General features: G+C 32.4%; 6 protein-coding genes and 3 long non-coding RNA genes across 11 annotated transcripts in view; 4 read left to right on the plus strand and 5 right to left on the minus strand.

The window, feature by feature from the left end:
• The window catches only part of LOC108472662 (uncharacterized), a 2,849-nt gene extending 2,613 nt beyond the window's left edge, over positions 1-236 (minus strand). The window contains exon 1 of the mRNA XM_017774211.2: positions 50-236. The gene's annotated coding sequence lies outside the window, so the exon portion shown is untranslated. The remainder of the gene's footprint in view (positions 1-49) is intronic.
• A 2,415-nt stretch (positions 237-2,651) lies between these two features.
• LOC108473260 (uncharacterized) lies at positions 2,652-4,969 on the plus strand. The gene is made up of 3 exons (XR_001869708.2): positions 2,652-2,767; positions 3,406-3,478; positions 4,138-4,969. It is a non-coding gene; the product is annotated as an uncharacterized LOC108473260 (long non-coding RNA).
• Positions 4,970-8,024: 3,055 nt separating this feature from the next.
• LOC108470893 (uncharacterized) lies at positions 8,025-17,927 on the plus strand. 3 transcript variants are annotated; one of them, XM_017772405.2, is made up of 6 exons: positions 8,025-8,340; positions 14,486-14,818; positions 15,535-15,714; positions 15,937-15,972; positions 16,702-16,731; positions 17,170-17,927. In XM_017772405.2, exons 2-6 carry the CDS (start codon positions 14,504-14,506, stop codon positions 17,689-17,691), a joined length of 1,083 nt encoding a protein of 360 aa, XP_017627894.1. In that variant the 5' UTR covers positions 8,025-8,340; positions 14,486-14,503; the 3' UTR covers positions 17,692-17,927. The 3 variants fall into 3 exon arrangements, with proteins under 3 accessions (XP_017627894.1, XP_052877512.1, XP_017627893.1); XM_017772404.2 differs by lacking the exon at positions 8,025-8,340 and adding an exon at positions 14,049-14,310; XM_053021552.1 differs by lacking the exon at positions 14,486-14,818.
• LOC108470892 (uncharacterized) lies at positions 10,747-13,137 on the minus strand. Its single transcript, XM_017772403.2, has 4 exons — positions 13,023-13,137; positions 12,664-12,932; positions 12,066-12,404; positions 10,747-11,418 (listed from the first exon to the last, which is right to left on the minus strand). The coding sequence occupies exons 2-4, from the start codon at positions 12,922-12,924 to the stop codon at positions 10,936-10,938; spliced, it is 1,083 nt and encodes a 360-aa protein (XP_017627892.2). The 5' UTR covers positions 12,925-12,932; positions 13,023-13,137; the 3' UTR covers positions 10,747-10,935.
• Positions 17,928-29,410: 11,483 nt separating the features above from the next.
• On the minus strand, positions 29,411-31,815 carry LOC128284300 (uncharacterized). Its single transcript, XM_053022264.1, has 3 exons — positions 31,131-31,815; positions 30,663-30,857; positions 29,411-30,088 (listed from the first exon to the last, which is right to left on the minus strand). Exons 1-3 carry the CDS (start codon positions 31,581-31,583, stop codon positions 29,645-29,647), a joined length of 1,092 nt encoding a protein of 363 aa, XP_052878224.1. The 5' UTR covers positions 31,584-31,815; the 3' UTR covers positions 29,411-29,644.
• Positions 31,816-37,934: 6,119 nt separating this feature from the next.
• On the plus strand, positions 37,935-38,376 carry LOC128284113 (uncharacterized). Its single transcript, XR_008274428.1, has 3 exons — positions 37,935-37,994; positions 38,067-38,099; positions 38,326-38,376. It is a non-coding gene; the product is annotated as an uncharacterized LOC128284113 (long non-coding RNA).
• A 5,033-nt stretch (positions 38,377-43,409) lies between these two features.
• LOC128283740 (uncharacterized) lies at positions 43,410-46,607 on the plus strand. Its single transcript, XR_008274147.1, has 3 exons — positions 43,410-43,499; positions 43,975-44,058; positions 46,527-46,607. It is a non-coding gene; the product is annotated as an uncharacterized LOC128283740 (long non-coding RNA).
• A 5,692-nt stretch (positions 46,608-52,299) lies between these two features.
• On the minus strand, positions 52,300-53,696 carry LOC128283723 (uncharacterized). Its single transcript, XM_053021104.1, has 2 exons — positions 53,453-53,696; positions 52,300-52,862 (listed from the first exon to the last, which is right to left on the minus strand). The coding sequence occupies exons 1-2, from the start codon at positions 53,651-53,653 to the stop codon at positions 52,419-52,421; spliced, it is 645 nt and encodes a 214-aa protein (XP_052877064.1). The 5' UTR covers positions 53,654-53,696; the 3' UTR covers positions 52,300-52,418.
• Positions 53,697-66,965: 13,269 nt separating this feature from the next.
• LOC108472251 (uncharacterized) lies at positions 66,966-70,437 on the minus strand. Its single transcript, XM_053021470.1, has 3 exons — positions 69,847-70,437; positions 69,379-69,573; positions 66,966-67,409 (listed from the first exon to the last, which is right to left on the minus strand). The coding sequence occupies exons 1-3, from the start codon at positions 70,297-70,299 to the stop codon at positions 66,966-66,968; spliced, it is 1,092 nt and encodes a 363-aa protein (XP_052877430.1). The 5' UTR covers positions 70,300-70,437.
• Positions 70,438-72,089: the final 1,652 nt, after the last annotated feature.

Here is a 72,089-nt window from a genome sequence, read left to right on the forward strand (position 1 = left end):
AAAGTATAGAAATTAAGTAAAATGAATTAGAAATTTCGGTAACACTTACTATTTCGATGCAGTGAAGAGAAGAGAGGAGAAAAATGGCTACCGAAGTGTTAAAAAAGAAAAGAAAGGGAAGAATGTCATTGGTGGAAAATTTAATTAAAAAAGAAAATAAGGTTAAGCGCCATTAGAGAAAGCGCCCAATTTGTCGTTCGTGTATGTAGATGAAGTTTTCAGAATTCATCCAACCATTAAATTATTTATTTTTTATTCAATCGATTTTTTTCATTTTGATTGAATAAAATAAAAATAAATTAAGAATAAAAAAATTTGCTTGAACTGATTGCAGTTCAACTGATTCAATTGCCTGATTCAATTAATTCGATAAATTCGTCAATCATTTAACCTCTTTTTCTAAATAATATATTGAACTCTTCTTGACCAAATTGATCCGATTAATTAGTCTAATTCAATTCTGAAAACAATAATGTACATTTTAAGTGTAAAAATCAAGGCGACTTTGCGAATATAGATGTAAGTGAAGTAGGTCTGTATTTGCCCTTTCTGATCCCAACTTGATTATATATCTAACATTGTCCAATTTTGATTTGATTTGAAATTAAATATTAATTTAATTATTTCAATTTTGATAAAAATATTAAAGATATATTCAAATTTGACTTTAACTTAATTTGATATGACATTTTTTATACTTTTAATTATATAAATAATAATTTTTAACTTTAATTATTTTTAACGATACAATAAATTGATTTTAGGTAAAATTATATTAGAGCAAACATTAATATAAATTTTATTATTGAATTTTTATCATAATTGTACACAAGAAAACTACATATTTAAAATACAAGTATGCGTTTAAAAATACTTATGATAAATAAAAATATATAGTTTGAAACTAATAATAACAATATATATGCAATATATATGAAATTAAAATTAAAAATAGTTTAATTTGTGAGTAAAAGAAAATTTAAATAGATAAATATATTATATTAAGAATATTAAATGTACTCAAATTATTTATTATGATATTGTCATTTTCTATACACTTTAAAATGTTATAATGTTGATGAAAAATATTCAATATAAAAATATAATTATAAAAATTAAATATTGAATTAACTTGAGACACAAATTCAATCCATGGGACTATTAATATGAAAAAATGCGAGTTAAAATTTTTGGTGGTAAAATTGAGATTTTATGTTTGTTAATTGCATGCATTCCAATAAAAGTAACCATTGTAAGAAATATAACTTATTTGAAATATAAGGGTAATTTAATATTTTCCTCAACCGAGTTGGCGTGTGACTCCCGATTTCTCTTCATTTATAAAAAAAAAAAAAAAAAAGGAAACAGAGCAGAGAACCCCAAGCAGTCAAAACAAAGTTAGAAAGACATCTCGCGAAAGGTAAGAAATGTTTTTATCTTTTTTTATGCTTTAAAATTGGATAAAAAATAATTGAAAAACAAAGATATTTAATACGGGGAAGAGTCAGACAATTGGCACGCGTAATAACTAAGTCATTTTCCAAGGGGGTTTGGTTTGTCGACTGAGTCAGACACAATCGGCATTTCTAGTTTTGTTTTAGATATGTTGAAAGCATGATTTTTTTAAATTTGTTATTAACTATTTTGAGTAATTAAGTTTTATGGTTGCACTTTGTTTATTTTGAGCAATATACATTAACTTAAGTTTAATATATAATTATATAAATGAACTTTAATTTAGTGTAATTGTATATATAAAACTTTAATTGTGGTTTAAATGTATATTTAAAATTTAAGCATATATATTTAAATAATGCATCAATTTATTTTTATATTGGATAATATAATTATTTATGTATGCAATATATAAATATAAAATAATATTATATCAATAATTGTATTAATAATTTACAAGAATTGGATCAAATTAAAATTTCATGTATAAAATTACACAAAATTAAAGCTCATGTATATTATTACACATTAAATCATAATTCATGTATAGTTTTGATATTTATCCCTTGTTTTTATTTAAACTTTGATCTTAATTATTTTAATTTAGTTACATGATCTTGGAAATTAGAAATCAAGTTAGATAATATTTTTATTTTAATTATTTTGTAAACACTAATTAATTTGGTTTTAATTGTAAGTGTAGATTAACTCGATTGATTTTACATTATACAATATTTAGCAAATAATTTTAACTTTTAAGTTCCAAACTACTATACTTAAAAATTGGACATAAAAATTTTAAATTTAAAATTTAAAATTTAAAATTTAAAATAAAAACTTATCAATAAGAATGAGTGTAATAGCCGCTTCCAATGAAATCGGAACAATAGTTTCGGGACTACAAAATTGAGGTCATAAATTTTTTTTATATTCTTGGGAGGTCTACAGGATGTTAGAAATATGGTTTAAAAAATTCGTTAAGAAATTTTACCGTTTGATTCCTCAATTTGTGAGAAAGGACTAAATCGCATAAAGTGAAAAAGTTATGTTCTATTAGCTAAAGGTATTAAATAGCTATAGAACTTTAATGTGGAGGTCCTTAGATGGTAATTAAGCCATAAATAATGATTGGGGCGGCATAATGACTGAAAGTGAATTAAATAGTATATTTTCAATGGCAATTTTGTAATTAAAGTGAAATTAAAACAAATTAAAGTGAGAGTAAAGCACTTTAATTTCATTTTCCTCTTCTTCACTTCAACGAACAGTAGAGCTATGGAGGGGTTTTAGTTTTGGCTTATTTCCTTTATAGGTGAGTATCGTTTGTCCCGTTTTTAATGATTTTTATATTTTCGGGATCGTTATAACTTGATCTAGCTAAATAGGGGACTAATTTGTAATATGATTTAAAGTATAGATTTTTGCCATGTGAGATTATTGGCTGTTTTTGAGGTTTAATGGAAGAAAATGAATCCTTGTTGTTGATTATACAACTTTTGTTAAATGATTTTTAGTGTCAAATAGGGATTAAATTGAGAAATATAAAAATTACGTGTTAACATGTGAAATTGTGAAAATTATATGCTGTTGTAGGCTTATAATATATTCAGTTAGGCTTGAGTTGGATGAAATTGCATGAATTTTGTTTTATGAGCCTAGGGACTAAATTGTAAAGAAGTTGAAATATTCGGGGCAAAAATATAATTTTTTCATAAAGTGAATTATAGGTTGTTTTTGGTACCATAAACAGTCGGCTAAGCTCAATTCTGGTTAAAAATGCTTAATTTGCATGTTTTGAGCTCAAGGACTAAATTAAATAAAAGTGAAACTTTAGGGGTAATTTTGTAAAAAGGTTAAAAGTATAGGGGTAAAATAGTAATTTTTCCATGACATGATATTGGATTGAATTGAATGAGATGAGTATTGAAATAGTTAAATGTGATGTTTTAGATCAAGATTTGACTAGGGTTTCAGCAACGATTCTGAAAGGCTCAGGTGTGGTTCGGCATCGAAATCGTATCAGGTTTGTACCCAAAACACAAAACACGAGGCATAAGAAAAAGCTGAGAAAAGCCACTATTGACGCCACATAGCCGTGTAGTAGGCTGTGTGGTGGGCCGTGTAGTGGCTCGAGTATGGCCAAGTGGGCCATACGAGCATATGGGCCCTATACTAGCATATGGGCCCCACACGAGCATATAGGCCCCAATGATCATATGGGCCCCACACGAGCATATGGGCCCCACACGAGCATATGGCCTCTACGCGGGCATGTAGACCCTACAAGGGCACTTGGGCCCCAAACGAGCACATGGGCCCCATATAGGCAAGTGGGCCCTACATGGGCATGCGAGCCCAATTATCTGAATTTTTTCCTAGGGTTGCACGGGCCGTCCTAAACGACTGTAGGCCTGCAGTAAGATTCTGTTTATTGATTAATGCATGTCTGCTACTGAAATGGGCTAAGGCCCAAATATTATCGACATTGAAATGGGCTTAGCCTGCATCGCATTGTTGATTGTTGTGATTGATCGAGCGTGTCGACATCGATCCGTATGACTATCTGTTATCTGTTTATAAAATCATGTTAAGCATGATTATCTGTATCAGCATGTTATGTTGCATTGCATGGGTTGAGATTGTTATTTTTGAGGAAGTGTAATGTACTGATATGGTCCACAGGTCGCACAAGACGACTGTGGACATACTGATGGCTTTAAGCCGTTCATATTACTGGTAGCTTTGCTGCAATACTATTTAGTGCCACAACCGGTGCTAATTTTGGTGTGTACGGATGGGTGGGTCGATTTTATCCCTACATGGTGTGTAAGGTTGGTACGGAGATTGTGTGTAGAGGTTGAATTGGTAGGACCTGCATACTGTTTACTGTTGCTGCACTGTTTACTGTTACTGTAATGGGCCAAGACCCGAGTATATGACTGCTTCTGTATTAAGATGGGCTAAAACCCAAACTGATTTTGCCACTGTACTGAAATGTACTGTTCTAAGGTTGCATGGGTCGCCCAAGATGACTGTGAACCTACTGTAGGGTTGGTAAACACTACTTAGACCCTTAAATGCGTGAACTGTATGTATGACGTATGTACTGAACATGATGACTATATGAACTGCTACTGAAACTGAAATGGGCTAAGGCCCGAACTGCTACTGAAACTGAAATGGGCTTAGGCCCATACTGCTTTTGACTGTTTGTTGTGATTGACTGAATGATTGTTTTCTGTGGGGATTACACACTGAGTTTATGTAAACTCACCCCTTTTTGTTTTATCTGTAGAAGAAATCCTCAGACTTAGACGGATCGGTGTGGCGGAGCCTCTTGGTGACCACATGTTCGAACTGATTGTGATTTTGCACTTAATAATTAAGTGTTGATTATTTTGGGTTTTATATTATGTAATGCGGTCTTTACGGACTGTTTTGTTTTGATTCAGTTGTTTAGACTGCGACTTTATGATTACATAATTGAAAAAAAAAAACTCAGAGTTTATCGAAAGCAAGGATTTTCTAAAAACTTGCATGATTTTCTAAACATGAACGATTTTACTTATAATAAGCTTCCGCTAAAATGATTTGTTTTGAGGCAAGTTGATTAATTGAATATATGTTTTGAATTAAATGAAAGCAACTAAGGAATTATGAGTGTAAGGTTTTATTGAGCTTCGTTTTCAAAATTCCTTCCTTGTGACACCGCCAGATTAGGCCATAACTGCTAGGCCGGGTTTGGGGTGCTACAATGAGAGATCCCACAAGTTATCATTTTATTTGTGGAATATCGAGAACATTTTATTCAATATAAAAATAACCTTAACAATCTAATGGCTATTTTCATTATACAATGGTTGGTGTGATGTCATATGTTTGTTATAATTTAAGGGTTTAAATGATTTTTAATAATTTTTAAGTTTTATAATTTATTAGAATTTTTGTAAGTTTTTACAAAATTTAAATAATTTTATTAGTTTTATTAGATTGTTTATAGTTTTATAATATTTATAAGTTTTTAAGATTTTATACATTTTCCAATTTTTATAAGTTTATATTAGTTTTATTTTTTAATATTTAATATTTTTATGATTTTTTAATAATATCTATATGTTTTTATAAAATTTTAAATATTTTATTAATTTTATAAAAATATATTTTATAATTTATTAGATTTATTATGTTTTGATAATATTTATAAGTTTTATTATTTTTAAAAAATTATACGCTTATATAAATTTTAATATTTTTAAATATTTAATATTTTTGCTATTTTTCCTATTTTAAAAATAAATTTTAATGATTTTTATAATTTATTATGATTTTTAATGTTTTATGATAAAATATTATATTAAATTAGAAGTTGTCATGTGTCATCATCCGATTGGCCTGTCGGTTTATTTTAATGATAACATGGTCAACCACATATTCTATTGATAAAAGGACTTAATTGATTATTTTAGATAATGGCAAGAATTCAATTGAATGTAATTTTAATATATAGAGACTTGATTGTTTTTTTTTTCATATTTTCTTAAATGCATTTTTCACACATAAATTCTTTTTTTTTTTTTTGGTGAAAGAAAAGAAATACAAAGTAAAAAACTTAGACCCTCAAAGGAGGATATTCAAACAATCTTAAACCAAGACTATTAGTATGAACTGACTTAGCCAGACTATCAGCAATTAAGTTTTTCTCTCGGGAAATATACTGAATTTTTCACTGCTCCATTTTCCTCAAGATAAGATGAATTTTTCGGACCAAGGAAGAGCTAGAGTTTTCCGAAGAATCCTCCAAGATGACATTAATGGCTTCAATATTGTCAGTTTGGATTAGGATTTTCCCAAGCACCTACACAGGATAAGGTTCAGCCCATCCAGTATACCCTAAAGCTATGCTTCCAAAACGGTGCAATTGCCCAAATATTTGGCGAACCCAATGATCCATTCACCATTATGATCTCTCACACAACCGCCATCCACAGCGAAGCCTTCATCAAACTTCACCGAACCATCTGTGTTCAAACACACCCAGCTATTAGGTAAAGGCCAATTATGAAGATGACTTCGTGCTTTATGAGATGAAGTCACTAAAATAGAGGAATATTGTCTCGCTCAGCTATAAGAGATTTTAATATTTTCACCAGCACTCCACGTAAGACATTAGAAAATGAGCAGGTTTCAATTTTTCCAAATACGCTACACGATAATCCCAAAGAGACATGGCCAATCAATTCCACCCCAAGAAGAAGAATGGCTCTGGAGATTGTTCTTCATCCAGTTGAGAAGAGATTCAGAATAGAAACTAGAAAGATCCTGCTGTGGAATGAGCATGTCCCAAATGCCTCTGGCAACATTGCAATATCTAAGTATATGCAAAACATCTTCATGATCATGCCCACAAGGGCCACATGCACTGGTACTCCCAAGACCTTGTCTTACCCTCTTAGCATTTGTTAAGAGACATTGTTTTAGAGCCAACCAGATGAAAAACTGAATCCGATGAGGGCCTTGAAATATCCATGGTATTTCCTAGAACCGATCTTTCAAGTTGAAAATGCCTTCACGAACCTTCTCATAAGAGCTTTTGAGAGAGAAAGAGCCAGTTGAGGTTGTTCCCCAAATAATCTGATCAGGACCTGACGAAGGATGCGGCAGTGGGACGCTTATTATTTTGTTGATAATTTCTTCAGGAACCCAAGGTCTGAAAAGATCTAACTACCATGAGCCATCACCTTAGAAATGGATCTCCATAAAAGCAGTAGCAAAAGAAAGAAAAAGAAAAACAATCCATCTCACCTATTTTTTGTCTTATGAATTTATTAAGGTTAAAATCTGGTATCATCCCCTGTATTTTATGAAAGTTATGGATTCAATCAGTGTATTTTAATTTGACCAAATTTAGTTCTTATACTTTTCAAATTAATAAATTTTAGTCGATATACTTTTTTTAATTTTGAAACTTTAATTAATCCTGACTCAAACAATAGTAATTAAATTCATTTGGTTAAATTCAATTATTAATCATGTATTATGCATGCAATTATAGATTTAGTATATATTTTGCAATTGGATCATTTTAAGTCTCACCATTTTTTGGATTTTTTTGTTTTTGAAATCTCAATATTGACGCAAATGACAACGATAATCCATTAACTGAATTCTTAATGAGTAAAATGTGAAAATAACAATCTAACATTGTATTAAACATATGATAATATGTTTACCCCATCGATTTTGAAAATGACAAAACTTAATAAATTTAACGGTTAATATTTGATGAGTTTGAAATTTTAAAATTTTAAAAATATATGAAGTAAAAATGATTAAATCGAACTAAATCCATTTTTATAATGTGTAGACTAATAGCAAAATTTAACTATTTTTGCTTGTGAGCCAGGAGTTTGATTGCCCCCGTCATAGCAAATTTTAAAATAATTCAGAATCCAATGTTAGAATCTAAACATGAAAAGTATCCTAAACAATCCGAACCCTTCATTTAAATCCTAACCAATCCGAACCCTTCATTTAAACCCTCGTTCGTCTATATAAGCAATCCTAAACAATCCGAAGCCTTCATGTCAATAATGAAGCAACAATTAGTTGGCTCCATATCAAGCTACTCTTGAAAGTTTCCATGTCAAGAGCATACGCTTGAAAGGCTCCATATCAAGCTACTCTTGAAAGTCTCCATATCAAAAGCCTGCTCTTAAAAGGCTCCATATCAAGCTACTCTTGAAAGTCTAGCCTGCTCTTAAAAGGCTTCATATCAAGCTACTCTTAAAAGGATCTCGGGGGATTAATCGCTAATCTTCCCTTTTCAACGCATCGGCAGCCGGTCTTCTCACTTCGTCTCTTCACTTCTGTAGACAAATCTAAGGAGTAAGTACTGCTTAATTTACCAGCTCATTTTTATCGCAGTCTATACATTTCCTGCTTTGATCTTGCAGAATTTCTTCTTTAATTACATGAGTAAATTTCGTTTCATAAGGTTTCCTTTTGATATTTTATATATTCGTTGTTTGATAGAACATTTCGGTGTGGTTGACTTTTGTTCTGAATTGGAAAAAAATGGAGTTTTTGTTTTGTTCAATGATCTAAATCTGATCTGAGTTAAAAGTTTCCCAGGTCTGTTCTAAATGAGTGAAAACCAGGACATCCCTAGCTCAATTGGGATTGCTTGGGACGCTGAAAGCGTGTATGTAGATGAAGTTTTCCGAATTCATCCAACCCATTAAATTATCTAATTTTTTATTCAGTCCATCTTTTCTATTCGATCCAATAAAATAAAAATATATTAAGAATAAAAAAATTTGCTTGAACCAGTTTGATTATAGTTCAGCCGATTCAGTTAATTCGATCAATTCATGGGTCAATCATTTGACCCCTTTTTCTAAATCAATATCTCTATCTGTTGTTGATTTAATTGATCCGATTGATGAGTCTGGTTTTGCAAACAATGCTATACATTTGAAGTGTAAAAATCGAGGCAACCTTACGAATATAGATGTAATAATGGTGAAGCGGGTGTGTATTTACCCCTTCTGACCCCAACTTGATTATATATCCAACATAATCCGATTTTGATTTGATTTGAAATTAAATATTAATTTAATTGTTTAAATTTTGATAAAAAATCAAAGTTACATTCAAATTTGACTTTAACTTAAATTGATATGACATTTTTTTATATTTTTATTATATAAATAATAATTTTAACTTGAATTATTTTTAATAATACTATAAATTGATTTTAGGTAAAGTTATACTAGAGCAAACATTAATAAAAATTTTATTATTGAATTTCTATTATAATTGTATACACATGGAAACTACATATTTAAAATATTGGTATGCGTTTAAAAATTACCTACGATAAATAAAATGTATGGTTTAAAACTAATAATAAAAATATATATGTAATATATATGAAATTAAAATTAAAAATAGTTTAATTAGTGAGTAAAATAAAATTTAAATAGGTAAATACATTATATTAAGAATATTAAATGCACTCAAATTATTTATCATGATATTGTCATTATTCTGTACATGTCAAAATGTTATAATGTTGATGAAAAAATTCAATCTAAAAATATAATTATAAAAATTCAATATTGAATTAACTTGGGATACAAATTCAATCCATGGCACTATTAATATGATAAAAATACGGGTCAAAACTTTTGTATAGTAATATTAAAATGTATAAAAAATAAATAAAGCATTGGCTGGAGTGGTAAAATTGAGGTTTTATGTTCGTTAATGGCATAAATCAAACCATTTCATTTGTAAGTTTTTATTGATTTTGTTTAAAAAGTAAAAAGATAAAAGTACTATTATAAGAAATATAACTTATTTGAAATATATAACTTTCCTCAACTTAGTTGGTGTTGAGTTGATTTGTAACATTAACTCAGTCTAAAAAGAAACATCATTGTCGACTAAGTTTTAACTTGATTGGTATGGGTATTATCATTAATATAAGAAGACGTGGGTTTGAGTGTACTGAAACACATCCTCTTCCTATTTATAGGTTGGAGAGAGATGAACCTATAATGAGATTGTTAAAAAAAACTTAATTTTACCATTTTTATTAAAAATAGAAATTAAAAAATCTCAAAATAGCAAGAAATTATTATGTCACGAAGAAATCAAATTCAAACCAACTAATATTTAACACGGATAACTCATCAAGTTAACTTTTATTTTAATCTTAGGCTCTGTTTATTTTTACTGAAAATAGTTTTCGAAAAATAATTTATAACATTTTTTGGTGTTTGGATGAATCTATGTAAAATATTTCTTGTTGTTTGACAAATTTTCTAAAAATATTTCATAAAACCTTTTATGGGAATAAGAGAATAATTTTATGTTGACTAAAAAACTTTTTATGTTGACCATTCTATTTTATATGAAACAAACATTGAAAAAAAGCTGAAATGAAAAATTTTTAGTTGAAATAAACGGAGTCTTAATATTGAAATATTTTAATTCAAACTCAAATTCAAGCTTAGACCTCATAATCAAACATAAATTTAATTTAATTTCTTACGAAATCGACCAATTCAATTTAAGGCCTTATTTTTTAGGGTGTTGAAAAGAAATTCAATGAACTGAAAATTAAAATTTTTAGCAAATTAATTTTTTAAACACATCTGATAACCCACAATGAAAACTGTTAAAATGTTTTTTTATCAAAAAATGTATGAACCAATCTAATTATATTTAATATTTAATTTTAGTTAATATACCAAACAAAATTTATTACTTAAATCCAACCCTTAGTTTTTCTTACTTATTTTTTCAATACTTAATTTCTTAATTTATTGAACATAGCATTAGTTTCAAATACCATAAACATCACACATGAAGAAAAGTAAATATAGAAAAGTCAAAGGACAAACACATTAAAGCCACTCTCATGGGGAGACGCAGCAAGCTAGAACAGCAACACAAACATTTGTTTTTGGGAAACTAATTTTTTGCGGTCGAATTGGGCAGATTTTGAATAACCAAATAGGCAAGCAAATTCTTCTTCAACAGTTTATCAGCAAATCCCACTTGAAAACCATATTTCTTAGCGTAATTAAGCGTAGCGCCCCACTTTTTCAACGTATCCCAGTCCAAATCCTCAACCGGAAACTCTTCCATCTCTTTGATCGCAGCGCAGACCGGAACTTGAGCGGGGATATGAAAAACATCAGTAGCTTTTCCTCGAGCTTTTTCGATTCGGATCGCAATAGGTTGGAGGTAGTTTGGAGTTTTCCCCCAAGCAGTTTTCTTTAAGGCCTGCTCCAAGCCTAGGAAATCTTTGTATTCCACTTTGTTGTTGTCCTTGTCGTAAAGTTGATTTTCCAAATCACGGAGTTTAGATAGTACTTCTTTTTCACGAGTTAGCATACTTACACGATCATCGGTTGAAGTAACTTTTTCCGACCATCGATGTGCAAAATAAAACTAAAACAGACAAATATGGAAAAGAAGTCATAAATTCAGAGCAATGAAATCAATGCTGTGCTAACTCTGGAAACAAAGATTTTGAATACAACATGAATTGTGAGAATGTTGTCTACATCATTAGAGTGTAAATGAAATCCTATTGCTCACAAATTGCTCGAGTTTAACTAAAAATAATTTGAATTTGATTTGGTAATTTTCGAGCCGAGTTTAAACTTGAGAAGCTTGAGCTATTAATATCGAGCTGAATTCGAGATTAATAATACTTAAATTGAACAACTCGTGAGTCATATCGAGCTTTTTCATATTTTTATATTATAAAATTATGTTATTGGCCTTATTATATTATTAAACTTAAGCTTAATTATTGAGCCAATATCAGGCTCGAATAATTCAATTATATCTCAAGTTGAGTATTAAATTTCAAATTTCGACTTGAGCTTGAGCTTGGCACTATTTAGACTCACTCGGCTCAATTACACCCCTATACATGACTACATAGAACTCAATTGAGAATTGATGTGTGGTTATGTATTTGAAATTTCATGTTTGTTTTATGTAAGCCCTCAAAAACCAAGTTAGAGAATTAAATTAGAGATTAGATGATGTAATTAAACTTAGTAAATAGATTCTAATCATTGATGTACCTCTGATAGTTGTCGATCAAGTTCTTCAATCTTCTCTCCAACTAGAAGCAGTCGCCACTTCGCCTCGTCTTCTGCTAATACAGCATCCTTGTGCTTGCGGTCAATTTCTTGGATCTCTTGCTTAATCACTAGGAGATCAGATTGCATTGGCCATTGCATTTTGATTTGGTCGATATAGCAGAGAATTTGTTGAGAACCTTTCATTCCCGTGAACTTAGTGACTATCGGCACATCGTCGAGACATTGAGAAGCTTTCGTCACCATCGTCGCCATTTTCTTCATGCCTTCCAACTTTCTTTCCCAATTCAACTTCCTTTCCCAATCTGTTATCTTGCCATTCTTTTCACACAAAACCGGTATTAAGAGACAATCTAGACAGGGACCATTTTGGAAATAAAATCCAGATTTTGAGGCTAAGACACAAACAAATTTTAAAACTAAAGAACCCAACATGAATAAAAATCCACTCGTTCAAGTTCGACTCATTTACCGTCCTACTTGCATCCTAATCTTTTTAGTGGGATTATTTTAGGTTTATAATAATTAAAAAAACAAAACAAATTGAAAATGAATTAGTAAGTTCGATTAAGAGACTTACGTTATTTATCCGTCTTTGGGTTCGATCATCGTAAAATTTCCCTATTTTTTGCGCATATCCCCACTTGATTAACTTTTTCAAAAGGCTTTCTTTCCTTTTTGATTTTCGCTGTAGCTGGGAAGTTAATGCTTCTCTCTGGTGCTGGAGTTGCCTCTGTTTCCTTATTCTTTTTCTTTCTTGTCTCAATAATACATCAGAAACAAGTTTCCGATTTCTTTTCTTGCTTCCAGTCAATAAAAACTGAAGCTCGAATTCTTCCATGCCATAATCTGAGAAATTTAAAGATTTCCCAATTCAGAACAACAGAAGAATTATAAAGAAGGATATGATAGCGAATTAGTAGATTTAGGAGTACTTACAGGTTTCATGTATCTATATCGGTGAAGAGAAGAGAGAGAAAAGGCCGCCGCCGCCGAAGAGTAAAGCAGGAGAAACAGAGGAATTCGTTGGTTAGAGAAAGTATATCTTTAGTTCAAGATTTTGAATAGAATTTAATGATCTTAATTTTACAACCCATTTTTGAGATTGAAAGTAAACTGATTTGAGACGTACCTTTTCCGTCGTCTTCATCCTACTAGAAAAACCTGCTACAAAAGTTGTGCTCATTGCAGCCATGAAAGGGGTATTAACAAGCAGTTGCTTGGCAAAGTTAAACATGTCGAGCGCCATTTTGAGGGAAGTTAACCTGTTCTTAATGGCCTGAATTTCAGCGCTCATTGTGGCACGGTAAACACAATTGTTTGCCCTTAACCAGCAAAAGGGACGGCTACTCAAAACATCTAAAGATAACACATCGAGCAAGTCCTCGGCATCATAAAGTGCATCTTTCACCTTTTCAAACCAAGCTGTGAAATTGCTGGTAGCAGATCGCTCTTCGGCGTAAGGAAGCATATTCTTGATTGTAGCGACGGTGATTCTTAGGTCGCTGAGGTCAGAGTGGACATACCACGACATTTCAGAGAGAATAAGGGAGGTCAATTTGTTTATGACAATATCGGCCAAGGTGAACACAACTTCCCCCATTGATGGTTCAATCAGAAATCAGTGCAAAAATTGCTTGACTATTGCAAGAGGAAGAAAGTGAAATAGTGAATAGAAGGAGATGAAACTTCAGGGTTGTAGAGACCACCAAACAATACAATATAATAAAAGTAATGTCGGTAGATGAGAAACGGTCCCACCATGGACTTTTATATTATCGCGCGCGCATATTACAGTGGCTTCTCGCGATGAGAAACAATATTAATTGTTTTTATCCATTACTGTCGAAATGAACTAAAATAGTCGTCCTAGAAAAATTGTAATGACTTTACCAAAAAAAAAAAATCATTTAAAAATAATAATGTGGTAAAAAAACTTATTTTCTAATTCAAATCGCTAAATACCGACCATTTTAAAAATACAGTCAAACCTTATTACCTAACCACACTACGCACGCGTTTTCGTTGAAGCATATGGCGCCATGGTTGCCTGCTAACTTTCCAATAGTATTCTCGCTTCAAATTTACATACAGGAAGTTATCTCGAGCTTTCTGTGATGGAAGTTGACCTTATTTTTAATTCCATCTCATTGAAGAACGGTTTCGTTTCTTCAATTTTACTCTCACACATCACACCCTGCTCTCTCTTTCCTTCACTGCAGCAGAAGTAAGTACAGATCACATCTTGATTTGATTTTGCATAATTTCTTTACTTTGATTCATCATCGTCCCATATGGTTTTGTTTTGCTGATTTAAAAGAAGTTTTTGATGCTGTTGACCTGCAACTTGTTTGTGTTTTTTCTGTTACTTTTCATTTCAATGATTTGATTAAATTTCTCAGATCTGTGTCAAGTTGTACATGGCTAACATATCATTCCCAGAAGCTAAGTATGGAGAGATTTCAGACTTGTCACAGCATGAGAGGGTGCCACCGGCAACCAATCCGGACTTTGAAGAGAGAGATATCTCAGATGAAAACCCCTTGATGCTGAGGGCAGGCATGAAAAGAGGCTTACCAGGAGCTGAAGAACAAGTCAGAAAGAAACAGAACCTGTCCCAACATCAACCAAAGTCCAATAGTAAAAAATTAAGCTTGGAAGAGCTTATAGAAAAAAAATCTGTGTCGGAAATAAGGAAAATATTCGAAGATCGGATTAACAGGTTGATTAAGAATGTAAGGTGTCCTAATTGAATTTAATAATTCATATTAAATTCATATTACTGTTATTTATTTTTTTATATATATTGAAGGTAAAAAAAAATTGTCACTAGCACTGACTAGGACCAAGTGGATTTTGCATTTTAGGTAGAATTGATTATGGATGAGGTAAAAATATAGGCTCGAAAATAGATTTAGACAAAAAATAATGTCCATTTTCTAAACAGGTCGAGCCTCGGGCAAGATTTTTTGGCCTGAGTTCAGTCTAGCTTGAATTTGACTTGAATTTTTTTTCTCTATTGCTATTTTGCTGTGATTTTGCTATTATATTGCTACTATTTTATTGTTATTGTTGGGATATTATATAACTCTTGTTTTATTGTTAATTTTGCTATTATTTTAGAGGTATTTACTTGTTAAATTGTAATTATATATCTTAGTGCTATTTAAGTATAAAAACTTTTTTATTATGTATTTTCAATTTGTTAGAAAATATTATTGTTTGAAAAGCTAGTTGTTTATCCAATTTTTTGTTTGAAATTATTGTTTGGATTGAAAATTACTTTTCAAGTTCAGTAGTAAACAAAATCTAATTAAGATTTGTGAGCTGTTTTTACTTTCAAAGTTGACAATATATTGTAGGAGATGATCCAAAAAATCCTTGTGATGACAATGTAAATATATTTGTTTCTTTTAACACCTTTTTTGTGTGTATATTTTGGGGAAGGAAGGACATGAAGATAGACATGGTATCAGTGCTTGGCGAGCAATGGCCAGTGCGACCGGATATCCTGGGCATTAAGGAAAAGCTTCAAGCAACAGCTAATGGCAAATTAGCTATACAAGAGGCAAAGAACAGATTGCTTGCAGTAGGACGCGAGTTTGAAGAGTTAGAAATTCAACGTAAAACAGTATGTTTAATTTTTACAAATTTAATTACTCAATTTAAGAGTGGGTTTGGATGGAAGGTGCGTTTACCCATGATTAATGTAAAAAATAATGGTGACGGTGAGATTAGATACTATAACGAAATTGTAGTGTGAGACAAAAAATAAACTAAACGTACCGAACCGTCCATCCAAATTTAACTTTAGTCTCCAATCTAACTTTAACTTTTTAATTTGGTTTTTCAGCCCTCAACAACAGCTGAGAACTCTGATCTTCATATGGTATGCGTAATCTTTTGTTTAATTTAATGACGATGTGTAATGTTATGATTTATTGATGATATATGAAATTTACATATCGGCGGTACATTAAGTATTATTCCTTATAATAATTCTCTTTTCTTATACACTAGAATTATTTTTAGACGTTGCAAAAGTCAAAATTTTAACTATGTTACTTGAATACGAATATAGATATCAAATATAAAAATTTATGTCTAGCATATACTTGTTCATTTTTCTAATTTTTTAATGCATTTAGAAGAATTTGGAAGACCATATTTGATACCTATATTTGCATATGTATTGCTACTTTAATATAATCATAATTTCTTTTTCACTATAGTTGTTTTCACAGACTTAGAAATAAGACATTAGATATGGGTTCATGTACGTTTATCTTTTTTAAGTTTTCTTTTCTTTTGTCGATTGAATTTTAGTTCGATTAGTATGTATATAGTTGTCAATGTAAGAGAATATTGGTTTGAGTGTGTTGAAGTACATTATCTTCCTATTTATGGGTTACGAGTGGCTATGAATAGTTCTAGATATTATTTAAAAAAAAACAGATATGATCAGAATTTATAACGAGATTGTTAAAAGAAAAAATCTTTTATTTATTTTTATCTTAATGCCTCATGTCATTCTTGAACTTGCCTTCTTGCTTCTTTCCAGTTAAATTTCAGAATAACATCATGAATACTTTGAATTTATATTTCTTTTAAATTTCAGGATAACATCAAGGAGACATTAAAGAAACAGGTATGATTTATGTGTGTATATATATATATATATATAATGCATTAGACATCAGCTGACCCAAGTAGTATTTGAGAACCACCAACCAAAACTATTTGGTAACATTATTTAGGTTTCAAAAAATTTTATTGTTGTTAATTGAGCTTTAATTCGGTTGGTATCGATGTTGAAAATTGAAAAATTATAAGTATGTAAACATTTTGAAATTTAAACCCCAAAAGTTACCTTACGAAAAAAAATCTTTTTACCCCTAAAAAAATCAGATTTAATCTTTTTATCCCTGTATCATACAATCAGATTTTCCTTTTTGTTTCAGCTTTTTACCCCTAAAAAAAATCAAATCTAATTGAAAATGCCAAAAATAAGGAAAAAAATCTGATTCATAATCTTCTTATACATACCATTCTCATACTTTATGGTTTTCTATGTATATTGTTTCAGCTTTCTTCAGGGCCTATTACTGTTGATGAAGATTTTGATCTTGAAAATTGTTTTGATTTTCAAAGCCTCCCAGATTTTGATTTTGACAAAAGTTTCCGACCTCCTGATAATCTCCGGTCTGCTTTTACTGATTTGGAAAAGCAACTTTATGAAAAAGGCAACAACCAAGTGGGGGTAGAACATTTCCCAGGCTTAGCAGAAGAGTTGCAAAATACTGGTTGGGGAAAAACTCCGAGCTCCTTTGAATCTATTGCGGCTCGAATTGAAAAGGATCGTGGAAAAGTTACTGAAGTTGGCCATATTGCTGCTCAAGTTCTGGTTTGTGCTGCAGTAAAAGAGATGGAAGAGTTTTCAGTTGAGAAATTGGACATGGAGATGTTGAAAAAGTGGGGGGCAACACTTAACAAGGCTAAGGAACTTGGTTTTCAGGTGGGATTTGCTGATAATTTGTTAAGGAAGAATTCGTATGCCTACTTTGGTTACAAAACAACCTTGGACGAGGCTAAAGAAAAGGAGGTCTGAGAAATCAAAGGTGGCTTAGCTCGCATGGTTGAGAATCAAAGGGTGTTTTCCATTTGCAGCAAAATTCACTGAACTTATTTGGTTTGATGGACTTTGCGTTTCTATATTTACTTTCCTCTATTTGAACTTAATGGTTTTGGGTGTCTTGCATGGACTTGGTGTTTTGCAATATAACTTATACTATATGGTTTTTTGAGACATTGATATATTTCATCACCATGTGCTAATCTATGAAATTGTGTTAGTTATTTTACCTAGTTTATTAGATTAAATAGGCAGGTTTTGAAGAGGGATGATTTTTTTACTGACATGTCAAGAAAAACACGTCCAACTTTGAAAATTCTAAAAAGAACTCGTCCAGCTAGATACACTTTCCTTGACATGTCAGCAAAAAGCGCATCCAACCCTCTCAAAAATCAATCTATTTCCCTAAATTTTGAAAAAAAAAGACCTATTTGACTAATTAATAAAATTGACATATATTGCCCATTTAGCCTGTTTATTATGTTAAAATGGTATTTAAAATGTTTTATGTTTGAGCACATTTTCATAGGTTAATTCGATTCGAAATCGTAAAATTAACCGAATTAACTGAACTTAATAAATAATATTTTATATTATATGTATTAGGCTATTCGGTTAATTGGATTAATTTGGTTAATTCGGCCAAATGAACATTATTGATTTATTTTTTTGATATGTTTTATACTTTTTTTAAAAAACAAAAACATATAAATTTCGGTTGACCGACCGAATAAACCTAAATATTTCTGTTCGATTAATTTTTTTTCAAATTTAATTCGATTAATGGTTAAAGGATTAAAAAGTTCAATTAATTTGGTTAATCCTAGTTCGGTTCGGTTAACTGTTTAAACACCCCTAAGTGTCAGACTTGAGTGTGAGTGATAATATGGGTATGTATACTTAGTTCTTATTAAAAAAATTCATATATTTAAACCATCCTTGAATGTCATATCCCCTTATATGTGTGTCATATTCGAGTACTTCATGAAAAATAAAAAAATCTGAGCAACATTGTAACACCACAAGTGAATTCAAATACCATAAAATTTTAACTTAATTCACGATTTAACCCTTAAATTATACTCAATTCTTTAATCACGTCCATCAATTGTTTAGTAGCAAAGTAGGCAAGCAACTTGGTCTTCAACATATTATCAACAAATCCCACTTGAAAACTAATTTCTTTGGCCATATCAAGAGTTGCCACACACTTTTTCAATGTATACCACTCTAGCTAGATCCTCACCCAGAAAATCTTCCATTTCTTAGATTGTAGTGCAAACCAGAGCTTGAATACCTATATGAGAAACCTCAGTAGCTTTTCCATGAGTTTTTTCGATTCGGATCGCAATAGGTTTGAGGTAGTTCAAAATCCGGAAAAGTTCAAAATTTCAGTGAGTATTTGAGTTTTCCGATCACCGGAATTTAAACATAAAAGACAAAGAGGAAAAAAAAAAGGTTTTGGAAATTGTTTTAAGAAAAATGACAAAAAAAAAAAGGTGGCTTTTATGTTACTTAAAAGAGGGGATCCGTCCGTTGACCCGTTTGTGTCCCCCTGGATCTGCATGTTTTTGTTGGAAGGCTTAATATCTATTTTGGTCCTCCATTGTTTGTCAGACGTGTGATTTGGTCCTTAATTCAGTTTTAATTAATATAATTTGATTCTGATTTAATTTTAATTTAGTCTGTTTTACTGATTCGAATATTTTGTGTGTGTATATTTGGTGAAAAGAGGAAAGCCTTTGATTTTGTTCTCAACTGTCACGACCAAATCGAATCACATGAATGACCTGTGCGATCTGATGTTCGAGACATTATGAAAAAGTACCAAGAAATCAAGAGTGAGCACGAGGATGGAAAATTAACAGAAGATAAGGTGGATATTGCTCGAATTAGTAGAGAAGCTTAAGAAACTCGAACAACGATCAAAGAGGTACATCAATGTTTGAAACTCAAAGACAATGCTAAGTTTGACTCAAAGTCTTAAATTTTTTGGTGTTTTCAGGACTTGGATAAAGTGAGGGAACTTTATCCTACCTTTGTTAAAAATATGGTACATGCACACTTCTTATTCATATTAACCTATATATATAATCCCCTTGGCTAGATGGGTAAATTTTCTTTTATGCCCTCTCATAAATTAAAACATTAAATTTAAGTCTTTTTAGCCTTTTAATTAAATGGAAAATTTTAATTTTTAGCCCTATGAAAAGTTAATAATTTAATCTAAGCCTTTTTTAACACTATTTTTTAGCATTGGCCCTTCCAAAATTTTATAAGGAGTTAAGAAAAAAAGATTCAAATCTCACGTCCTAAATAACTAGAATCAGCAGTATCCTACAAAACTCGATAGTATAGGCTTAAAATTTGCCTAAACCTGTCAATATTTTAAACAGACTTAATTCTTTTATCCAAAGCCGCCTAAATTCTAGGTAGGTAGCCCGACCTATGAAGTTAACAAACGGTAACGGTTTCTCCAAATAGCAATTGATAAATTGAATTCCAAAAATAGTACATAAATGTAATTATTTTCCAAATCTAAGAAATTATTGTATTGTTGTTTAGTAATGGATTTGAGATTTCATGTTTTTTTTTTTTAGGATGAAGAATTAGTATTACAACTAGACTTATTGATTTGAAGAATCAAGTTTATGACAAAAACAACAACAACAAAGTGGAGTTCAAAGATTTCCAAGGCTTAGAACAAGCATTAAACAACACTGCTCGGGGGAAAATTCCAGACTACCTCGAGCCTATTGCAATATGTATCGAAAATGTTCGAAGAAAAAAAAGCTACTGAGATTCGAAATCGAAACATGAATTCTGGTTTGTACTGCAACAGAAGAGATCCTTAATCAAAGGTTGTTTTGCAGTTGCAGACTTGCTGTAAAATCTTCAGTAAAATCACCATTAGAGAATGGTTTTTAATTCGTTTTGTCATTGACTTTGGGGGTTTTCTATACGAAGTTTATGGTTTTCAATATAATTGTATTCGAGATTAAGATTAAATTGCTAAGAGTTGGTTTGATTAGATTATTTTATGTAAATTTACTAATAGACTTAAAAGATAAGCACCTATAACAGTTGTTTGATACTGAGTTTGTTGAGATGGAAAGTATCTAGGCAGCCTAAAATAAAAAATTTAACTTTTAGTCCCATTATAATTTATAAAATTTTAAATTAATATATGATAAAATTATATTTTAACCCTTTAAAAATGATAAAACTTTGAATTAATTATTTAAAATTATAAAGATATAAACTATTAAAATGATAAAATTGTATTTTAACTCTCGTAAAATTATATAATTTAATTATGGTTCTTCTCAAAAATTTTTTTTTTTTGGTAAACACTGGATCGTATGGGCGCCATCTTTCCATCGTAATCTCTAAGCAGGTAAATTTCTCTCTATATCATCAATTTCCTTGAGGTATTCTCTTAGGAAAACAACTGATGCATGTGAAGATTTTTTAATCCCTTCATGCATCTCTTTATTCCTTGTTGCCCAAATGACCTAAGGAGCACAGAACACTGTTCTACATTTGCGTGCTGAAATGGTAGACACAATATCCATTAACCAGTCTCTAAATCCACTCTGTAATACATCCTGATTCCATGTTTTTTTCTAACTGCTGCCATATTTCTTTTACAGTGATAAAGTCTTGGAAATCATGCTCTGTCGTTTCAGTTCCATCTGAGCATCAAGGACAGACTGTTGAACTTCGAAGCCTTCTGTAATGGAGATTACAATACGTTGGAATGTAGTTATTAAATAGCCTCCATATTGTAATCTTAATTTTTTATGGCAAATCTGTCTGCCACAACTTCTTGTAGAAAATGGTGTGATCATTATTGTACTGTCTGTTGTTCCAATAGGGTCGGAAGCGTGTAAATTATTGTACTAAAAAATCACACAAAGTTCAATTCCCAGGGAAGAGAGGTGGATCACAAGGATCTCTTAAATACCAAGTCTTTCCTTAGTCAGAATATTCCTTCTAACGTAATTTAATAGCACAATTAAATACTACTATTATACCCTCAAATATTGAAAGAAAAATAGGACAAAAAGAACACAAGAGTTTTAACGAGGTTCGGTAAATTATACCTACGTCCTCGGGCACTAACACCAGATGATAACTTTACTATCTCCAAAATATTACAAACAAATAGAATTCCTTAAGAATTCTCAAATGGGAGAAGAGAGAAAACTAAGAGAGAAAGACTGGTTGGGATGGTTAAAAATGAGAAATGGTTAGGCCTATTTATAGTTGAGGTTCAGGGACTAACTTGCAAATGGCCTAAAAAATTAGGGACCAAAATTGCAATTATCCCATTCAACTTTAAACAAATTGCCTATCATTTTTTTCTTTCGGTGCCACTTGCACCTCCCATTTTTGACTTTTCAACACCCTTTTTTTTTTTTTAATTTGACTTTTCAACAATCTCCACCTTGAAGATTTGATTAGGATAATCACATCTTCACACACTTCCTTCAACTCCCCAAATTCGATAAAGCTATCTTTTGTAGTGCCTCCAAATGCGCTCTCGAGCGCCATACACCTGAAGGTGCTCAAATTCTTAGGATGTTAATCAAGTTCAAACAATGATTAAACTTGATTGTTGTTACCACCTTGGTCATCATATCTGCGGGATTATCTGCTGTCGGAATCTTCTGAAGTAGAATTTTTCCTTTTTCAAAGACTTCCCGCACAAAGTGATATCTTACGTCGATATGCTTGGTTCTTGAATGATATACTTGATTTTTTGCTAAATGAATAGCGCTCTGACTGTCACAATATAAACTTATGTGACTTTGAACAACTCCCAAGTCTTTCAACAATCCATTAAGCCAAATAGCCTCCTTAACAGCTTCTGTAACTGCCATATATTCCGCTTCTGTAGTAGACACAGCTACTGTAGACTGTAAGGTAGACTTCCAACTCACTGGAGCTTTCGCAAGAGTAAACAGATACCCCGTAGTTGAACGACGTTTATCTAAATCACCAGCAAAGTCGGAATCAACATATCCGACTACAAACTGACCAAGTGCTTCATCCTGTTCAAAAATTAAACCAACATCTACGGTTTTTCGAAGATACCGTAGAATCCATTTCTGACTTGCCAATGTCCTTTTCGAGGATCATGCATATACATGCTCACAACTCCAACAACTTGTGAAATGTCAGCCAGCGTACACACCATCGCATACATCAAACTCCCAACCGCATTAGCATATGGGACTTTTGCCATATATTCTCTTTCTTCTTCGGGTTTGGAGATAATTGAGCACTAAGTTTCAAATGAGAAGCAAGTGGGGTACTTACATGTTTTGTGTTTTCATTTACACCAAAACATTGTAATACCTTTTCAGATATTGCTTCGATTCAAACAAAGCTTGCCTCTCTGTCTATCTCTACTTATCTCCATGCCGAGAATCTTCTTGGCCTCACCTAGATCTTTCATCTCGAACTCTTGATTCAACTGAGCCTTCACTTATCTATCTCTTTTGGCTCTTGAGCGATTAACATATCATCAACATACAAGAGTAGATAAATGAAAGATCCGTCATGCAACTTCTCGCAAATACACACAATTGTCATATTTGCTTCTTGTGTATACGCTTTTCATAAAGCTATCAAATCGCTTGTACCATCGCCTCGGGATTGCTTCAATCCATATAGCGATTTGTTCACTTACAAACCCAATTTCTACCACCAAGATCTGTGTATCCTTCGGTGAGTCATATAGATCTCCTCTTCTAACTCACCATGCAAGAAAGCCGTCTTAACATCAAGTTGAGCTAGCTCCAAATTCAATTGTGCTACCAAGGCCAACAAAATTCGATGGAGGAATGCTTCACAACAGGGAAAATACATCATTGTAGTCAATTCCTCCTTCGGCGTAGCCTTTAGCTACCAATCTTGCCTTGTAGCGAATATCTTTCTTGCTAGGAGATCCATCTTTCTTTCGAATACCCATTTGCATCCGATTGCCCTTTACCTTTCGGTAATTGCGCCAACTCCCAAGTATTGTTCTTCAGAGAGATTGCATTTCTTCATCCATGGCGCATTTCCATTTGTCACTTTCTAAGCTTTGCATTGCTTCTTGATAAGTGACAGAATATCATCATCAATAACGGAAGGCGAGGCCACCATATCGAGAATCGAGCGTGTTTACGAATTTCTCTCCTTGGCCTTGCAATCGCAATCGGTTCGTGTACTTAATGGTTCTTGGGTCGATCCTCTTCAACCTCTAATTCCTCCATTGTGGTGGAGAATTAGACTTATTAATCGGGCAAATCCCCATCTGCTCAAACTCCACTGTTTTGGAGTACACTCCACTGTTGTGGAGTATCGCTCGTCTGAATATCTTTATCTGCTACATTTTTCAATGTGGCAGATTCATCAAAGGTAACATCTCTACTACAGATCATTTTCTTTGTGTCTAAGCACCAAAGACGAAATCCCTTCACTCCAGAAGTGATTCCCATAAAGAGAGCTTTCTTTGCCCTCGGATCTAACTTTGACTCCTTCATATGGTAATATGCAGTGGATCCAAACATATGTAAGGAATCATAATCTGTAGCCGGTTTTCCAGACCATACCTCCATAGGAGTTTTTCTTTCTAATGCAGATGATGGCAAATGATTAACAAGATGGCCAGCGTATGTCACAGCCTCAGCCCAAAATTGCTTGCCCAACCCAGCATTGGACAACATACATCAAACTTTCTCCAGCAATGTTCGATTCATACGCTCTGCCACTCCATTCTGCTGTGGTGTATCCGTAATTGTAAAGTGTCGAACAATACCATACTCTTGGCACACATTGAAGAACGGATCACTTCTATATTCCCCTCCATTGTCCGTCCTAAGCCGCTTGATTTTCTTGCCAGTCTGGTTTTCGATCATAGTTTTCCATTTAAGAAAAACTCCAAGCACTTCATCTTTAGTTTTCATGGTATACACCCAAACTCTTCTGGAAAAGTCATCAACAAAAGTAACAAAGTAGTGTTTTCCTCCCAATGAAGGTGTTTTGGAAGGCCCCCACACATCTGAGTGAACATATTCCAAAATACCTTTTGTATTATGGATAGCAGTGCCGAATTTCACTCTCTTTTGCTTTCCCAGAACACAATGCTCGCAAAATTTTAATTTGCAAGCCTTTACACCTTTCAACAATCCTTGCTTTGCTAGAATTTGCAAGGATTTTTCGCTGGCATGTCCCAACTTCATATGCCACAACTGCATTGAGTCCAAGTCTTTGTTACCGGAAGCTGCAGCGACTGCTCCAATAACTGTACTACCTTGGTAGTAATACAAGTTATTTTTCCTGATGCCCTTCAATATCACAAGTGCCCCAGATGTCACTTTCAAAATCCCATCTCTCATAGTAACAACTGAACCATTAGATTCAATGGCTCCCAATGAGATGAGATTTTCTTCAAAGCTGGCACGCATCAACATCGTCGAACTCGGTTGATCCATCTTTATTCTTTAATTGGATTGAACCTATTCCAACAGTTTTACAGGCATTGTCATTGCCCATATAAACAACTCCTCCATTTAGTTCTACTAAATCAAAGAACCACTCCCGGTTAGGGGACATATGATAGGTACAACCCGAATCCAATATCCACTCATCTGAATGGAACGACGATGATGATGCAACCAGTGATAGTTCAGAGTCACTGGTATCATGCTTTACAACACAAGCATCTACAGTAGCTTTTCCCTTATTCTTCAGCTTTGGACAATTTTTCTTCCAATGGCCTTTCTCATGACAAAAGGCACATTCATCTTTCCCGAGCCTAGACTTTGACTTTGATCTCCCCTTTTGAGTTTTCTTCCTAGTGTATGAGCGACCTCGGACTACTAAAGCTTCTGTATCTCTGATTGAGTTTTTCTGTTTGTCCTTCTTTCTCTGTTCATAACTGTATAAGGCCGCATAGACTTCGGTCAGAGATATATCACTCCTGCCATGAAGTAGAGTAGTTTCTAGGAACTCAAACTCCTCAGGAAGTGACCCCAACAGCATCAAAGCCAAATCTTCATCTTTGAATGTCTCATCCATATTCAGCAAATCAGTGACTAACTGATTAAATTTGGTGATGTGATCATTCATTGTGGTACTTGGGACATATGTGAAGCGAAACAGTCTTTTCTTCAAGTGGAGCTTATTTTGACTGCTTTTCTTCAAAAAATTTTCTTCAAGTGCCACCCACAACTTATTTGCAGAAGTTTCCTTTGAAAAAGCATACCTCTGCTCTCGAGAAAGGCATGATCGAATTGTGCCACATGCCAACCGATTGATCGCCTTCCAATCTTTCTCCTGTACATCATCTGGTTTCTCTTCATCAATGGCAATGTCTAGACCCTGCTGAAAAAGGGCATTTAGAACCTCACTTTGCCACATACCAAAATGACCCGTGCCATCAAAGATCTCCACGGCCAATCTTGCATTTGCAATTGTCGGTCTTGTCCACATGGACGATGTTGAAGCTCCTACACCAACCGTTTTCTCCATAATCTTTCAATATACCTAAGGAAATCTTTCTGATGTGGAAGATCGGTTTAAGCGCAACCACAGAGCATACTACGATTAACCTTCGCTCTTGATACCACTTGTTGTTCCAATAGGGTCGGAAGCGTGTAAATTATTGTACTAAAAATCACACAAAGTTCAATTCCTGGGAAGAGAGGTGGATCACAAGGATCTCTTAAATACCAAGTCTTTCCTTAGTCGAATATTCCTTCTAACGTAATTTAATAGCATAATTAAATACTACTATTATACCCTCAAATATTGAAAGAAAAATAGGACAAAAGAACACAAGAGTTTTAACGAGGTTCGTAAATTATACCTATGTCCTCGGGCACTAACACCAGATGATAACTTTACTATCTCCAAAATATTACAAACAAATAGAATTCCTTAAGAATTCTCAAATGGGAGAAGAGAGAAAACTAAGAGAGAAAGATTGGTTGGGATGGTTAAAAATGAGAAATGGTTAGGCCTATTTATAGTTGAGGTTCAGGGACTAACTTGCAAATGGCCTAAAAAATTAGGGACCAAAATTGCAATTATCCCATTCAACTTTAAACAAATTGCCTATCATTTTTTTCTTTCGGTGCCACTTGCACCTCCCATTTTTGACTTTTCAACACCCTTTTTTTTTTTTTTAATTTGACTTTTCAACACTGTCTAGGCTCAGATGTATCCTCTCCCTTTAATAATCTTTTGTAACCACTCCTAACGAGGTACTCACCAGTTGCCTCACGCCACCAGACCAACCTGTCTTCCTGAGTGTGTTGGATAGTGGAATACAAAGGATGCGCTCAGCTTCTTTCGAGGAAAAATGATTGGTAATAAGATCTCTCTTCCAGCATCTTTGTTCTTGATCGATTAATTCCGTGACAACATTCAAATCACTAATCCTAACACTATTGTGAACTTTAAAGTCCACAGATCTCGGCAGTCACACATCCTCCCAACTTGAGATATTAGTCCCTGCCCTCACTTGCCAGCAAATCCCCTCCTGCAGCACTCTCTTGATGGCCCATATACTCTCCTAGGTATATGATGGATTACTCCCTGAATTCGACCTCATAAAGATAGTCTCTAGGTAATATTTTGCCTTTAGCATTCACGATAGTAGAGAATTTGGGTATTTTGCCAAATGCCACCCTTAACATTAAACTTAAGTTCTGCATCCCAGGCCCCCATCCTAAATTTAACTCAGATCAGATCAAATTATTGAAATACTAACTGTTTTTTTTTCAATTTAGAACAAAAATAGAAAGAAATAAGCAAGTCAACCAGCATTGAAATGTTCTTTGAAACAACAAAAATTTCCTCAATTAATTAAAGAAATTGCCATTAAAAAGAGGAAATTCAGCAAAATCAAAGAAAAAAAAGAAGAATAGAGATTAAGTAAAATGAATTAGAGAATTGGGTAACACTTGCTACTTCGATGGAGTGAAGAGAAGAGAGGAGAAAAAGAGCAAGCAAGGGGATAAATCTCAAAATTATATACGAATTTTGATTTAATGTGTAATTATATACATGAATTTTAATGTGGTGCAATTATACACGTAAAACTCTAATTGTAGTTCTCATGTTTTAATTTTGATTTAATCATGCATATTTAAAATAATAATTAAATAATTTATTTTTATATTGGATAAATATAATTTTTTATGTATATGCATTCGTAAACATAAAATAATGTTATATCAATAAGAATTTGATCAAATTAAAATTTCATATATAAAATTGCTCGTAAAATAATAGAGAAAAAAGGGAAGAATGTAGATTAAGTTTTCATAATTGATCCAACTGATAATTTATCTATTTTAAATTCAATCGTTTTTCGATTCGATTGAATAAAATAAAATTATATTAAGAATAAAAAAAATAGTTTAATTAATTTGATTACAATTCAACTGATTCAATCGTCCGGTTCAACTAATCTGATCAATTTACGGGTCAATCGTCTAACCCCTTATTTTGAATCAATATCTTGATTGATTCTCGATTCAATTGATTCCACTGACGAGTTTAGTTCAGTTCTGAAAACAATAATGTACATTTGACGTGCAAAGATCAAGGCAGCTTTGCGAATATTAATATTAATTTAATTTGTTCTAATTCCGATAAAAAAAATCAAAGTTATATTCAATTTTCACTTCAACTTGAATTGATATGACATATTTTTTATGTATTTTATTAAAAAATAATTTTAACTTTAATTATATTTAATGATGCTATGAATTGTTTGTTAGGTAAAATTATATTAGAGCAAATATTAAAATAAATTTTATTTTCATATATTTTAAGTTAATATTATATACTAGAAATTTTATCACGCATAAATGCGTTTAAAAATAACCTACGATAAATAAAATTGTATGGTTTGAAATTAATAATAATATATATAATGTATATGGAATTAAAATAAAAATGTGGGTCAAAACTTTTGTGTAATAATATTAAAATATAAAAAATAAAACATTGATTGGAGTGATAAAGTTGAGTTTTCGTGTTTGATAATAGTATAGGTTTAAAGCTTCTAATTTGTAATTTTTATTGATTTTATTTAAAATGTAAAGGACAAAATTACAATTATAAGAATATACCTTATTTAAAATATATAAAGGTAATTTAGTAATTTCTCGAACCGAGTTGGTATGGATGTGACATCAATTCAATTAGGAATTTAAATAATAATATAGAAATAAAAAGAAGCATCATTGTAAAAATGTAAAAAAAAACTTGTAAAACTATTATTTTTTCAAATTTATTAAAATATAAATAATATTTAAAATTCGTAAAAATTATTAAAAATTGTGAGTATCATTAAAATTGTTAAATAATGATTAGAAATTGTAATAATTATTGAAAAATTTATAAGAATTTTGAAAATTTTAAAATTATAATAATTTTTACAATTTTTATTAAAATACAAAATTTAAAAATCTGAAAATATAGCCACGAAGAAATCAAATTCAAATATAGTAATATTTGATATCGATAACTCGTGACTTTAATTTTAATATTGAATATTTTAATTCAATCTCAAAATTGAGCTTAAACCTCATAATCAAACATAAATTAAATTAATTTATTACGAAATTGATGAATTTAATCTTATACCAAATTTAATATTTAATTTTAATTAATATACCAAACAAAATTTATAACTTAAATTTAATCTTAAATTCAATCCTTAATTTATTAGGCGCTTAACTTTTTGTTTAACAAACATAAAATTAATCTCAAAATAAACTTCATATAGAAATCCAAAGTCTAAGGACAAATACATCAAAGCCAAAACTACTGTAGACATTGCAGCTAGCCGACGCCGCCGCCGCCGCCGCCGCCGCCGCCGCCGCCAACGCCAACAACACAACCATTTGATTCTGCGAAGCTATTTTTTTGCAGTCGATTTGGGAAGATTTTGAACAGCAAAATAGGCTAGCAAATTCTTCTTCAACAGGTTATCAGCAAATCTCACTTGAAAACCAAATTTCTCAGCGTAATTAAGTGTGGCGCCCCACTTTTTCAAGGTATCCCAATCCAAATCCCCAACCGAGAAATCTTTCATCTCTTTGATCGCAGCGCAGACCAAAATTTGAATGGCGATATGAAAAACATCAGTAGTTTTTCCACGATCTTTTTCGATTTGGATTGCAATGGATTCGAGGTACTCTGGAATTTCCCCCCAAGCAGTGTTCTTCAATGCCTGTTCCAAGCCTGGAAAATCTTTGCATTCCACTTTGTCGTTGCTTTTGTCATAAAGTTGGTTTTCCAAATCACGGAATTTAGATTGTACTCCTTCACGAGTTAGATCATTGGTTGCAGTAACCTTTACCTTCCATTGGAGGTGGAAAAAAAAATACTTATTAGGTTAGTAATTCTTAACTCCAACAGCTCATGAGCCGTATCGAGTTTTTTTATATTTTCATATAATTAAATTACATTATTTTCTTTAATATATTATTAACTTTAAGCTTAATTATTAAACCGATCTCGGACTCGAGTATCAAATTTCAAATTTAGAAATCGAGCTTGAACATGATAGTATTTGAATTCAGCTTGGCCTTATTACACTACATAAAACTCAATTGAGATTTGATGTGTGTTATATATCTGAAAGACATAAAAGAAGCATGAAATCTCAAATTCATTACTCAACAAAGAGAAGGGGAGACTATTAGTGATGATAGTGGTGTTTTTCATTAAGTCTTATCACCTTTGCATAACTAAGATGCCTTGCTTTTTCTAAGAGATACTACCACTAGACAAGGACCATTTTGGAAATAAAAATCAGATTTTGAGGCTCAGACAAACAAATTTTCCAAATAAACAAATGAATATTAAAAGAAGTCGGTTCCTTCATTAAAATAAATTGAATATGAATTAGTAAGTTCGATTAAGAGACTTACATTATTTATCCCACTTTTGGTTAGATCATCGTAAATTTCCACTATTTCTGGCACGGATGACTTGATAAACTCTTCTTCATTTTTTGTTAATGATTCTAGTCGGTGTCGGAGCTCCCCCGGTTTCCTTATTCCTTTTCTTTCTTGTCTCAATAAGTCATCGGAAACAAAGCTCAGATTTCTTTTCTTGCTTCCGTTCTATATCGGTGAAGAGAAGACAGAGAAAAGGCCGCCGCCGCCGAAGAGTAAAGCAGGAAAAACAAAGGAGTTCGTTGGTTAGAGAACGCTTGCAAGTTGGGTCTATGTGATTAACAAAAAGAAGAAAAAAAAAAGTTCATCTACGTGATTCTTAACTTCCACCTTCATTTCATGTATGGTTTAAAACAAATCAATATTTTTTTTCATGTCAACTTTATCTTTATTTCGAGATTTTGAATAGAATTTAATGATCTTAATTTGCCAAAGACTTACCTTTTCCGTCGTCTTCATCCTAGTCGGACAACCTGCTACCAAAGTTGTGCTCTTTGCAGCCATTAAAGGGATTTTAACGAGGAGGTGATCGAAAAAGTTTAACATGTCGAACACCCTTTCAGGGGAAGTTAACCTGTTCTTAATGACCTGAATTTGAGAGCTCATTTTGGAAAGGTAACCATAATTGTTTGCCCTTGACCAGGGAAAGAGAAGCCTTCTCAAAACATCGAAAGATAACTCATCGAGAAAGTCATCGGCATCGTGAAGTGCATCGTTCAGCTTTTCAAGCCAAGCTGTCAAATTGCTGATCGCAGATCGCTCTTCGGCGTCAGGAAGCATAACTATGGTTGCAGAGACGGTGACGTCGAAGTCATCTTGGACAAGCAGCCACATTTCAGAGAGAATAAGGGATTTCAATTTGTCGCCCGAGGTGAACCCAGTTTCTTCCGCCATTGATGGTTCAAACCGAAATCAAGGCAAAAATTGCTTGATTATTGCAAGAGGAAGAAAGTGCAAAGTGAATCGAAGGAGATGAAAATTCAGGTTTGTAGAGACCACCAAACAATACAATATGATAAAAAGAATGTTGATGGATGAGATAAATTTCCCCTCTTATATTTTCACTCGCAAGCATTCAACATAACTTTCTCGCAATGCGCGCGAGCATATTCAACTTCAACATCACTTTCTCGCGATGGGCGCGAGCAAGCAGATTCTAACAATATTAATTTTTTTATCCACTACTGTCCAAATGAACTAAAATACTCGTCCTAAAAGAATTGTAGTTTTTGGCTTTACCAAAAAAAAATCATTTTAAAAAATACAGTGGTCCAACAACTTGACCTTTTTGTCTACTTCGAAAGCTAAATAAGCCATTATCTCCACTAAATGCCGATATTGAGATTTTTTTAAAATACACTCAAAGACTATTACCTAAACAGACTTGCGCGCGAGCATTGGTTGAAGCATATTGTCGAAACCATCTTTTTAGAAAAACGGGGTCGACTTGGTTTTGAAAATGAAAATAAAAATGTGAGTCGCCACCAATCTTTTTTGCTGAGGTGTGATCGGGTCACCTCAAATTAATCATTCTAATAAAAATTAAAATTTACTAAAACGATAATTTTTGGTCTACGAAAATCAGAAAATGAGTTCGGGAGTTGGTTACGCACGAGAAAGGATTAGCACCCTCGATACGCCCAAAAATTGGTACCTAGTTGATTAATTAGTGTCTTTAGTGTTGAAAATTGAAAACTTAAAAGATTTTGAAATGCAATCCCTCTCTTTGTAAAAAACTCGAATGTTAAAGACATTCTCGTCTCGAAGTGATAAAATGTCACATCCAGTAAGTTAGGACACGACATCTCGAGCTTTTGAGAGTAAGCTTGCCTTTTATGTAAAATTCGTGTATTTTAACTCCTTTTAAAAGGATATTCGATTATTTAGGGTAAACAAGGAAAATCAAAACCCAGTAAATTAGGGCACGATCTCTCGAACTTCCAAATACCGAATATTGCCTTTATTTACAAAAATCTTATCTTGAGGTAACGAGACGTCATATCCAGTAAGTTAGGACATAACACCTTGTATCTCCGAGAGTAAGCGTTTTTTTCAAAACTCGTGTTACGATTTTAAAAGAATATGCCGTTATTTAGGTTGAACGAGAAAAATCGAAACCCAGTAAGTTAGGGTACGACTTCTCGAACCTTCAAACACGGAATATTGCTTTTATTTAAAAAAAAATTCCTTTTTGTACGAATTTAGGTAAAAGAAAATAAAAATAAATTTAATCGATTATATTTAAAAGGAGATAGTTCAAAATTTAAAAGTCATGCGTGACTAATAATGATAGTGCAACATTTATTCAAGTAACAAGGGCAATATATTGTATGCTAAAAATAACACATGTATATATATAGAGATAATAACAAAGATAAAGACAGAAATAGCATCAAAGTAATACTAATATCGATGATAACAATGATAATAATAAAACTTAAATTTTGAAATATATTGAAAGTAATATTAAAAAACATAATAATAATAAAATAATAAATAAATAGATAAATAGAAGGGCACAACAGAGAGAGTAATAGATAAGAATAAAAAATGAAGCAAAAGAAATATTAAGTAAAGAAAATAAATAGATCAGTTAGAATAAAAATGAAGTTATGTATGCGATTTGAAACTAAATATTATAATAATAATAATAATAATAATAATAATAATAATAATAATAATAATAATTAAGTAGGAAATAATAATACATTAACAAGACAAATAATATAATAACAGTGATAGTACTAAAGAAAATAATAATATTAGTAATAGTAATAAATATAATGGTAATAATAATAATAATAATAATCTAAACTTTGAAACATATGAAATGTATATATAAAGAAATAAATAAATAATCCTTAAGATAAACAATAATGAGAGTAATAATAATAATAAGATAAATAAATAAAAGGGACTAATTATAAATGAGAAATAAGTAAATAAATGAAATAAGAATGAAAATAAAAGGTTCAAGTAAAAACTTGAAAATGAGCAAACAAAAATAATAAATAAAAAGGAATCAAATGAAACGAATACAATGATAATGACAGTAATAGTAATAATAATAAATAATAAATAATACTAGTAAAAGAATAATAATAGTAATAAAAATAAAAATAGCAATGATAATAATAATACTGATAACAAAAGAAAAAGGTAGCTAAATGAGTAAATAAATAAAAAAGGGAAAATAAAATATGAAAGATTGAAAGCAAGGAACTAAATTGTGATCTAAACAGAATTTAAAGTACAAATCATGAGATAAAAATAAAGTAAAATGGATTAAGGGATTAAAATGAGATAAAATTAAAATTATAGGGCGAAATTTAAAGAACAAAATGAAAGAGGACTAAATTGAATTTAAAACAAACGTTTGGGGCAAATCAAAAAATAAATGAAAGAGGAGAGGACTAATTTAAACATGCGAACAACGTGAAGGGACGAAAAAAGAAAATATCCCCGTCCCTCTAAATGTTGCGTTTTGCGTAGGACTAAAATGAAACAAAAAATGAATTATTAGGAGAAATTAAAAATAACGAAAAATTTAATTACAAAATTGTAAAAAACGGAAGGGCTAAAAGTGCAATTAGCCATTCCATTAGAAAACACACGGATCTTCAACTCGAGCGAGTTGGATCAGGTCGGAGGGGGCAAAACGACGTCGTTTTGGGCGTTTAAGGCCAGTCCCAAAACGACGTCGTTTTGGTAGCCTATATAAATCAGATTTTTTTTAAAACTTCATTTTTTCTTTGTTTTTTTAAAAAAACTTCTTCTTTTTCCCTTTATTTTCTCTGCAGAGGCCTCTACTCCGGCGAGGGTTCCGACCATTCGCCGTCGCATCGGCCGCCATCGCCACCACAAGATACACAGTGGCGGAAAATAAAAAATGTACGTTTTTTATTTTTTCTTATTTTATATATATATATATATATATATATCTATATATATGCTGTTTTTCTTAAAAAATAAAGAAAATATCTACTTATGTATATTCGAAGGAGGAAAATAAAAAGAAATAAACTAAAAAAAGAAAATAAAGACCTTAACGCGTTTTTCCTTCCACTGCTTGCTGTTTTTTTGTTATTCGATGTATTTGAATCTGTTTTTTTGTATTCAAAAGTGTCCAAACCATACATTTGATTCATAATGACTTTTATAGCCATTTACAATACTTTTTTTTATCTATTTTTATGCTTGCTGTCACTGTTGCTTGTGTGCAGGTGCAACTTGAGGGCGGTGGATGTGACAAGGCGGTGCTGCAGGCCGTTAGAAGGCAGTTGGCCAAAAGTCAGGCATAGGGGCGGCGGCTAGGGTTTCTTGGAGGAGTTTAGGATAGTGGGCTAGGGTTAGGTTAGGTTTGGGCTTAGTTTGGGCTTGTTTTGGGATTTGGGTTTTATTAGTTTTATTTAGTGGATAGGTGGGTTTGTGTTTTGGATTGGTTTGGTTTAGCCCGGGCCGAAATGGGCTTGTACACATATAGTACCAAGTTTGCTAGCTAACTTTCCAGTAAAGTTTTCCAGCTAACTTTCTAGTAGTCTTATCGCGTCAATTTTACAGAAAGTTAAAATCTCGAGCTTTTGGTGATATAAACTGTCAAATTAACGAATTACTTTGTTTCTTCAGTTTTACGCTTGCACACCCGACTCTACTCTCTCTTTTTTTCATTGTGGTAGAAGTATGTATGGTTTAATTTACCAATTTTTTATGGCTTTGTTTTGCTGATTTGAAAGAAGATTTTGATGTCCTTTACCCGCAAATAGTTTGTGTTTTTCTGTTCTTTTTGTTTTAATGATTTGATCTAATCTAAATTTCTTAGATCCGTGCCAAGATGAGCATTGCTAACATTTTATCCCCGAAGATAGCTATGGAAGACTTGGAAACTTGTCACAACCTGAGAGACTGACACCAGCAATCAATCAAAACTTTCAAGAGAGATATTTCATTATAGAAATACTTCAACCCGAATGGAGACATGAACTATCAACCGAAACAGATCAAGAGCTACTTGATGTCAAATGCAAGCATAGATGAGAACTACTTGTTACCAAGTGGAGGTATGAACTCTCAAGAGAAAGAGTTCTCAAGTGATAACCCCTTGATCTTAAATGCAGACATAGATGAGAACTACTTGTTCCCGAGTGGAGACATGAACTTTCAAGGGGGAGAGTTCTCAAGTGAGAACCTCTTGATGTCAAATGCAAGCATAAATGAGAACTACTTGTTCCCTAGTGGAGACATGAACTTTCAAGGGGGAGAGTTCTCAAGTGAGAACCGCTTGATGTCAAATGCAAGCATAGATGAGAACTACTTGTTCCTAAGTGGAGACATGAACTTTCAAGGGGGAGAGTGGTCAAGCAAGTTTGAGACATTAGAAAATAACCGTAAAAAGGTATGTTAAATTTTTACAAATCTAACTTTAACTTTTTAATTTGGTTTTTCAGCCCTCAACAAGTGTTGGGAACCTATCCTCGAATGGTATGTTATGCATAATTTTTATTTAATTTAATGATAATGCATCATGTTATTATTTATTGATGATGTATAAAATTTATATATCAACGGTACATAAAAATTACTGCTTATAATAATTCTCTTTTTGATGCACTAGATTTATTTTTAAATGTTAAAAAGTCAAAATTTTAACTATGTTACTTGAATATAAATGTAAATATCAAATATAAAAATTTATGCGTAATATATATGTGTTCAATTTTTCTAAAATTTTTAATGCATTTAGAAGAATTTTGGAACACCATATTTGATACCTATATTTGAACATGTATTGCTACATTATTTTTATGTCACATTATAATCATAATTCCTTTTCTACTAAGCAATATGGGTTCATTTATCTTTATCTTTTATAAGTTTTCTTTTCTTTTTCTTTATCCTAATGTCTCATGTCATTCTTGAGCTTGCTCTTCCTGCATCTTTCCAGTTAAATTTTTTGTTATGCAAAATTTTTTAATTTTTTGTCGTTCAATAAAAAAAAAATTGTTGAAGAAGTGCCAAATCAATTGAATTCTCCACCTACAATTGACACCTTGTTTCAACATATATACTTTTCTTGTATGTCTTCAAACTCACAAGCAACATTTGCAACAACAAATTCTAAAGAAATGACTCATGATTTCACTATGTTGAGTCTTGAACCACAGCTTTTCGTTTTAATGATTTGTTTTAATCTAAATTTCTTATATCTGTGTTAAGATGAGGATGTCATATCTCGAAAATACTTATAAAGAGAATAGAGACTTGTCACAGCATGAGAGAGTGACATCAGCAACCAATCAGAACTTTCAAGATGGAGAGAACGAAGAGTTGCTCAATCATAATCAGATAAACAATTCGATGCCGCGTAATGAAAAGACCCATTGAAGAGCTTGACAAATTGGAAGCTAAAAAAAAAAAGGCACAAAGAAACAGTGCAACTCCCAACAATCACCAATGCTGAAAAATAAAAAATTTACCAAGGAAGCTTGTCGAAGGGAAAACTGGGAAGGAAATAAGGGTAATATACAGGCATCGGATTGACAGACAAATATTACAAGTAAATTCTCCTAACTGAATTTAATAATTATTGTTATTTATTATATATATATGTATTGAAGGTAAAAATGCCACTACACGGATTGGACTCTGCATTATTGGTTATGCTTACTTTAAGTTAGTTTATTATTGAAAAGTGTTATTAAAAATTTTGATAGTGTTTACCATTTCATTAAAAATTACTTTTAGAAAGATAAAATATTTATTTTAGACATGATGTTGTAAAGTAAAAGATTTAATGAGAGGATAAAAAAATAATTTCATTTAAAAGAACCTTTTTAAAGGTTAAAAGCTAAAAATTTTGACTTGGGTTAAAATTCAGCTTTAAAATTAAAGTTTAAATTGAAAAACTGCATATTTACCCAATTTTTTTTTAGTTTGAAATCATGATTTGGGTTGAGAAGTGTTTTTCAACTTCAATGATAAATAAAGTAACTAAAATTTGAGAATGGTTTTTACTTTCAGAGTCGACAATATATTGTAATAGATGATCCAAAAAATCCTTGTATCGACAATGTAAATATGTTTGTTTCTTTTAATGCCTATTTTGTGTGTATATTTTAGGAAAGGAAGGACAAGAAGATAGATATGAAATCAATGCTCATTAAGCCATGGCCAGTGCAACTGGATGTCCAAGGCATTCAGCAAGAGTTCGAAGAAATAACTAATGCTAATTTAAAACCAAAAGAGGATAAGGAAAGATTGCTCAAAGTAGCATCCAAGTTTGATATATTACATCAACAACGTAAAGAGGTATGTTAAATTTTTACATTTTTAGTTACTCAATCTAAGTATCCCATCTAACTTTTTAATTTGGTTTTTCAGCCTTCAAGAACAGTTGGGAACGATGATAGATTGGTATGCATAATTTTTTTTTAATTTAATGATGAAGTTTCATGTTATTATTTATCGATGATGCATGAAATTTATGTATCAAAGGCAGAAATTATTTTATGGATCCTTCTCATCACATCAACCATGATCCATTTTTTAATTATTTAATGATATTTCAGTAATTTTTTCATATCATTGACACATAATTTTGGTAATTTTTTAACCTTGAATCTAAAACCTAGTGTCACAGGGCTAGATCTTTCGTCTCGCGATCCGTACGGTCTTAGGTGATTCGTTTTTCAAAACTAGCCTAAGTCAGCCTTTACTCAAGTAAGGATTCATTTAGAAGTCCTCCAAGGCACCAATTTGTATAGCAGAAGCGATTTATGCAAAAAGAGGCAACAAAAGAACAACAGAAAGAGTACACACAAGGTGTTTGAGTAAATGAGTAAATGCTCTCAATATTCTCTTATTTAAAAAGAGTAATGAAACAATGAATGGATTGATTTCAAATAAGGGGGAGGCTCTCTATTTATAGTTGAGCTCCCCCAAAACCAACGGTCGAGATACATTTATATCGACAGACGGGATTAACTATATCCCTTGATTTTAGGGATTTACAATATATGTCTTATCAAATCTAATCTAATCTTTACAAGATATGATTATATCAATCTTTTAAGATTAGTTACCAAAATAGCCTAAGTTGTCATATCTTCATTATCCGGCCAATCAGGCTTCAATCTGACAGGCTTCTCCAAAGGGTTATCGAATCGGGCCAGTTCTTGTGGACCAAATGATCCCCATCTACACAATAGACCTCCACCGGATGCATTTAGTGCAATGGTCACGGGTTTTGAGCTGTAGCCCGTGACATTCTCCCCCACCTATTCTCATGACGCCCTCATTGCTACTTCCGAATGGCACTGACTTAATTCGCCTTGGTTTCATTTTGATGCCTTAGCTTTTCCCTTCCTTCAAGACTTTTGCCTCGGCTTATGTCACTTCTTAACTCGAACCATCCTACTCGTTGCATTTACTTTAGTCAACTGTCCAACTTGCATAACTTTTTTTTCCTCGAAGTCTGATGCACTACCCTCCTCTCCCATATGTGGAAGCCTTGTCGGTGACTTGGCCAACTCCGACGCTTTACTCGAATTGAGCCTCATTAGCCCCAACTTCACTGTTTTCATCATAACTTTTCCCCTAAGTTCGATGAAAAACTCACCTCTTCCTTAGGTGGAAGCCTCTCCCTGACTCACCAAGTTCAGGCGTTGCCTTTCCTTTGACTACTGCTTGCTCTGGACAGCTTCACAACTCATGGGGACCATGGCACAAGAAGCACTTTACTCGCTTCTTTTTGCTCCTCTTTGCCCTCTTGGCTTCGACTTTTCCCTAGCTTGAACCAAGCTTCTTGGGCTCTTTGTATGCTCCATCGTCCCTTTCGGTGACAGACTTCTTTGGACACTTCCGCAACCTATGCGGACCATGACATAAGAAGCACTTCACTGGTTTCTTCTCACTTTCAGCTTCCTTGGCTTTGACACCCCTTGCGCTCAAACCAAGTACCAGGGCCTTACCTACTGGTACCTCCTTAAGCTCAAATTTATTAGGACATTTCTTCAATATATGTGGACTGTCACAGAGAAAACATTTCAACTTGTCCTTTTTTCTATCAGGTTTCTTCTTCCCAACTCGTGGTTTCCCATTACCACCATTGTTGTCGTTGCTATTGCCATCAACAGTATCTTCCTTGTGATCATTTTCACATACGCCCCTTTTCTCAGACTTGGAAGACCCAAGCTTGCCTTTCCCTAGACCAAGCTTGACCACAGACTCTACTATCGTCATGGCTTCCGACAGCTTTTGAACACCTCTTTGTTCCACCTCCTGTCTGACACACGACTTCAATCCATTCTGAAAAACAAGCAATGATTCTTTCTTGGTCACATCTAAAACTTGGAGCATGAGTTCTTTGAACTCTTGAACATACTCTCCCACTGTGCCCCGTTGCTTTAACCTTTGCAAATTTTCCCGAGCTTTTTCCTCGATAAATTCTAGGTAAAACTATCCCTTTAACTCACATTAAAACTTGTGCCACGTCTCAATCTCACATTGCCTTTTATCTGTGGTCCTGCCTCACCACCATAAAAACGCAATATCAGTAAGAAACATTGAAACAGTGTTTACCTTAACCGCATCATCCACGATACCTTTGGCATGGAAGTAGTTTTCTATCCTTCACAAGAAGTTTTCCACATCGTATGTAGACCTTGTCCCCACAAACTCTTTCGGCTTCAGGACATCCTCATAATTGGGTGCTGCACTTGATACTCTTTTCCCCACGGCTGCTCGGCACAATGCCAGCTCTCTTTCGAGCTCCTCTTTGCCAGCTTCTTCCTTTGGGAATCTAGCAACTCTTGCACACTCTCCTTATTAGAAGTGAGACACATGGTCACAAAGTCTCTGGACTGCTCCCTCAAGTTATCTATGCTTTCCTCAAGTGCATTTTCTAACTATTTTGCGTCCTCTATAGACTCCTCAAGTTTACCCGCGCGTTCCTCAACTGCTGATAGCATCTCCTTCAAAGAGTTTTTAGCTTACCTTTGTTCGAACTCTTCTTTCGACATCCTAACAATGCCTTCGAACCAATAGCTCTAATACCACTTGTCACGGGGCTAGATCTTTTGTCTTATGATCTGTGCGGCCTTAGGCGACCTGTTCGTCCAATCTCACCTAAATCAGCCTTTACTTAAGTGAGGATTCCTTTAGAAGTCCTCCAAGGCACCAATTTGTATAGCGGAAGTGATTTATGCCAAAAGAAGCAATAAAAGAACAACAGAAAGAGCGCACACAAGGTGTTTGAGTAAATGCTCTCAATATTCTCTTATTCACAAAGAATAATGAAACAATGAATGGAGTGAGTACAAATGATAGAGAGGCTCTCTATTTATAGTTGAGCTTCCCCACAACCGACGGTCAAGATACATTTACATTTACGGAAGAGATTAACTATATCCCTTGATTTTAAGGATTTACGAGATATTCCTTATCAAATCTAACCTAATCTTTACAAGATATGATTCTATCAATCTTCTGCTAGGATTAGTTACCAAAATAGCCTAAGTTGTCATATCTTTATTATCGGGCCAACCTGGCTTCAATCTGATAGGTTTCTCCCATAGGTTATTGAATCAGGTCAGTTCTTGTGAGCCAAATGATATCCATTTACACAATAGACCACTACTAGATGCATTTGGTGCTATGGCCACAGGCCTTGAATTGTGGCTCGTGACACTAGAACCCTGAACCTTGAACTCAGGGTTTGGAGTTCAGGTTCAAGGTTCATGTTTGAGATTTGAGGTTTAAGATTCAGGGCTCATGACTCAGGGTTCAGAGTAAAAAAAAATTATCAAAATTATGTGTCAATGACATAGAAAAGATTGCTGAAATATAATTAAATAATTGGAAAGGGAGCATGGATGATGTGGTGGGAAGAAGAAAATATTTTATGGATCGTTCCCACCACAACATCCATGGTCCCTTTCCAATTATTTAATGACATTTTAGTAATTTTTTTATGTCATTAACACATAATTTTGGTATTTTTTTTAATTTCAAACCTCAAATCCCAAACTCAAACCCAAACCTCAAACTTGAACCCCAAACCCTAAACTCAAGGTTTGGGTTCATGTTTAGGATTTGAGATTTAGTGTTCGGGGTTCAAGATTCGAGTTTGATATTTAAGGTTCAGGATTTGAAGTTTAGGTTTTATGTTCACGGGTTAGGTTCAAGTTTGGGGTTTATGATTTAGGATTCAAGGTTTAAGGTTTGGGGATCGGGGATTTTAGGGTTAAAAAATTATTAAAATCATGTTTCAATGATATAAAAAAATTATTGAGATGTCATTCAATAATTAGAAATGAACCTTGAATGATATAGTGAGAAGGTTCAATAAAATAATTTCTCCTATGAAAGTTCAATCAAATATTGGTTTTTTTTTATAGTAAATCTCTGTTCCTTGCACTAGATTTATTTTTAGACTTAGCGATAAGACATTCCTTTCTTACATATTTCTAATTAAATTTCAGGATTGCATCGTGAATCATTGGACATTAGCTGATCCAAGTAGCATTTGAGAACAACCAACCAAAATAATTTGGGAAATTATTTAGGTTTCAGAAAACTTTATTCTATTTCTAAGGTTATTACTTCATCATCAACAAACCTTTTTCATTAAGATTTTTACTTATTAATAATACCTATTTCATTAATGAACATAAGCATCTTACAATATCCATCATCTATGATTATTTATTAGACCCATGAATTTGTTGAATACGTGTTTGTAATGACATCACATTAAATCTCAACTAATGCATATGTATACCATCCTCATAATATATGGTTTTCTCTGTTTATTATTTCAGTTTCCTGCAAGGACCCCATATTTACTCTCTGCTTTTAGGGATTTTGAACACCTAGTTTATGACAAAGGCAACAACAAACTGGGAAAAGAAAGTTTCCCAGGCTTACAAGAAGAGTTGTAAAAAATTGGTTGGGAGGAAATTCCAAGCTTCCTTCAATCTATTGCGAGCTGAATCGAAAAGGATCGTGGAATAGTTACTAACTTTACCTATAAACCTACTCAAATTCTGGTTTGTGCTACCATAAAAGAGATGGAAGATTTTCTAGTTGAGAAATTGGACTTTGATACGTTGAAAAAGTGGGGGGCTACACTTAATAAGGCCAAGGAACTTAGTTTTCAGGTGGGATTTGCTGATGATTTGTTAAGGAAAAATTTGCTTGCCTACGTTGGTCACACACAAATTCTTGGACGAGACTTAAAAAAAGAGGTCGAAGAACAAGGGAGAAACTAGGATAAATTTTTAGGGGGCCAAATGAAATTTTAATTTTTTATAGTCTATATCTTTATAATTTTTATATGATCAATGTAACAGCCTGATTTAGACCCTAGTCAGAACAGTGGTTTTGGGACCACAAATTTGAGTCAGAAAAATATTTTAATATTATATTCTATGTTGAAAGTATGTGAATTGATATGTGTGAAATTTTCGTAAGAAAATTTTATCATTTGTGTGCTCAATTTGCAAAAATGACTTAATTGCGTCAAATGAAAAAGTGGCAATCCAATTGTTAAAGCACTAAATTACTATGGTTTATTAATTGCTAAGTCCTTAAAATGGAAATATGCCACTATTATGGTTGATGGACGGTAATGGCCATTAAATGGATGATTTTGGTGTTGTTTTATTAAGGTTATTTTAGTAATTATTTAATTAATGCTTAATAAATAAAACCAAAATCAATTTTTGGTTCATCTTCTTCATTAAATGACCGAATATCACAATGAAAAATAGGGTTTGAATGCTCAAAATAGTTCGGCACTTTGGGGGAGCAATTGTAAGTCCATTTTGACCTGATTTTTAATAATTTTTACGTTTTTGAGATCGTTGCTTCGTAAATTAGTTAGCCCATGCTTTAATTTTCAAAATTGATGAAGAATTTGTGATTTTCCATTGTTGATAGTTTGAGATTTTTGTGTTTAAAGATGAAAAATAAATATGTGTTAATAGATTTTCATATTTAATTAAGTGATTTTTAGTAAAAATGCCTATTAAGGATTAAATTGAGAAATTTGTAAATTTTGGGGACAAAATGTAAAATAAATGAAAGAAATGGGCTGCTAGAGACCTTAGTGAAATTCAGCCAAGCATGGGTGTGGTCAAATTTTGAATATTTTTTGTTTTGTGAAATAGGGACTAAATTGCGAAAAATGTGAAATGTCAGGGGCAAAAGTGTAATTAGCCCATTTATGTGTTTTTAGATGAATTTGATTGAATATATGATTAAATAAGTTGAGTTTGCACTGAATTAGATCAAGAAATGAGAAAATCGAATTTGGATCGAGGAAGTCGAAAATTATCAAATAATCGTTCCGGTCTGTTCGTGTTAGTACAAGGTAAGTTCATAAGTAAATAAATGTTGTTAAATTGAAATGTATGTGCATTATATATGCTTAATTGAGTTGTAAAGAAATATATATCTGACTATGGTTTAAGTACGATGATAAATCGACTATGTTTGGCACTAAGTGTGCGTTTCAAAATAGCTTCGACTATAGATAGCATTAAGTGTGAAAAATGAGAAAGCTTCGGCTATATGAGGCACTGAGTGTGCGATACCGAGATAGCTTCGGCTATAGATAGCATTAAGTGTACAAATTGAGAAAGCTTCGGCTATATGAGGCACTGAGTGTGCGATACCGAGATAGCTTCAGTTTATTGAGATGGCACTAAATGTGCGAAATCGATTTGGCTTTGACAAATCAGTGATGTACTAAGTGTACGAATTCTTAAAGAATAGAAAGGCTCCCGAACGAATTAATGTATTGAACAAAAAGTAAGGAAATAAATGAATAAATATAGGAAAGTTGAGGTATGTACGATACCTATGTGGTCGTTGATACTATGTGTATGAAGTTTTGTGAATTTGTATATACATGATAAATGGTCAAGGATTAGAATTGAATGATGTTTTATAAACGCTCGTTATATGAAACTATGGTCCTATGTTTCGGACATGAGATTTATGAAACATGATGTAATGACCTGAAATTCACGGGCACCGGAAAAGTGAGTTATAGGGCCTCCGTCTTAGTGAAATAAGTTCAAAAATAATTATTAAAAATATTTATGAGCCTAGTGGTGTGTCTAATTAGGATTTAATTAGGTGAAATTAGCTTAATTTAGAATAATTAGCAAAAAGAACTAAATTGAAAAAGGGGTAAAAGTTTAATTCTAAAGTAATAGAAAATAAAAAGGATCAAAATGGCAATTAAGCCATTTACATAAATTGAGGCGGCATATTGAAATAAAATCAAAGATTTTATTTAGGTTTTATATATTAAATTATATATATATATATTATAATGATTATTATTATAGTTTTATATTAAATTATTATGATTACTTAATTGATAATATATTATAAATAAATTAAATAGAAGACAATTGTATGGTAATAAAATATACATGTGTAAGAATTGTATAGGTACATTTGTAATTTAAATACTAAATTACTTATAATTTAAGTAAAAGATATTTGTTAATTAAATAATTAAATTATTAAATTATGAGATTTTTGTTTAAGAAACAAATTAAATAATGACAATTGTAATAAAATTATTGGTACAAATGTAAAATTAAATATGTATCCAATTGTAATATTAGTGTTTGTTATTAAAATAGATATTTATTAAATTAATTAAATATAAAATATAACATAAAAGAATTAAAGAAACATAACAAAGGAAACAGAGAAGAAACGAAACAGGGGAGAAAGAAGGAGAATAGAAAGGAAAGAAAGGAAATAGGGGAAATAGGGATTTTAAAGCTTGGAAGTTTAATAGGTAAGTCAAATTAGCCCTTTTTACTTAATTTTGATGCTTTAAAAGCTTTAGAACAAAGTTTTGATGAAATTAAGTTGTTAGTTTGGAAGTTCTTAGGTTTTTTTTTTAAACAAAGTTCATGATGAATAAAATGATGAAATAGGGGTTTAATTGAATGAAATTCAAGTTAGAATAGATATAAGGATTGAATTGCAAAGTAAGCTATAAGTTTTGTGTTTTAGGGACTAAATTGAGGAAAATTCGGAATTAAGAAAATATTTTGAAAATTTAATAGTTAAATTTGAGTTTAAATGAAATTTGAGTAGGAATAAGGTGTGAATTGGTGTTATAAATCTAGTTATTAACATTTTACATCAAAACAGTTTTGGGAGGTAGCAATGGTCTGACTTTGAAAATTTACTAAAAATTTTATAAATTGAACTAGAAGATAAAAAAAATATGGAATTAAAGCTTATTGAGTCTAGTTTCTTATAGTAGAAACAGTATAAGCAATTAATTGATGAATCAAGAGATATTTGAAATTTTGTAATACTGGTTCGGGGTGATTTCGAGATGCCCTGTTTTAACTTTGGAAAATTATTAAAAATTGTAAAAAAATTATTATGGAGTTTGATTTATATATGTGAACTCCTTAATGAATCTAGTTTCAAAATAAATAAACAAGAACCTTATTCGAGTTCTGTACAATGAGATAATTTATTTTTAGTAGAGAGAGGTCAGAACTGTCAAATGAAATAACAGGGGAGTATTTAACAAATAAACTGTATTAAATGGCTAGACCAAAAATTCTGGAAATTTTATGGTTAGAATATATATGAGTCTAGTTTTAAGGAAAATTTACGGATATTAATTGGAGTTTCTTAGCTCAAGATATAAATAATTTAGTAACAATGACTTAAGTAGACAGCTTAATGGTGAAATTATATATATACATTAAAAATGGTTAAATTTGCATGTTTAGGCTCATGAATTAAATTGAATCATGTTGTATTAATGATTATAAATTATTATTTTCGTAGCCAACAAAGAACCTGAAGCATCAGCATCGAAAGGAAAGGAGAAAGTCATCGAGGACTAAAACGGGAGAATTACGGTGTGTATTACTATAATTCGAATTTTAATTATTATTGATTGCTGAATTTTTTATTGTTATGTATGGTAAGTAAGACTTGAGGTAAGTATGTGAAATTGATATGAATATTGAGTGAAAATGAAAGTGATGCTAATTGATCAAATTGAATTGAATAAGTGAATTATGGAATATGTAATTATTTGAAAAGTGTATTGATTGAAAAATGATTGGTGATTTGAATTGTGAATTGAAAGTGATATAGGATTGAGAAAGTGAATTGAATACCCTATTAACTAGTCGGGCTGAGTCGGATATAGTTGGCATGCCATAGGATTGGAAGTGTTCAGGGATACTTCGACCTCGAGTCGATGAGACACTGGGTGTCACTATATTTCTTCGGATAGATTCGATGAGGTACTGGGTACCAACTTTACTTCGGCTAGGCCGATGAGACACTGGGTGTCAACTATTACTTCGAACTATCCGATGAGGCACTGGGTGCCATATTGGTGTGTTTGGTTGGATCCGTGTATCCGCCAAAGTCCGAAGTTACGTTAATAAGGTGAAAAATTGAAATGTGAATTTGAGGCATTGAAATGAGAAGAATTACAATTGAAATTGGAATTGTGATAATAAGAGAAAAGTATGAAATGTATATTCATAAGTGATATAAATTTAAGTTTGAGAAAATACATTGAATTATGAATTAGTACATATGACATTAATTGTTAGGTATTTTAATATTTATGTTTTTACTATTGTTGATATAACTTGATTTATAGTAATACCACTGAGTATATCTATACTCACTGTCACAGTTGTTTCCGTGCATGAGTTAGTAGAAGTCAAGTGTCTCGGCTCAAGATCCGAATAATCCCGACTCAACACAAATTTGGTGATGTATATTTTTCTTTTGGGTAAAAGTGGCATGTACATAGGTGTTGTTTAGTCACTTGAATATGTATATTACTTTGGGTAGTGAAGGATGATTTATAAAATTTAGATGGTTAAATGAAATAGTAAGGAAAGTACATGATATTTTGATACATGAACATTAAGTTGTTAAATGAATGAAGTTTTTAATCAATTTTGAATGATGCTATGATAGTTATTAAGTTAAAATTTTGTTAATGATATAAATAATAGTTATATGAATGTGAAATATTGGTGTTGGTTGTGTTGGTTTGAATTTGCAGGAGGTTTAGGTAAAAATAAGCAGAAATGCTGCCGAAATTTTTATAAAAAAAAAAAAATTGGAATACTCGAACAAGTCCCGTTCTACTTTTAATACGTGTTTGAACTTCGAGAGTTCAAGATAGGGACTTAATTATTATATTATACTATGAAAGTTATATTAATTGCAAATTATTCGTAAGTTGTCTGATATGTCCAGTAATGCCTCATAACCTCGTTCCGGTAACGGTTTGGGGTTAGGGGGTGTTACACATGAAACATGGCTTTGATCTATGATTGCTTGGTTCGAAAACTTGAGCAGATAATGAAATTAAAATGGTGGAGTTGGTGTACACTTTGTATGTAATATATAATTAGTAAAATAAAGTTGATCTTGGTTGGCCATATGATCCAAGTATGCAAATTTGGTTTATGTGAATAAGGAAATTATGAATGTGTGAGTTTGATTTATATGATTGAGATAATGGTTGTTATTCAAATTTGAAAGCATGGTTATACGTTCATTGATAAATAAGATAAGTGGGATCATTTAATGTGGTTATATGAAATTATAAGTAAAATGAAAGTATATGTGATTGAGATTTGTTAAATTCAGTTTTGTGATATTGGTTTATAAATATCTTTGAAATGATTTATTTGCTTATGGCTTACTAAGCTTTCAAAGCTTACTCTGTGTGTTTTTCCTATGTCTATAGAGTTTCAGAGACTTGCTCGAGTTGGAAGTTGTTGGAGACGTCATCACACTATTCAGTTATCGCTTCGGTAAATAAAAGCTATTAGTTTTGGTAATGTGGCATGTATAGGCTAGTTTCGATATGGTTCATTTTGATTTGTATATATATGTAGCCATGCGAAAATGGCTTGTTAATGAGGTTAATGTTTGTGTATATTCAGGAATGGTATAAGCTTATTTTGGGAAGTATGTTTTATGGTATGTATGTATGGTGTCTTGGTTACATGTATTGGTTGAGTAATGATTTGGCTTGTACTTTGAGTTAAATAATGTGATATGTTTTGAGATATGTATATGGCCAAGTGAAATGGTCATTTTGGTATGTTCATAATTGAGAATTTGGTAACGTTTGACATATAAATTTGGTTTAATTTGGTATAGAGAATAAACATGAAATTGGTTGATGATATTTTAGATTAATTGATACATGTTTGGAGTTGGATTTGGCTGAATTTGTTGTATTTATGGTGCTTGACTTTGGACTTGTAGGGAAGACCCAAATAGGTGGCATATTGGCCTGGTAAATGGCCTATTTTTGCCCACACGGGCAGGGACACGGGCGTGTGTCTTTGCCATGTTGCTTGAGGGCCATTTCAAAATGAGCCTGCGCAGATCACCCGATCGTACACACACGGGCATGTGCTAGGCCGTGTGGCCAAGTTAGTTTCGACCACAGGTTAGACACACGGGCATGTGCTAGGCCGTGTGGCCAAGTTAGTCTTGTAGCCGTGTGGATAAGTCAATATGTATGCCCTGTTTTGCCACGGTTTAGATACACGGGAGTGTCTAAGACCATGTGAGGTACACGGCCTGTTCACACTGGAATCTGACCTTTGTGACTTAGGAAAAATGTTGAATTTTGGAAAAAATTTATATGTGCTCGGTTTAGTCCCAAACCTTTTTTAAGCATGTTTAAAGGTCTCGTAGACCTATATAAAAGACAATTATAAATGACTTTTATATATTTTGATCATGTTTTGCCTAAGTATATGTGAATGTTTCGATACGTCTGGTAATGCCTCGTAGCCTTATTCCAGTGACGGATACGGGTTAGGGGTGTTACAATTAAATCAAATTTTTATAATTTTAGGGGGTCAAAGCACAATTTTACCTAAATTAATTTAAATTTTTAAAAAAAATTTAAGGGCATAAATAAAAATTTTAAATTTTAGGGGGCTAGCCCTCTAAGTTCGCCCCTATTGGAGAAATCAGAGGGTGTTTTGCATTTACAACACAATACACAACTTATTTGGTTTGATGGACTTTGGGTTTCTACATTTACTTTTCTCTATTTGAACTATATGGTTTTGGGTGTCTTGCATGGACTTGGTGTTTTGCAATAATTTATACTATATGATTTTTGAGACATTGATATATTTCATCACCATGTGCTAATCTATGTATGAAATTGTGTTGATTATTTTACCTAGTTTGTTATGTTAAAATAGTATGTTTATACACATTTTCATAGGTTAATGATTTATCTTATGGATTCCAAGACTAGGCCCAGCCTTGAAGGTCGTCTGGAGGTGTAGCCGTCCAAGACCCAAAGCTGAAAGAGGTCCAAAATATTATTTTCCAGTTATTAAGGTGCCCAAGGCTGAAAGAGGTCCAAAATAGTGTTATCAATTTAGATGTATTAAGGCAATCTATGCATAGGCTGTGAGATTGGATTCAAACGAGGATCTACCAATGAGGTAAGAATTAAAAAAGACTATTAAAGGCATTAAATTAAAAATTATATAAAATAAAAGTTTTAAATTATTTCATATTAATGAAGTTATTAAAAGTAAAGGTAAATTTCACTAATACTCGCCCAACTATTAATAAATTTATTTTTGGTCACTCAACTATGAAAAGTTACAAAATGGTCTCTCAACTATTAGTAAATTAATCATTGTACGTTAGATGAAAGAGTAAATTGGTTCTTCTATTAAAAGTTTTATTCATTTCTACTATTAAAAATTAGTTCATGTACGTCAACAGGGGGTACGCGTGGGACGTCACGTGTCACTGTTTGGTTATTCTGTCAATCATGCCAGCTTTAACAATAGAAATGGATGAATTTTTTAATATAAAAGACTAGATTACTCTTTAATCTAATGAACATGAACTAATTTACCTATTTTTTGAGTAGGGGCGAAATACAATCTAACAAATTTTGGACAAGCTATCAATCCCCACACACGAGCAAGAAAAGGAAAATTTTGGTAGACCAAAATAGTCTATGATTTCTGCTAGCAATATTGGTACCGCATTAGAAATTTTGGTGTTAGACTAAAAATTTTGGATATTTGTCAAAAAAAAATTTAATAGACCAAAATATTTAACTATATCCTTTGATGTAGACCTAAAATTATCTTTTTAGAAGAGTTCTTAAAATATCTCTTTTAAAAAGATAGATTATTTAGCTGTCCGATCTAATCTAGAAAAAGAAATCGGTAACGACTTTTTTTAATTTAAATCCCCACTTCCCATGATTTTGCAAAGATCAAAATTTCTATATCATCGGATTTCATCAAACTATTTTTTTAATAATTTCATTATAGGTTCTGATCATATTTACTTTCTCACGATCTTGATTTTTTTTTTTGGTGAAGTACAAGAGGAGGAAAAAGCTCTAACAATAACGTGACTAACGCGATTTGAACCCAAAATACCTAAAGCACTAAATACCCTAACTATCGGGCCAACATACGGATTACTCAGCATCTTTAGTCAATAGTAATGGAAAATTTTGAAAGAACAAATATAGATTACAATAAATTGTGAGAATGACGTCCGTTGACCTGTTTGTGTCCCCCTGGATCTGCATGTTTTTGTTGGAAAGCGTAATATCCATTGTGGTTCTCCATTGTTTATCAAACGTGTGATTTGGTCCTTAATTTAGTTTTAATTAATATAATTTGATTCTGATTTAATTTTAATTTAGTCTATTTCACTTATTCGAATATTTTGTGTGTACTTGGTGAAAAGAGGAAAGCCTTTGATTTTATTCTCAACTGTCTCGACCAAATCGAATTGCATAAGTAACCCATACAATCTGATGTCTAGAACATTATAAAAAAGTACCAAGAAATCAAGAGTGAGCACGAGGATTACAAATTAACAGAAGATAAGGCGAAGCGGAGATTACTCGAATTAATAGAGAAGCTTACGAAACTAGAACAACAACCATCAAAAGAGGTACATCAATGTTTGAAACTCAAAGAAAATGCTAAGTTTGATTTCAAGATCTTAAATTTTTGGTTTTTTCAGCACTTGGATAAAGTAAGGGAACTTGATCCAACCTTTGTTAAAAATATGGTATATGCACTCTTCTATTCATATTAACCTATATAGTCCCCTTGGCTAGATGGGAAAATTTTCTTTTAGGCCCTCTCATAAATTAAAACATTAAATTTAAGTCTTTTTATAGCCTTTTAATTAAATGGAATAGTTGTCTTTTTGGCCCTATGAAAAGTTAATAATTTAATCTAAGCTTTTTTAACACAATTTTTTTTAGCATTGGCCCTTCCAAAATTTTATAATTTTATCTCGCCCTCCTCCCCTTAATGAAATTTCTAGCTTCATCCCTACTTGTTTAATTCAAACTACTAATATTTGACACGGATAACCCGTGAAGATAAATGAACTTTTACTTTAATTTTAATATTGAATATTTTAATTCAAACTCAAAATTAAGCTTAGACCTCATAATCAAACATAAATTAAATTAATTTATTACGAAATTGATGAATTTAATCTTATACCATATTTAGTATTTAATTTTAATTAATATACCAAACAAAAATTAATCTCAAAATAAACTTCATATAGAAATCCAAAGTCCAAGGACAAACACATTAAAGGCAATACTATTGTAGACATAGCAGCATGCCAACAACAACACAACCATTTGCTTTTGCGAAGCTATTTTTTTGCAGTCGATTTGGGAAGATTTTGAACAGCAAAATAGGCTAGCAAATTCTTCTTCAATAGATTATCAGCAAATCTCACTTGAAAACCAAATTTCTCAACGTAATTAAGTGTGGTGCCCCACTTTTTCAAGGTATCCCAATCCAAATCCCCAACCGAGAAATCTTTCATCTCTTTGATAGCAGCGCAGACCAGAACTTGAATGGCGATATGAAAAACATCAGTAGTTTTTCCACGATCTTTTTCGATTTGAATTGCAATAGATTCGAGGTACTCTGGAATTTCCCCCCAAGCAGTGTTCTTCAATGCCTGTTCCAAGCCTGGGAAATCTTTGCATTCCACTTTGTCGTTGCCATTGTCATAAAGTTGGTTCTCCAAATCACGGAATTTAGATTGTACTCCTTCACGAGTTAGATCATCGGTTGCAGTAACTTTTGCCTTCCATTGGAGGTGGTGGAAAAAAAAAATACTTATTAGGTTAATAATTCTTAACTCCAACGGCTCGAGTTTTTTTTTATATTTACATATAATTAAATTACATTATTTCCTTTAATATATTATTAACTTTAAGCTTAATTATTAAACTGATCTCGAACTCGAGTATCAAGTTCTAAATTTAGAAATCGAGCTTGAACCTGATAGTATTTGAATTCAGCTTAGCTTGATTACACTACATAAAACTCAATTGAAATTTAATGATTTAATGTGTGGTTATGTATCTTAAAGACATAAAAGAAGCATGAAATCTCAAATTCATTATTCAACAAAGAGAAGGGGAAGTTAATAGTGATGATAGTGGTGTGTTTCATTAAGTCTTATCACCTTTGCATAACTAAGTTGCCTTGCTTTTTCTAAGAGATATTACCACTAGACAGGGACCATTTTGAAATAAAAACCAGATTTTGAGGCTCAGACAAAATTTTTTTCCAAATAAACAAATGAATATGAGTAGAAGTCGGTTCCTTCAAACTTGCAGATTTATTAAAATAAATTGAATATGAATTAGTAAGTTGGATTAAGAGACTTACATTATTTATCCCTCTTTTGGTTGGATCATCGTAAATTTTCACTACTTCTGGCACGGATGACTTGATAAACTCTTCTTCATTTTTTGTTAATGATTCTAGTCGGTCCCGGAGCTCCCTCGGTTCCCTTATTCCTTTTCTTTCTTGTCTCAATGAGTCATCGGAAACAAAGTTCAGATTTCTTTTCTTGCTTCCATTCGACATAGACTATGCTCTAACTCTGCCACGCCATAACCCATCTTCTTGTTCGGATCTGAGAAATTTAACTCGGATTTCCCAATTCAGAACAACAGAAAAATTATAAAGAAGGATATGATAGCGAATTAGTAGATTTAGGAGTACTTACAGGTTTCATGTATCTATATCAGTGAAGAGAAGATACAGAGAAGGCCGCCGCCGCCGAAGTGTAAAGCAGGAAAAACAAAGGAATTCGTTGGTTAGAGAAAGCTTGCAAGTTGGGTCTATGTGATTAACAAAAAGAAGAAAAAAAAGTTCATCTACGTGATTCATTGCTTCCACTCTTCATTTCATGTATGGTTTAAAACAAATCAATATTTTTTTCATGTCAACTTTATCTTTATTTCGAGATTTTGAATAGAATTTAATGATCTTAATTTGACAAAGACTTACCTTTTCCGTCGTCTTCATCCTAGTCGGACAACCTGCTACCAAAGTTGTGCTCTTTGCAGCCATTAAAGGGATTTTAACGAGGAGGTGATCGAAAAAGTTTAACATGTCGAACACCCTTTCAGGGGAAGTTAACCTGTTCTTAATGACCTGAATTTGAGAGCTCATTTTGGAAAGGTAAACGTAATTGTTTTCCCTTGACCAGGGAAAGAGAAGCCTTCTCAAGACATCGAAAGATAACACATCGGGCAAGTCATCGGTATCGTAAAGTGCATCTTTCAGCTTTTCAAGCCAAGCTGTGAAATTGCTGGTCGCAGATCGCTCTTCGGCGTCAGGAAGCATAACTATGACTGCAGAGACGGTGATTCTGAGGTCGTTGAGGTCATCTTTGACAAGCAGCAACATTTCAGAGAGAATATGGGAGATTTCGCCCAAGATGAACCCAGCTTCTTCCGCCGTTGATGGTTCAAACTAAAATCAAGGCAAAAATTGCTTGTTTATTGCAAGAGAACGAAAGTGAAATGGTGGATCGAAGCATATGAAAATTCTGGGTTAAATAGAACACTTGACAATACAATATGAAAAAAATAATGTTTATGGATGAGAAATGTTGGCAGTCTTTATATCTTCACGAGCGCATTCGACATAGCTTTCTCGCTATGGGCGCGAGCATATTCAACTTCAACGTAAATTTCTCGCTATCAGAGCGGGCATATTCAACTTCAACGTAACTTTTTTCGCGATGGGCGCGAGCATATTCAACTTCAACGTAACTTTCTCGCGATGGGCGCGAGCGAGCATACTCTAACAGTATTAATATTTTTATCCATTCCGGTCGAAATGAACTAAAATACTCGTCCTCAAAGAATTATAGTTTTTAGCTTTACCAAAAAAAAAAAAACCATTTTAAAAAATGGAGTGGTCCAACAACTTGTCCTTTTTGTCTACTTCAAAAGCTATATAAACCATTATCTCCACTAAATACTGACATTGAGATTTTTTAAAAATACAATCAAGACTCTATTACCTAAACGGACTTGCGCACAGGCTTTCGTTGAAGCATATAGTGCCAAGTTTGACAGCTAACTTTCCCCTAGTCTTATCGTGTCAATTTTACATAGAGAAAATTAAAATCACGAGCTTTTGGTGTTGGAAGTTGGACTTATTTATAATCCCATCTTATTGAATTGCTTTGTTTCTTCAGTTTTACTCTTGCACACCTGACCCTGCTCTCCCTTCTTTTCACTGCGATTTTACTCGTGCCAAAATGAGCATAGCTAACATTTCATCCCCTGAAGATAGCTATGGAAGACATGGAAACTTGTTACCACCTGTGAGACTGACACCAACAATCAATCAAAACGTTCAACAGGGAGATATTTCATTTGGGAACTACATGAACCAGAATGGAGACATGAACTTTCATCAGGGAGAGATCGAGAACTGCTGTATGCCGAGATCCTTGATGCTGAGTGCAGGCATAGGTGAGAACTCCTTAATGCTGAGTGCAGGCATAGGTGAGAACTCCTTGATGCTGATGCCGAGTGCAGGCATAGGTGAAAACTCCTTGATGCCAAATGCAAGCATGAACTCTCAAGAGGAAGAGTTCTCAGGTGATTTGGGTTTTCAGCCCTCAACTAGCTTTGAGAACCCTGATCCTCCTATGTGTCATGTTACTATTTAATGATGATGCATGAAATTTATATAGGAACGGTACATCAAAAATTACTTGCTCTTCGTGCATATTTCCGGTTAAATTTTTTCTTGCTGCTGTTAATTGCTATTATATTATTGTTTTGTTATGCAAATTAAAATTTTTCCTTCAATCTAAAAAAAATTGTTGAAGAAGTGCCAAATCAATTGAATTCATCACCTACAATTGACACTTTGTTACAAGCAACATTTGCAACAACAAATTCTCAGGAAATGACTCATGATTTCACTATGTTGAGTCTTGAACCACAACATTTCGTTTCAATGATTTACTTTAATATAAATTTCTCATATTCGTGCCAAGATGAGGATGTCATACCCTTAATATATCTATAAAGTGAGTGGAGACTCGTCACAGCATGAGAAAGTGACACCAACAACCGATCAGAACTTGCAAGACAGAGAGAATGAAGAGTTGCTCAATCATAATCAGATAAACTATTCGATGCCGTGTATAGGCCAGAAAAGACGCTATAAAGAGCTTGACACAGAGGAACAGTGCAACTCCCGACAATCACCAATGCGGAAAAGTAAAAAATTTACCAAGGAAGAGCTTGCCAAAAAGAAAACTGGGCCGCAAATAAGGTTACTATACAGGCATCGGATTGACAGACAGATAGCACAAGTAAATTCTCCTAATTGAATTTAATAATTATTGTTATTTATTTATTATATATATTGAAGGTAAAAATTATTGGACTCTGCATTATTGGTTATGCTTACTTTAAGTTACTTTATTATTGAAGTATTTATGAAAAAATATTTTACAAAAGTATTTTAAAAAATTTTGATAGTGATTGTCACTCGTGTAAAAAATTAGTTTTAGACATGATGTTGTAAAGCTTCTTAGCTTGGGTTAAAATCCTATTTAAAAATTAAAGGTTGGTTTGAAAAATTGTTTGTTTACCCAAATTTTTTTAGTTTGAAGTAATGATTTGAGTTGAGTATGATTTTTTAACTTCAATGATAAACAAAATAACTAAAATCTGGGAATAGTATTTACCCAAACTTCAATTTTTTTATTTCAATAATCCAAAAAAGTTCTTATATCGACAATGTAAATATGTTTGTTTCTTTTGACACCTATTTTGTATGTATATTTTGGGAAACGAAGGACAAGGAGACAGATATGAAATCAGTGCTCGTCAAGCCATGGCCAGTGCAACCGGATATCCAGGGCATTCAGCAAGAGTTCCAAGAAATAGCTAATGCCAATTTGGAACCAGAAGCGGATAAAGAAAAATTGCTCGAAGTAGCATCCAAGTTTGATAAATTACAGCAGCAACGTAAAGAGGTATGATAAATTTTTACAAATTTAATTACTCAATCTAAGTCTCCAATCTAACTTTTTAATTTGGTTTTTCAGCCCTCGACAACAGCTGGGAAACGTGGTCTATCGGTATGCATAATTTTTTTTTTAATTTGACGATGACATGTTGTGTTATTATTTATTGATTATACATGAAATTTATGCATCAAAGGTAAAAATTATTTTATGGACCCTTCCCACCACATTAACCATGGTCTATTTATTAATTATTTAATGACATTTCAGTAATTTTTTTATATTATTCACACATAATTTTGGTAATTTTTTAACCTTGAACTCGAACCTAGAACCCTAAACTCTAAACCTTGAACTCATGGTTTGGAGTTTAGGATTTAGGATCCGAGTACAATGTTTATGTTTGAGATTTGAGGTTTGAGAATTATGTTTTAATGACATGAAAAAAATATTGAGATGTCATTAAATAATTAAAATGAACATTAAATAATGTGGTGGGAAGGGTCAATAAAATAATTTCTCGATATAAAAATGCATCAGATATTATTTTATTATAATAATTCTCTGTTCTCGTGCACTAAATTTATTTTTAAACATTGCAAAGTCATTTTTAACTATATTACTTAAATAGGGAAGTGAATATCAAATATAAAAATTTATATCTTTTCAAGAATTTGGATGGCCATATTTGATAAGTCACATTATAATCATAATTTCTTTAGACTTATCGATAGGACATTGCATATGGTTTAATGCATCTTTATCTTCTTTTAAGTTTTCCTTTCTTTTTCTTTATTTTAATGTGATATGACGTCATTTTTGAACTCGCCCATTCTTACATCTGTCTAATTAAATTTCAGGATTTCATCGTGAATAATTTATATCTACATTTCCAGACTGACTTTGTGGAGGCATTAAAGAAAAAGGTATGGTTTATATATAATGCATTGGACATTAGCCCCAAGTAGTATTTGAGAACAGCCAACCAAAACAATTTAGGTTTCAGAAAACCTTGTTCTATTTATAAGGCTTTTACTTGATCATCAACAAACCTTTTTCATTAAGATTTTTACTTAATAATAATACCTATTTCATTAATCAACATAATCATCTTGCAATATCCGTCATCTATGATTATTTGTTGAATACGTGTTCGTAATGACATCACATTAAATCTCAAATAATCATAGACATACCAATCTCATAATTTATGGTTTTCTATGTTTATTGTCTCAGTTTTCTGCAAGGTCCCCATCTCTACTCTCTGCTTTTAGTGATTTGAAACACATTGTTTATGACAAAGGCAACAACAAAGTGGGGAAAGAAAGTTTCCCAGGCTTACAAGAAGAGTTGCAGAAAATCGGTTGGGAGGAAGTTCCAAGCTTCCTTCAATCTATTGCGAACCGAATCGAAAAGGATCGTGGAATAGTTACTGAGTTTACGTATAAACCTACTCAAATTCTGGTTTGTGCTGCAATACAAGAGATGGAAAATTTTCCAGTTGAGAAATTGGACTTTGATACGTTGAAAAAGTGGGGGGCTACACTTAATAAGGCCAAGGAACTTGGTTTTTAGGTGGGATTTGCTGATGATTTGTTAAAGAAGAATTTTTTTGCCTACTTAGCTTACACACAAGTTTTTGGATGAGACTAAAAAAAGGAGGTTTGCATTTGCAGCAAAACTCACAAAACTTATTTGGTATGATGGACTTTGGGTTTCTATATTTACTTTTCTCTATTTGAACTATATGGTTTTGGGTGTCTTGCATGGACTTGGTGTTTTTCAATAATTTATACTATGATTTTTGAGACATTGATATATTTCATCACCATGTGCTAATCTATGTATGAAATTGTGTTGGTTATTTTACCTAGTTTATTATGTTAAAATCGTATGTTTATACACATTTTCATAGGTTAATAATTTATCTTATAGATTCCAAGACCAGGCTCAGCCTTGGGGGTTGTCTGGAGGTGTGCCAAGGCCCAAGGCTAAAATATAGCCCCCTAAACCCATATTCGTCACCGAAACAAGGTTACGTAGCATTACCAGACTTATAACTCAATCAATCAAACATTTCATGTACATTCCTCATTCAATTCAAAAACCATTAATGAACATTCATATGGTCTCTAATACGAGCCCTCAAGACCTAAAATGATCATTAAAATTAGTTCGGGGCTAAACCGGGTACTCAAGAAATTTTTCGAAAAACATATAAATTTTTCAAGGAAACAGGAAACACATGTCTGTGTCCTAAGCCATGTGGGCGTTCGAAATGAGGCACATGGCCGTGTCCTAGCCCGTGTCCTTACCCTTGTAACTCTCTGACTTGAGTCACGCGTCCAGCCACACGCTCGTGTATTAGGCCGTGTGGACAATTTAATTTTTGAATTTTAGGTGCAGGGGACACATGGCCAAACCACACGCCCGTGTCTCTGCCCGTGTGACAAAAATAGGCCATTTTTAGGCCACTTTTCTCACCCACTTGGTCTTTCACCTACATAACATCCAAGCACATATACAAGCCAATTAATAACTCTCAAATCGATGCCAACACCAAGTTTTATGCATGATATGTCTTGACATTTATTCAAACACTCAACTTGCTCATTTTATCACATACTTGCTTAGACATATTTCTACTTAATGTACCAATTCAACAAGTTCAAGCATACACCCATATCAAGCAATTGCCAAGTCTCATATATACATTCATCAAATATGCTATCAAACAGACAATCTAGATAAATCACTACAATGACCAATTCATTTAAACAAACATTACTTTCAATATAGTATGAGATGTCAACAAGGTATTTACAATTATATACATTTACAAAAACTAGCACCCTAAAGCTAACTAAACAAAAAGGACGCTATCATTGAATTTGCATCCTAGGTACATGCCAAAAAAAAAAAAAGAAACGTCACCAACATTGAGTACGGGATTCTCACAGGATGCCGAGTCCAATTCTACTATATATCTAACCTACAACATGTAAATCAATTTATCATTAATAATTTTCATTTCTTAGCTAAACACAATTCCAATCTCTCTTAACATGAAATTCTAACTTAGCCAAATAAGATTTCAATTTCTCAATAATTCCAGTAACTTTATCATGAGATCAATTAACGATGTGGCACCTAGTGCCTAGCGGTAAACTGCAGAAAAAGGGTTGCGCGTAGTGCTAGTCGGATGAACCGGCGGTAATGAATGTGAGCTCAGCTCTGGTTGGATAAACCAACAATATTTTGCACTCAGTGCTAGTCGGGTATACCAACGATAATAATTGTGAGCCCAGCTCTAGTTGGATGAGCCAACGGTGATTGCGCCTAGCGCTAGTCGGATAAACCGACGGTTGTGTGCCCAGCACTAGTCAAACAAGTTGACAAAGATTGCACCTAGCGTTAGTCGAATGTATCGACAATTGTATGATTATTTTCTTATCATTAATTCCATCATATGCATAAATTTTATATCAAAAGCTAATTTAGCATTAATCAATTTAAATAATAATTAAAAGAAAAATTAAGTTCGAGTCCAACAAAACAGTCGTAATAGTGAGGCCGCTAGCTACTCCGTTACCTTCGTTTTTCCACGATTCACGTCTGATTAATTCGTTCCTTAACAGAAGTTCATAATTTCATTATCAAACCCTAAAATCCTAAATTTAATAAAATCATACTTTGCTAAATTTATTTATAGCATTTAACTAATTTCTAGTCATTGCTAACCAATCTCATATCACAAAATAATCTACATATATTTAATGAACTTAATAAATAAGTCCCAAATTTTCCAGCATAGAATAGTACTCCACTAAAACAGTCCCTATACTTCACCAAATTAACAATTTAAGCTATGTTATTTCAAATTTATAACCTTTTAGTCCCTAAGAATTATTATCAATAATACCACCACTCATTATGACCAATTTAATCTACAAAATTTATACTCAAATCTTTATATCAAAAACATTTAGTATTCAACAAAATAACCTCAAACCTTCACATTTCTCATCCATGGAGACTTCCATAATTTCTATTTACTCTTAACATTTCCATATGATTAAACTAACCCATAATATTTTATCATAAAAAACATAGATTTCATGCTAAATAATCAACTTTTACTTACAATTTTACTCATGTATTCAACCCCCCTAGCTGAACATTCTTTCCCCCTTTTCTTCTTCTATTTTCGGCAGCAAGGAGAAGAGAAAATTTTTCACTCCCACACTCAATCTTCTTTTCACCTACTATATCTTTTATCTCTTTTATCTACTATTCTTTTCTTTGACTTTATTTCTTTTGTATTATAATAGGTTTATATTGTCGAAACCATCCCTTTTTCAAATATTTTAAAATTTTAAATTTAATGAAAATACGGGGGAATCGACTTTTGAAAAACAAATGCATGGATTCGCCACCGATCTTTTTGTTTTGGTGTGATCGGGTCACCTAAGAATTTGGTTATTTTAATAAAACATTTTCGGTTTACTAAAACACCGATTATGATCTACGAAAAATTTAGAAAACGGGCTCGGGAGTTGGTTACGTATGAGGAAGGGTTAGCACCCTCACTACGCCCAAAATTGGTACCAAATCGATTAAATGTCCTTATGTCTAAAATTAAAAATGTTTTTGAAATGTGGTTCTTTTTTAATATTATTTGAATAACCCGAGTTGATTGTCAAAAATCTTCTTGTTTCGATGTCCGAAAATTTATAATTTGAAAATCACAAAAGGATGCTCAACTATTTAGTCCAACGGAAAACTGAAACCCAGCACAGTAAGGCATGATTCCTCGAATTTCCAAACATTGACCATTGCCTCACCTTAGAAAATACGAGTGAAATTCTGAAGAGATATTCGATTGTTTTGAACAAACGAGAGATTGCAACCCAGCGCGATAGGGCACGATTCTCGAATTGCCAAACATCGAACATAGCCTATGTTTTAAAGGGTTTTCTTAAAAGACATGAGTGAAAACCTAAAGGAATATTCGATCGTTTTGAACAAACGAGAAATCACAACCCAGCACAATAGGGCATGATTCCCGAATTGTCAAACACCGAGTATTACCTTCGTTTTAGAGGATTTTTAGAAGACCTGAATGGAATCCCGAAGGGATATTTGATTATTTTGAGCAAACGAGAAATTGTAACCCAACACGTTAGAGTACGATTCCGCGAATTGCCAAATATCAAACTTTGCCTTCGTTTTACAGAATTTTTAAACGGCATGAGTGAAAGTTTGAAGGGATATTCGATTATTTCGAGCAAACGCGAAATTGCAACCCAACACGTTAGGGCACTATTCCGCAAATTGCCAAATATCGAATCTCGTCTTCGTTTTAAAGAATTTTTAAATGTATAATCATAAAACTAGCTTAAAACGTCTTAATGCGTTTTGAAATAAGACGAAATTGATCATAAAGATTTGAATTTTATAAAACCACATTTCATAACCAAATGGAAAATAATGATAAGAGGATAATGTGCACACATAAGATACAATCAATTAACGAACTAAAAATTAAATACAACTAACCAAAAAATATAATCCGATTACAATCATGCATGGGAAATAATTGATATCATAATACAATGACGAAAATAATAATGTAACAATTCAACACAACCAAAACAATACACACAATAACATGCCACAATAATATACATTGCATGATATAAAATAATCAATGCAAGATGTAGAAAAACAACATAGCAATTAGAAGCTAATGTGCCATAACGATTTTAAAATAATAACGAATAAATGGACACATAATATATAGGTTGACAAACTTGTATAAAAACTAGGAATAGATATATAATTTTGAAATGGATATTATAGAACAAAAGTTTAAATCAAATTGCATGTAAAATATTTTAGACACAAATTCATTTAAAAGTTGACACAAGATACATGATAATTTAAATAATATATGTGCAAAAGAATAAAAAATGACAAAACATAATACCGAAATAGATTTATAAAAATGTACATGTAAATTTATAAAAAATGATATTAATAATATATATATATATATATATAAATTTTAAGAGAATTCATAGAATAATTTTAGTATAGGACTAAATATGTGCATAGAACTAAATTATTGACCATTTATGAACAAATATACATGAAACATTTGAACAAGTGTTACATAAATATCTTAAATAATATAGTATAAAATGAACTATAAAATGATGGTTAAAAATATATGAAAAAGTTATTGAAATAGTTCAACAAATATATAAAAATATTAAGCACATTAAAGTAATAAATATTACAATTACAAACCTTAATAAAAAATGTACATGTACAAATATATATATATATATATATATATAGAAAATTTAAAGAACTATCACATTAATATTGAAATATCATGAGAAAAGAAACTCAAACTCATTATCTGAAGAAGACTATAGGTATAAAATCATGGATCTAACAATGTGTATAGATTAAATATATGTACCAATATATATATGTACAATAATTTAAACGATATGTGAAACGTGTGTATCAAACATATTAAAATATATGGGTTTAGTTATTAATATATATATATATATATATACCAATGTTCATGTATGATATTTAAATAATATATAAAACATATAGTTTCCTTTTAAACAACAAATATATATAAATATGTGAATAGATTCGAAAGAAGTTGTATGTATAAAATAATATAAGATTAATAGCATGTAAACTAAAATGAACTCTTTATTACAAATTAAATATATAAAATAGTATACAAAATGTTGAAATAATATGATAAAACAAAAGAAAACTATAAAAATATTACAGTAGTAAGTTTTTAAAACAAACTTCAATCATCAAGGCAACTCAAAATATGAAAACAAATGACCAAAAAGAACATGAATGTACAATGAACAAAGATGATGACAAAAAAAACCTAATTAAAAAACGAAATGAAAATGGGAGGGATAATTTATAAATGAGATAAATTGCAGGTATCAAAATAAGGACTCGAGTATGACACGTACGAATTCACAGGGACCCAGGCCGTAAATATCCCTGATCATGAAACGCTGTGTTGAGGCGCAGTCCTAAATCGAAACGATGCTCAAATTTCAGGGGAGAATTAAAAAATTGAAGCATAAATAAGGTCAAATCAAATGCCAGTACAAAATTAGAGGGACTAGTCGCGCAAATAACCCTCGAAGACCAAAACACGAGGGTCTGGCCGCGCCTGGGTCGGGTCATCGGGTCCCGTCGTGAAACGACGCCGTTTTAATGCTAGTAATCAAATTTTAAAATGCCACCGTTTCAGGCATATATATATGCTAAACTTTACCTTAAAACCCTCATTTGGCTGATTGTTTTCTAAAAAATTTAAGAGAAAATCCCTTTTTCTTCAACCCTTAATTCCCCTTTTTTCTTTTGGTCGACTTGCGGGCCACAACGGCACCACGCGCGCCTCCATAATCCGTCGTGGCTCTGATCGGATCCCAAAGGATCTGTTTGGCCTTGAACAAAAAGACAACCGTCGGTTAAGTTGGCGTCGATCGACAGGTAAGAGATCCTCCCCTTTTCTTTTATATTCGTATCACCGATAAAGAAAAATAAATAGGAGATAAATAAAAAAGAAAATGAGTGAACAACCTTGAAATCTTTGCTTTCTCTATTTGATTGCCTAATATTCGTTTCTTTTTCGGTGCGTATCCCCCCTTTTTTACAATGAACATAAGGCTTTTATATAGCCGAAAATAAAAAGAAAAATACAAAGAATTTCATTTTCCGTTGTTTTTCTTTGCTGTTGTTTTTTGCTTTGTTTTTGCTTGTCCTTGCTGTTGTGTTTGTCTGTTTCTTCACAGGTACGGAGGCCAGTTGGCGCAGCTTGGCGTGGAGGTGTACGGCGTACTGTGTACGAAGGCTGCTGGAGGCTCGTTGCGGCGCAAGGAAACCCTAGGGTTTCTGTTATTGTTTTAGTTTTGGGCTGTTTGGGCCACGGGTGCTTTGGGCTACTTGGGTTAGTTGGGTTTTAGCTTGTATTGGGTAAAATCATTTCGTAAATGGGCTTGTACTTGGGCTATGGGCTGTTATAAGATTGGACTGCTGTATTTTGTGGCTTATTTTTTTTGTATTTTCATTTTGTTTTTATTTTCATACGGGCTCGGGCATAATTTGGGCCTTACAGCTGTCCCTCTTTGCTCATTGTCGTGTAACGAGAATGGAGCAAAGACTATAAAAAGGACCAAATTTGCCCGGTCTGGCTAAGTCTCAAAGTCTTGATCCTCATCTTCCCTAAAGGTATTCTGATGTCTTCAGGAGTGTCAAATTGGCTATCTTCAACTTGCTTCTTGAAAACTCGGGAACACCAATCTGTTATTTTCGATCTGCTCTTTGCCAATACAGAGATGCCAAATCTGTCTTCTTCGATCTGCTCTCTGTCAACAAAGAGATGCCAAATCTGTCTTCTTCGATCTGCCCTCTGTCAACAAAGAGACGCCAAATCTGCTATCTTCGATCTGCCCTTTGACAATACAGAGACGCCAAATCTGCTATCTTCGATCTGCCCTCTGACAATCTCTCGCCAAATCTTCCCAAGTCTATCTTCGAAAGTCGATTCTTAAGTAAATCAACCACGTCTATCGCCGTTAAAATACTTAGTTTTAAAATAAGAAAAGCCCAACTCGAAAGTTGTCTTATCGAGAATCATTTTCGATCACGTCTTTCCTTAGCAGACCGCCGCTAAGAGTGTTCATAGGAAGTCGAAATGCCACAGGCCGATCCTTCCTCCCAACTGTAAAATTAAACGATTCCAAACCAATGGATCATTTTTTATTTGAAAAACGTTTAAAAATTTTAGTAAGGCCGATTGCCAAACTATCTAAGCAGAAAGACGAAAATGTATCCCAAAGGGATTTAAGCAATATTCATTTCTCACGTGAGGAATTGATTCGTACTAGCTCTTGGCTTGAAAATAATTAGCCAAGCATGATATTGATTATCATGCTTAACATGTTTTGATAATGTAAAAACATAAAATAAAATAAAGTAAAGTAGAAATAAAACAAAAGAAGAAAATTTTTTTAAAAATGAAAATAAAGTAGCAATAAGAACAAAAGACAAGAGATCCCCTTGGCCTTACCCAAAAGTGGGTATTTATAGGCTTCAAATTCCCAAAATCAACAAACTAATCAAAAAAAGATAAGATAATATCTTTAAAATTATGAAAATGAAATCCAAGATCCCCCAAATCACGTCAATAGATCAAGATAAGTTGTTTCTAGAATATTTCCCGTATTGACTTCTGATTTGCCACGTCAGATCCGTGTCGTGCCCAGCGTCGTGCCCACGACTCCAGCCGTGACAGAATAAAAAGAAAGAAAACTGCAGATTACGTCTTTTTGTTGCCATTTCCAGTATTGGGTTCACTACACAAGAAATAAATCAAATACAACCAATTAAGTAGTGAAAAATTCATAAGACAAAGGAATTAACAAGCAAAAAGTGTCAAATATAAGAGTACATCACATCGATAACTCGTGACTTTAATTTTAATATTGAATATTTTAATTCAAACTCAAAAATGAGCTTAGACCTCATATTCAAACATAAATTAAATTAATTTATTACAAAATTGATGAATCTAATCTTATACCATATTTCGTATTTAATTTTAATTAATATACCAAACAAAATTTATAAATTAAATTTATTCTTAAATTCAATCCTTAATTTATTTGGCGCTTAACTTTTTTTATTTAACAAACATAAAATTAATTCAAAATAAACTTCATATCGAAATCCAAAGTCTAAGGACAAACACATTAAAGCCAAAACTATTGTAGACATTGCAGCAAGCCGCCGCCAACAACAACAACACAACCATTTGCTTCTGCGAAGCTATTTTTTTGCAGTCGATTTGGGAAGATTTTGAGCAGCAAAATAGGCTAGCAAATTCTTCTTCAACAGATTATCAGCAAATCTCACTTGAAAACCAAATTTTTCAGCGTAATTAAGTGTGGCGCCCCACTTTTTCAAGGTATCCCAATCTAAATCCCCAACCGAGAAATCTTTCATCTCTTTGATCGCAGCACAGACCAGAATTTGAATGGCGATATGAAAAACATCAGTAGTTTTTCCACGATCTTTTTCAATTTGGATTGCAATAGATTCGAGGTACTCTGGAATTTCCCCCCAAGCAGTGTTCTTCAATGCCTGTTCCAAGCCTGGGAAATCTTTGCATTCCACTTTGTCGTTGCCATCGTCATAAAGTTGGTTCTCCAAATCACGGAATTTAGATTGTACTCCTTCACTAGTTAGATCATCGGTTGCAGTAACTTTTACCTTCCATTGGAGGTTAAAAAAAAAAAAGTAAGGTTAGTAATACTTAACTCAAACGGCTAAGGTAAGTAATACTTAACTCAAACGGCTCATGAGGTGTATGGAGTTTTTTTTTTTTTTATATTTTCATATAATTAAATTACATTATTTCCTTTAATATATTATTAACTTTAAGCTTAATTCTTAAACCAATCTTAGACTCGAGTATTAAGTTTCAAATTTAGAAATTAAGCTTGAACTTAATAGTATTCGAATTCAGCTTGACTCAATTACACTACATAAAACTCAATTAAGATTTGATCTGTAGTTATGTATCTGAAATAAATATAAAAGAAGCATGAAATCTCAAATTCATTACTCAACAAAGAGAAGGGGAAGCTATTAGTGATGATAGTGGTGTTTTTCATTAAAGTTTTGTTTGTTTCACTGAAAATGACTTCCAGAAAATAATTTCTAGAAAATGATTTACTTTTCTGGAAAAGTTAATATTTTCTGGTGTTTAGATGAATCTGTGTAAAATATTTTTTGTTGTTTGGTAGATTTCTTAAAATATTTCATAAAATTATTTTCAATTAAACAAACATACATTTGAGATTTTCATATTTTTTCATTGTTTAATTGAATTTATTTTTATCTATAATTTTATATTTTACATTGTTTTTGCATATATTAAAAATATTAATATGTTAAATTCAGATTCATTATAATGTCATTTTTAATTACATGACTACTAAGTGGGTATTTTTTTATTTAAAAATATGATATCAACAAAATTGACAAAAAAAATTAATGATGTCAACAATTGGACTTGATTTTCAAATTTGAAAAGTATAAGGACTAAATTCTTAAAATAAAAGTACAAAGACTAAATTACAAATCTGTGAAGTGTACATAGACTTATGACATATTTTGACCTTTATACTACAAAACATTTATTATTAATATATTTGTAATTGTAATAAATATTTATTATTAAAATATTAATATTGAATATTTTCAATAATATGTGAATAATATTATTTGAAAATTATTATTTTTAAAATTTATTATTAAAATAAAATTAAAATATTAAATAATTTATTAAAATAATAAATTCTACTTATTATATTAATAATTTATTATATGACTAAATATAACTAATTAAATATGTATGTTTAATAATATTAAAAATATATAATATTTTAAATATTTTTAAAAATAAAATAAAATAAAATTTATTATCAATATAATAATATTAACCTTGATTTAAGTTAATTTTTATATATAAATAAAAGTATCTATAGATGAGCTCTTTTCCGGAAAATGACGTACGCTTTTTAAAAGGGTAAGTCATTTTACCGGAAAAAGGGCTTAGTTTACCTTAACCTGTAAGTCATTTTCCATTGACCAAACTATTTTCTGTGAAACAAACACAGAAAAATACAGAAAATATTTTCCGTAAAACCTTTTACTGTAAACAAACGAACCCTAAATCTTATCACCTTTGCACAACTAAGTTGCCTTGCTTTTTCTAAGGGATATTATTAAACCGATCTCGGACTCGAGTATCAAGTTTCAAATTAAGAAATCGAGCTTGAACCTGATAGTATTTCAATTCAGCTTGGCTTGATTACACTACATAAAACTCAATTGAAATTTAATGATTTAATGTGTGGTTATGTATCTTAAAGACATAAAAGAAGCATGAAATCTCAAATTCATTACTCAACAAAGAGAAGGGGAAGCTAATAGTGATGATAGTGGTGTGTTTCATTAAGTCTTATCACCTTTGCATAACTAAGTTGCCTTGCTTTTTCTAAGAGATATTACCACTAGACAGGGACCATTTTGAAATAAAAACCAGATTTTGAGGCTCAGACAAACAAAATTTCCAAGTAAACAAATGAATATTAATAGAAGTCGGTTCCTTCAAACTTGCAGATTTATTAAAATAAATTGAATATGAATTAGTAAGTTGGATTAAGAGACTTACATTATTTATCCCTCTTTTGGTTGGATCATCGTAAATTTCCACTACTTCTGGCACGGATGACTTGATAAACTCTTCTTCATTTTTTGTTAATGATTCTAGTCGGTACCGGAGATCCCTCGGTTTCCTTATTCCTTTTCTTTCTTGTCTCAATAAGTCATCGGAAACAAAGTTCAGATTTCTTTTCTTGCTTCCATTCTATATCGGTGAAGAGAAGACAGAGAAAAGGCCGCCGCAGCCGAAGAGTAAAGCAGGAAAAACAAAGGAGTTCGTTGGTTAGAGAAAGCTTGCAAGTTGGGTCTATGTGATTAACAAAAAGAAGAAAAAAAAAAAGTTCATCTACGTGATTCTTAACTTCCACCTTCATTTCATGTATGGTTTAAAACAAATCAATATCTTTTTCATGTCAACTTTATCTTTATTTCGAGATTTTGAATAGAATTTAATGATCTTAATTTGCCAAAGACTTACCTTTTCCGTCGTCTTCATCCTAGTCGGACAACCTGCTACCAAAGTTGTGCTCTTTGCAGCCATTAAAGGGATTTTAACGAGGTGATCAAAAAAGTTTAACATGTCGAACACCCTTTCAGGGGAAGTTAACCTGTTCTTAATGACCTGAATTGGAGAGCTGATTTTGGAAAGGTAAACATAATTGTTTGCCCTTGACCAGGGAAAGAGAAGCCTTCTCAAATCATCGAAAGATAACTCATCGTGCAAGTCATCGGAATCGTAAACTGCATCTTTCAGCTTTTCAAACCAAGCTGTGAAATTGCTGGTCGCAGATCGCTCTTCGGCGTCAGGAAGCATAACTATGACTGCAGAGACGGTGATTCCGAGGTCGTCGAGGTCATCTTTGACAAGCAGCAACATTTCAAAGAGAATATGGGAGATTTCGCCCAAGATGAACCCAGCTTCTTCCGCCATTGATGGTTCAAACTAAAATCAAGGCAAAAATTGCTTGTTTATTGCAAGAGAACGAAAGTGAAATGGATAAGAAATGTTTATGGATGAGAAATGTTGGCAGTTTTTATATCTTCACGAGCGCATTCGACATAACTTTCTCGCTATGGGAGCGAGCATATTCAACTTCAACGTAAATTTCTCGCGATTGGAGCGAGCATATTCAACTTCAACGTAACTTTGTCGCGATTGGCTCGAGCATATTCAACTTCAATGTAACTTTCTCGCGATGGGCGCGAGCGAGCATACTCTAACAGTATTATTTTTTTTATCCATTACTGTCGAAATGAACTAAAATACTCGTCCTAACAGAATTGTAATGACTTATTTATCTTTTAGCTTTTCCAAAAACAAAAAACAAATCATTTTAAAAAATAAGGTGGTCCAACTTCTCCTTTTTGTTTACTTCAAAAGCTAAATAAAGCATTATCTCCGCTAAATGCCGACATTGAGATTTTTTAAAAATACAGTCAAGACTCTATTACCTAAACAGACTTGCGCACGGGCTTTCGTTGAAGCATATAGCGCCAAGTTTGATAGCTAACTTTCCCGTAGTCTTATCGCGTCAATTTTACATAGAGAAAGTTAAAATCTCGAGCTTTTGGTGATAGAAGTTGGACTATTTATTATCCACCTTGTTGAAGAATTATTTTATTTTTTCAGTTTTACTCTTGCACATCTGACCCTGCTCTCTCTTTTCTTCATTGCAGTTGAAGTAAGTACGGTTGAATTTACCAGTTCAATATGGTTTCGTTTTGTTCCTGCAAATAGTTTGTGTTTTTCTGTTCTTTTCGTTTTAATGATTTAATCTAATCTAAACTTCTTAGATCCGTGTCAAGATGAGCATCGCTAACATTTCATCCCCCGAAGATAGCTATGGAAGACTTGGAAACTTGCCACAACATGAGAGATTGACACCAACAATCAATCAAAACTTTCAAGAGAGAGATATTTCACTTGATGAGAACTACTTGAACCAGAATGTAGACATGAACTTTCAACGGAGAGAGATCCAGAAGTTCTGCTTGATGCACATGATGACGAGTGCAGACATAGATGGAAGCTTGGCTTCAAATGCAGGCATAGATGGAAGCTACTTTTTCTCTAGTGGAGGCATGAACTCTCAAGAGAAAGAGTTCTCAAGTGAGAATCCCTTGATGCAAAATGCAGGCATAGATAACAACTACTTGATGCGGAGTGGAGGCATGAACTCTCAAGAGAAAGAGTTCTCAGGTGAGAACCCCTTGGTTTCAAATGCAGGCATAGATGACAACTACTTGACGCGGAGTGAAGGCATGAACTCTCAAGAGAAAGAGTTCTCATGTGAGAACCCCTTGATGCCAAATGCAGGCATAGATGACAACCACTTGATGCAGAGTGGAGGCATGAACTTTCAACAGGGAGAGTTCTCAAACAAGTTTGGGACATTAGAAAATAACCGTAAAACGGTATGTTAAATTTTTACAAATTTATTTACTCAATTTAAGTCTCCAATCTAACTTTAATTTTTTAATTTGGTTTTTCAGCCCTCAACAAGTTTTGGGAACCCTGATCTGGTATGTTATGCATATTTTTTAATTAAATTTAATGATAAAGTTTCATATTATTATTTATTGATAATGCATAAAATTTATATATCAACGTCATATAAAAATTTATTGCTTATAATAATTCTCTTTTCTAATACACTAGATTTATTTTTAGACGTTAAAAAGATTAAAATTTTAACTATGTTACTTGAATATAAATGGGAA

This window comes from Gossypium arboreum, chromosome 11, assembly GCF_025698485.1.
Source record: "Gossypium arboreum isolate Shixiya-1 chromosome 11, ASM2569848v2, whole genome shotgun sequence".
NCBI classification, from domain to species: Eukaryota; Viridiplantae; Streptophyta; class Magnoliopsida; order Malvales; family Malvaceae; genus Gossypium; species Gossypium arboreum.

Bases quoted from the DNA above. Each gene is read 5' to 3' on its own strand.
- LOC108470892 (XM_017772403.2), bottom strand. From the start codon at position 12,924: ATGGAAGAATTCGAGCTTCAGTTTTTATTGACTGGAAGCAAGAAAAGA. The intron at 12,405-12,663 runs GTAAGTCTCTTA...TTGTGTGAAAAG, and splicing joins CCCAAAGACGGATAAATAAC to AATGGCAAGATAACAGATTG. The intron at 11,419-12,065 runs GTACATCAATGA...TGTCTGTTTTAG, and splicing joins TTGATCGACAACTATCAGAG to TTTTATTTTGCACATCGATG.
- LOC108470893 (XM_017772405.2), top strand. From the start codon at position 14,504: ATGGCTAACATATCATTCCCAGAAGCTAAGTATGGAGAGATTTCAGAC. The intron at 14,819-15,534 runs GTAAGGTGTCCT...TGGGGAAGGAAG, and splicing joins TTAACAGGTTGATTAAGAAT to GACATGAAGATAGACATGGT. The intron at 15,973-16,701 runs GTATGCGTAATC...TTTAAATTTCAG, and splicing joins AGAACTCTGATCTTCATATG to GATAACATCAAGGAGACATT.
- LOC128284300 (XM_053022264.1), bottom strand. From the start codon at position 31,583: ATGGCGGAAGAAACTGGGTTCACCTCGGGCGACAAATTGAAATCCCTT. The intron at 30,858-31,130 runs GTAAGTCTTTGG...TCACCGATATAG, and splicing joins GGATGAAGACGACGGAAAAG to AACGGAAGCAAGAAAAGAAA. The intron at 30,089-30,662 runs GTAAGTCTCTTA...CTCCAATGGAAG, and splicing joins CCAAAAGTGGGATAAATAAT to GTAAAGGTTACTGCAACCAA.
- LOC128283723 (XM_053021104.1), bottom strand. From the start codon at position 53,653: ATGTCGAATGGAAGCAAGAAAAGAAATCTGAACTTTGTTTCCGATGAC. The intron at 52,863-53,452 runs GTAAGTCTCTTA...CTCCAATGGAAG, and splicing joins CCAAAAGAGGGATAAATAAT to GCAAAAGTTACTGCAACCGA.
- LOC108472251 (XM_053021470.1), bottom strand. From the start codon at position 70,299: ATGGCGGAAGAAGCTGGGTTCATCTTGGGCGAAATCTCCCATATTCTC. The intron at 69,574-69,846 runs GTAAGTCTTTGG...TCACCGATATAG, and splicing joins GGATGAAGACGACGGAAAAG to AATGGAAGCAAGAAAAGAAA. The intron at 67,410-69,378 runs GTAAGTCTCTTA...CTCCAATGGAAG, and splicing joins CCAAAAGAGGGATAAATAAT to GTAAAAGTTACTGCAACCGA.